Raw genomic sequence first — 71,691 nt, 5'->3', positions numbered from 1 at the left:
TCACCAAACACAGTCACCTGCTCTGTGGACTAGCCACGCCCCCTTCCCCCCATGTGACGTCTCTGGGTGCAGCGGCTAACTGTTAACATCTAATCCAGTGTGCAGACTTCCTTGGACGCTTTGGGCGCTCTCTTGCCCGCATCCCAATAACCCGGGCTCAGCGCACGGTGCCTGTGCGGAGCCATCGATCGGCAGCGAGTAGCCAAGGCGTTCTCTGCCTCCCCAGACCAGCTTGCTTCTATGTCAGCTGGACCCCGATAAACCTTTTGTGGACATTGCTGACAATTCAGCCCAATAGATCTGGGCCAAGATTGCTGACCACCCTCCCTGAGCAGAGCAATGACTTCAAAACAGATCTTCTATTTCAGAGCTCGCCCCCCCCACAATGGGCGGACTGCTCTGTGACTGTTATGATTATTTCAGAACAGTCGAGTGCGGAGCTGCTGCGGCAATTACTCACTGGATCAATAGTGCTTTGCGAGAAGCTGAATATTGCTATTGGAAGAAACTGACTTGCAGTCAGAGCACAAAATCACATGTGGAGTCATCGAATGGATGCTAATGTTAAGCAACGTTAGTTTTTAGCTGATCAGTCAGTGAAAGACATTACAATCCACGTTTAGCCATGTGGTGGGTAATATCCATTAACATCTCAGTAATACAATTACTGCCGGTGTTAAATCATGCTGCTGCTACAATATATCTTATAATTTAGTAATTTAAGAAAATCCAGCGCAACGATAAAATGCACACAAGTTAAAGTTACCTGTCCAATGTTATTATCGATGTCATTCTCCGCTCTGGGACTATGAAGTACTAAACGCCATCTAGTGACGAAAAGAGGTAACACAAGCAATATGACAGAGAGGGCGGCATCATAATCATTAAAACAATCAACCAACATTTCCTCTATATAGGTTCGTTCAGTAATACAGTTAATACCTGTTTATGTCGCAAGATTTTATTTTTCAAAGTATTTCGATAAGGCTAAGTTTGCATTAAGCTCTACCTGACCTAAGAAACACTCAAAATACAGTTTAGAGAGCCGTATTTTTTATTTTGAAAATGAAAATCTTTGCCTGGTTCCCGGTGACAGAATAACATTGCAGAGTTGACCATGGTCTCCAAAGACCTTCAACGCCGAGTTCAGCTTCAGTGACATTTAATCGAGGAGGAGATCACCTTGGGATGGACACCATCTTTGGTACAAATATTATCAATATCTGTCAAATACTCCAATGTGAGCGAGCAACAAGTGTTGCACTACTGGACATTTGTTTTCTTTTTAAGATTTCCATTCTTGCGCAGGTGAATTCCAACATAAAATTACAACATAAAACATACCAAAGTAAATTTTACTTAAGGTTACTCTTGGGGAAATGCTCAAATACATCAATACATATATATATATTTCCTTTTATCCTGTGTTCATATGTTCCCGTAACTTTTACTGCAACAGAGTAAACACTCTCCGAACCTCAAATGGACCATTTTAAAGGGATAAAAAAAAAAAGTAAAGACTTCAGAAAGTTGGTTTTATTCAGAAGATTGAGTTAAAATTAAAAGGTCATGCCTCCCATTGACAGTCCTTCCCGTCACTGCTGTGGACGGCAGGGCAGATTTTAGCCGCGAGCATAGAGCGGGGGTTGGCGGACAGTGTAATCCTAAGGGAGACCAGCGCGGCACCGTAGACGATAGAGATGTAGTGTGGCAGTTACTGTAAACATCCAAGACGGCGACGCCTAGTCATCCAGGAAAAAGTAGTTGCCACTCTTCTTCTGTTCCACATCCTGAAGACGGCAGAAAGGGGAAAAATGAGCGCGGAAATGCAGGGGGGCGAAAACGACAACAAAAGAGGGCGCACTGGGAATCGTCATGGAGACGAGCGCAAGAGGTCAAAGGTCAGAACGTAACGCCGGGACGGGACGCCCACCTTGATGGAGTTCATTTTGTTGATCCTCGGTCGGAAGTTGTTGGGGTCTCTCCTGAAAGTGATCTCCAGCTGCGAGAGGAACTTGTTCATCCCGGCAAGCAGAGTTTGAGGTCTGACGCGGGCAACAGAGGAGCCAAATTACACGATGTCACCACGTGAGTGCAGGGATAACTAGCGCAACATTATACCGGTGCTCTACTCACGAGCAGTGCACTGCAACGACGGGTCATGCCCCAAAACCCGGTCCGATCTACTCACGTGTTGGCGGTGGTGCACTTGGACGGGACGCCGTCGAACACGATGACGCGGTCGGCAAGATAGGTGGCCATGATGAAGTCGTGCTCTACAATGAAGGCGGTCTTCTTCGCATGCAGGATGAACCTGGATAAAATGATTCAAGACGCAATAGTGTGAGAGCACCCTAGAGGGCGCTATTTAGGGGCACCACCCAGGCTACTGTGGCAGCAAAATCCGCAGCGAGTGACTTGCGGCCATGACCAGCCGAGCACAGCTGGCAGTGACGATCTCACCCGATCGCACCTACCGCTTGATGACCCTGGCGGCCATCAGACGCTGTTCGGAGTCCAGGTAGGCGGAGGGCTCGTCGATCAGGTAGACGTCGGCTGGTTTGCCCAGACATAGAGCCAGGGCCACTCGCTGCAGCTCTCCGCCGGACAGGTTCTGAACCTATGGGAAGAGTCGTCGTCACATGCGGCCTTGCTGACCCCAAGCGACAGACCCCGTCCAGCCCACCAGTACCCCCACCCGCACTCACATCCTGGTCAATGATGCTGTCGATCTGCATGGGCTTCATGACGTCCGTGATGAACTGCGGGTGAGTGTAGGCGTCGCGGATCTTCTCGTGCAGCAGCGCGCGGACGCTTCCCTAAGAGACCAGCGGTCGGGAAATCACATGACCAAAGGGGGGGGGGGGGGGAGAGACAAAAACCGTGGAGATACAAGCGGAACGGGTGGTGAGGGACGTACTTTGAATTTGGGGCTGATCTTCTGCGGTTTGTAGCTGACGTTCAAGATGGGAACTTCCCCTGAGAACGACAGCATGTCAAATGCGGCGGAACATCACACATCTATCTGCTGTCAGATGCTGCAGAATCATTGGCCGGAGAACGAGAGACCGAACCCAGCCGTCTGCAAGACGTCCGAGAGGAAGCTCACCTCCGTCGTCTGGCTTAAGGCGGCCCGCTAACATCCTGATGAACGTCGTCTTGCCGGTTCCTAAAAACACCACCTCGAATCAAGGTTCACCTCCCACATTTTAAAAGGCCACAAAGCCAGGCCGCCCGCTCCGGCCAATCGTGCTCACCGTTCTCCCCCAGCATGACCATGATCTCCGAGTCTGTGAACTCCCCCCCTATGATCTCCAGCGTGAAGTCCCCCATGGCCTTCTTCATGTTGGGGTACTGGTACCGGCACAGCTTCTTCACCTCGTCCTCGTTGGCCGTCTCGGCCACCTTGAACACCAACGACGTCTCCCGGAAGCGCAGGTTCTCCGTGGGAACGTAGCCGTCCAGGAAGATGTTAATTCCTGTGGCGCGGGACATCGGGACAGAACTGAGGCTTTAATTACCGCTCAGAAACATGATATTTACACTTAAGGAGCACAGGTGGACAAACCAACAACCATCGGTCAAAAGTTTCTGCACACATCAGGTCTTTAGCACTTTTCCCCATTTATTTCATAAACTGCAGATTTTTTATTCAGGTTAAGCACTGGAAAGCCGAGTGAACGACCATAAATGAAAATACAAGTCATATAAAACAGGTTTCCTTCATAACATGGAAAGAGTATGTAACAGTGCATGTCTGACATCCTATTAACTGGATTTGTGATGATGGCAAATTCATGGCTGCAAGTTTAAATGCACTAGCTGACCGTTTCATTCCATTTAATGTCCCTTTTAGACGGAATGCCTGATTTTCTCCGCTGTTATAACTGCTAGAGGAGGTTGATGAATCAAAGGTGACATTTTCTTGCTAATGAAAGGTACTCAAATGGTGAACAAAACTGTAAATGTATGTGCTAGTATGCAAATGTAGAAAACTTTCGACTGGTGGTTTATGTCACTGGAAAAAGCTGAAAGAAAGTCCCGTTCAGCAAATAACGAGCACAAATTCTGAGGGAGCACCTTCACGGACGCTGAAGGGCATGGTGACCACTCCGTACGCATCTGGGCACCCCATACAGGCAGCAGATGAAGTCAGACAGGTAGTCCAACACGCTCAGGTCGTGTTCCACAACAATGATGTACCTGGGGATGCGACAGAAGCAGAAAAATCACGTCGGAGGAACAGGAAATCCTCGATAAGATTAATTGCCGTGCAAGCGGCCTGCATGCAGGGGCCTCACTAACAAGCAGCAGGGGAAAGCCTCGGATATGCACTGCACGCACAGGCAGACAGGCACTGAGTGACAGACAGACAGACAGGTAGAAACACACACAGACACAACCTGTCTGGGGTGATGAGGGACCGAATGGTGATGGCAGCCTTCAGACGCTGCTTCACATCCAGGTAACTGGACGGCTCGTCAAACATGAAGCTGGAGAAACAGAGGAAACAGCACAACAAAGTCATTATAAACCCCGGACCTCCCCGTAAGCATGCTAAACACTGCAAGTAATAAATAAGGGCTCCATCTTTGTCAGGCCCAATCCGTCTCCGGCTGGCAGGGACTCACATGTCCGCCTTCTGGATGCAAACCACGGGCACAGGCGAATCGCTGCAGCTCCCCTCCAGAAAGGTCCTCCACGTTCCTGTCCCTCAGGTGAGTGAGATCTTCCCCATGGAGGAAAAAAAAAATTTATTGTGAGTCTAGAAGCTCCCAGGAACCTGAACACTGCAGCTTTATTTAACATCTTAACATAAAAGTGTGCAGGTAGCAGTTCCATCTCCATGTTTCCTTGAGCAGATGGCTCGTGCAACACACTAGCACGGGTGGAGAGCACAAGAAAAACAGCCCGTCTCGAGATCACCATGACGACCGGGGTTTACTGCACTCGGAGCGAGACGCACCAAGCTGGTCACAGACCACGTCTTCGGTCTTAGTGTCATCCTTCCTGCTCAAAATCGACCCCACGCTTCCCTAGGAGGACAGAAACGGTACCTTCAACATCACATAAAGGCAAAAAAAAAAAAAAAAAAAACAGCCAACTACTCCAAAATCCCAAGGCACTGACCTTGACCGTCTTGGGAATCTGGTCCACGTACTGCGGCTTGACGATGGCCTTTAGGTCGTCCTCCAGAATCTTGGTGAAATAGTTCTGCAGCTCGGAGCCTCGGAAATAGGTGAGGATTTCCTGCCAATCTGGGGGAGCCTGAACGACCAAGTAATCTATACTTCAATCCCAGCAGGCATCTGGTTTGGCTTCCGCCTCGTTCAAAGCAACCACTCATCAATCGGCCATTCATCGTGAACGCCAGAACGGCTGAAACGCGGCCCCCACTCACGTCGTACTTCCCCAAGTTCGGCTTCTGCTTTCCCGCCAGGATCTTCAACGCCGTCGATTTGCCGATGCCGTTGGTGCCCACCAGCCCCAAAACCTCTCCGGGTCTCGGAATTGGCAACCTGGAAGACGGGGCCCAAGCAGAGTGCAAGGATGAGGGACGAGAACACGAATTTTCTAAGAACAAAGGGACAGAGCATGGCTACGGTCTGGTCCATCAAGCCCAGGGTCCTGATTATGTTGGATGACGCGGGTAGCGCACTCACCGGTGCAGTTTGAAAGAGTTGGCACAATATCGGTGCGTTGTCTCCTTTTCAAGGTTGCTTGGCAGGTTGACAATAGACAGAGCACCAAACGGGCATTTCTAAAAATAATAAATGACATTTATGCATCGTGTCGCTAAGGATTTCGCTCCTAGAGAGAAAACACGCCGAGCGACTGACATCAGGAGGGCAAAGACACTCACTTTGATGCAGATACCACATCCAATGCAGAGGGATTCAGAAATCCATACGATCTTGCTCTGAGACGTCACCTCAATGCAGAGCTTACCTAGATTAAATCGAAATAACAGCACAGACATGTAAGCAAACGACGATTTTAGGCGATTTTTATTAATTCACCCAATTCATAAGAATTAAGAGGAAAAAGGCATTGTTGCTTCTTTAAAGAGTGATAAAGTGGTAGCAGTTTTCTGATCTTAACCCATTTGAGTAATAAGGATGATCTATGAGTGTTTGATAAAGCAGTTATTGAATGGCCGGTGTATGTTCTTACCCATGCGGACCACGGGACAGCTCTTCTTACACTCCTGTCTGCATTTCTTGGGCTTACACTTGTCATGGTTTACGATGGCGATACGGGTCGGTTTGTCTGACATCCTCTCTCTCCTTCACCGCCTGGCAGGGCAGATAATATTCTCAGGACGAAAGGGGTGGCGACCTCGCCGAGAGAGATAAAACGACGAAGCTCGGTCTGCGAAAAAAAAAACACGATCAACAACGAAGTTTCAACAATGTCAGACAAAATGTCAGCTACAGGGTTGCCAACTTCGGTCAGCTGGCTGGCGTGATTTTTTCAACTCGAGACAAGTCTGCACATACATTGACATGCATGTTTAAAACAGTTTATTACCTTGTAAATAGTCTGTAGGGTTTACAAACTGCCCCAACATTTTTTATGTGTGTAATGGAATAAAATAGATTTGCTGTTAGATTTCTTGCGTATGCATTATTCTGAATGTCACGCCAGATGCGTGAGAGCTGGCAATCCTGCATGCATCATTTCACTAAGCATACGATGCAGACTAACATACGTCAAACGTTATCTAACACTGCGCTAACAGAACATCTGAAATGAAATAACGCATATTAAAGTAAAAGCGTCGACCATACAATCAAGGCCACAAAATATGAACGAATAAGCACCGCACGGAGCATAGTTAGGGCGTGGATGTGTGGCATTTTGGACACGGCAGCGAAAGCGTCAGGGAGGCCTCTCGCTTCTCTGCATCCATCAGGTCGCCCGGCAAACCCTGCGCTTTAGCATAGCCGCACCAAGGGCCACGAATTGCGCAGGCAGTCGAAAGGGCGAAACCCAGTCGGATGCCTCTGTATGGGAGGATAGCCATGCAGGGCGGGTAAAGGAAATGGAACCGGCTGGCCACGACGCACATGGGGGTGGATGGGACGGCAGACTAGCCATTAGCTGCCGTGGCTACCTAAAATGTCACCGGCAAGAGTTTTATTAGCCGGCTGGGTAAAAGGGTCAAATTAACAGGCTGCCCGCGCGATATTTCCTTAACTCACCGCACGACGGCTCCCTGGCGGTTGCTGGTGCGCCGGTAACGCGGCTTTCCCGAGCTCCCACCTTAAACAACGTGTTCTCAGTAGGAGAGAAAGCCGGGGCTGGGAAGATGGCGCGTCAGCACGCGCTCCATGCGCGACCAGGGGCGCTTCTCCATCGACGTCATGACGGCCGACGTCATCGGGGTGACGTCACTGAGCGCGACCGAGGAGACGAGTGCTACGCAGCTTGGATCCATGTTCAGATCTCGTTTATGAAGCTGACGACAATAACTATCCCACCTTTTACTATTTTAAGTATATTGGTTATAATTGCAGTTTTTTAGCATTCCATATCAGTAATGATTCCTGTTACGTTTGTATGTCGCTTCTTAAAGCATTTATTTCAATAACAGCTCTCTGTTTAGCAGCATAAGAGAAATACGAATACACAAAAACAGACAGCCATCCTATTATAGAATGAGTGTCTTACTGCAATGAGAGCAGTATGTTAGTCCGTATAGAAGACAGGGATTAACTGACGGGAGAAACTCAAAAAAATGTAACTTAAAAATACTTAAATTATTTTTGAGCAGACATAACTCAATATCACAAGTGCACTGTAAGTCTGTAACTGCGGAGTGGGGACAGGGTAGCCTTATGAATAGCTGACATTATAATGGTAAGTGTCAGGCTTTGTTTACAGAGGTGGACTTTTCAAGGTAGTTTAGTGTTCACTTTTGTATTCATACGAAATGTAACAGCTGACAACCGTGTGCGTGTGTATGAACATACGTGACCAATAAACTTGATTCTGATGTTGATCTACATTAAGGGAAAGATGACAACTGCCATACGCTAAAATATCCTTAAAATATATTTTGAATGAATGTTCCTTCTTTGTACACTAGAGGTCAGCATTGCTACACACTAAAATGCATCCGGGTCCGACGCTTGTTTTTGAGATGAATCAATGTGCGTCTCTACACAGCTGCGACCACCAGCGTTTTGAAACGAATAACAAAGACATAGTTTCAAATTAGGTGGTATGTATTGCAATAAAGAATGTCTCACACTTTTAAAGCCACCTGTCTCACATCACTGCACAGCAAGAAGTTTAAATTGAGTCTGAGGCTCTAATGAGCTTAATTTTATGTTTCCTTAATCCTGTACAGGTGTTTGCAATAGACTACATGCATTTCCTACTGATGTATAGGTAGTACAACTGATCATGCTGTTGAAGGCTCAGTCAATGTGGATATTCCGGAGTTATCATTGCTGTACTATAAGCACTGTTTCTTTGCCGACATAAATACAAGCAAACGTCTTCAAAGATAGTGACAAAACCTATATCTGTCTGGACATCTTTTAAGTATACTGGGATAAATATTAGGCTTTCGTTTACAGCGTTAGAGACGTCGCAGACTACCCCATAAACAAAACTGTAGACAAAACTGTCCGCCATTGTTTACGGCGCTGTTGTGTTCCGAAATCAGGGAAACGGTTTAGTCTGGGGAAAAAAAACATGTCGAGCTCTAACATAAATGTTATTCCCATGCTGCAACCAGATGAAGACCGCCCGGAAGCTGGCTCTCCGTGATGTGGAGCGTGATCGACACCAGAGAAACTTGCTATCAGGCTGGGTCATGCTCCTAGCTTAGCTCAGGGTCACTTGGGTTGTAATATCTCTGCCCTTGGTGTGGTTTAGCATGCCGATGATGCATCGGAATATTTTTAATTGTACGTCATTTTTATTTAGCTATGTTTTTTAGAAAGCAGGGAGAGAGAGTTCCTGGGGGTCGAAGGCCCAATGATGAAATGACTCTGCCGACCACGGAATGTGAACTGATGACCTTCTGGTCACAAGCGCTTAACCTGCTGACCACACGGCACCCCCATTTAAATCATTTAGCAGATTATTTTTGACTAGGTAGAACTAATTAAAAGCATGCCGCATATCGTATTGTGTGATGTATGCTAACATTTATTCCTGTATCATGCATTCGTTGATCCATTCATCCATGCAGAAGTGCTTATTAATTACAGCAGAGGTTTTTAAACTTTTCGATCAGAGGTCCACATCAGATTTCTGTTCCAAGTCAGTGGTCCAGAACAATTTTCTGATGAGTTCTATTTGATGAGTTATATGTGTGTAGAGTTAGTTTGGTGGTACCATGCAAGAATTTCCAAAGGCAAAAATTTCTCACTGGTGCATTACCTCAGTTGGCAGCTCCCGTGCTTCTTATTGGTCGACGAAAGTCTTTGTCAATGTCCAATCAGAAGAGGAGTGTGTATACATATATAAACATTACTTTCGGGGTACTCACGTTAACCCCTTTATGTCAACCATATTGATCCATAAGCAGCATTATCAGCTGGGTCGCACTATTTCCGTGTTTAAGGCCTCCCTGTGGAGCCGGGCAGTGCGGTGCCCCAGAACATAATGCCATGCCACTGGCCACACTGGGCGGGCGGCTGGGCTCAACCTCTCCCCTGTGGGTCCTTGCCAGCGGGGAGGTGGGAGCACCTGAGCTGGTACGGGATTGTGGGGGGGGGGTCACTGAGGGTGAGCCCTGCTCGCCCAGATCAGTCAGCCTGGTGTGTGCCATGCGGCAGCTGTGCCCCCCCCCCCCCACGCCCACAACAGATTCACTGTTTCACTCCCAACGCAGCGCTAATTAAAACTGCGCCCATCGAGATCCCTGCCAGCAACAACCCCTCACGACCCCCCCCCCCCCCCCCCCCAGCAGCAACTGCCTCCTCTGCACATTTGTATTGAGTTATTGACCAGCCTTTCTCTGCGCTGAATTTACTGCTTTCGGCCCCAGTCCCCGTCTTCCTCGTGTAATTGATTCCTTCTCCGAGCACCCCCCCACCCCCCCCCGCCTTGCCCCGCTTTGCCTTTTTCTTTCCTCTCCTTTTCTTCTCGGCTATTGAGAACAGCTTGGGAAATTTAACTCGGGGTGGAGGGGGGGGGGGGGGGGGGGTGGGGTTACAGTGGAATCCCTCCAGTAACACAAACAGCAATTGAGATATAACCAGATGCTTCCCAGTGCCATTAAAGCATCTGAGTGGCAGCACCAGGAACGGAAAAGGCGCTCGGTCCGACCACTTCCGAAGTAGCGGGGGACGTCCCCGGAGCTGTCCTGATTTTAGTTCCCTCTGGTCGTCCTTAAATTTTGTCTTTTGATATTCCTCAAAAAAAAATAAAAAACCCGGCCTTGTTTTCTTTGCCGTTTCTTTAGCAGTAGTTGTTTCATCTCGTCTCCCATCCATCCTTTAATTGCCGCACAAAAGAATAATGACCTGTGTTGTGCTCCAGGGTCCAATGCTCTTTGGGTCCGCCCCCCTCATCCCCAGGCCCGGTGCTTGAGAGTGGCATTCCATTATAGATTAGTTTAAAGTCTTTCCTGCTCTGCTTGGATAATCCCCGTATAACACTACTCCATGCACATACTTCGGTGTACTGTATTCTGGGTAAATCCGCAGGCCCCCGTAAGCCTGCCCCATACCCACAAGGGCCGTCTTACAAACGCTCTCGACGGCATCCTTTGTGGGGTTTTAAGAATACTACATGGTATTACACAAATATAGTTCAAAGTAGTAATTTTGACCCGATTGTCACGTGAGTGGCGGTGGCAGCGTGACCTGTCAGGTCACTTAAGGGGTCTTGTTGAGTTTATTTAAAAGTGTGCCTTGCATCTTTAGGCATTAGTTATTTTTTGTGGCTTAACCTTTTTCGAGTCGCCAGTCTGTCGCACAGCCTTGCTTTTACAATCGCCGGCTAATATTTATCCACAAAACGAGCCTCGATAAGGAGAAGAAAGAGGCAATGGTGGCAGCCCTTCCTGGACCTATTACCCAGAACCCTCGGCGAGGATGGATAGGACAGGGGGACCTGCATCGGCGCAGAGGTCACCAAGCGAGGCGTGTGGCAAGTGCGGGGAGGCGGAGCTTATGATTGGCAGTTTGGCGTTCCGCATACCGATTCCTGAGGAGTCGAAGTCTTCGGAAGATTCCAGGCTCCTACACTGCGATCCGACCAGATTCGCCACTACATGGAAACACGAGCAGCCATTTTGATAGCGGCGGCTGAAGAGTTTGAAGCCCGTTGAAGGCGGAGGCGTAGAATTAACTATGTAAAGCCTTCTCCCCGATCGAACAGGAAGAAAGGACGTGTTTATTTCACCTTAAGTGAAAGGGACAGTAGGGGTAACCCGAGGCTTTACAGTCCAGTGCCTGTGTTTGGAAGCTGCTCTTTCAGCAACGTGGGTGGCAGGTTGTGCTAGAGTCATCATTCAGCTGCTCGGAAAATGTTAATATTGTTTTATAATGAAAGCCGAACCCTGCGCTGAATTTCCAAATAGGCGAGGAGAGGTTGTAATTGCGGACTTCTAAATTAGATTTACATATTTATTGTCTTCTTTATTGTGGCGGCCCGCGAGAATCCTTATGGCCCAGTCTGTTTCCACCCACATGCGAGACCTGGGCCTCGTCGAATAAACACATGACAATAAAATAACAAGCGCGAGCGAAAGAAACTTTCCTCTTTATCGTGATTTTTTTTCTCTTTGCCTCCCTCTTGCCCCTTTATTTGTAGGACAGCCCTTGGCATTAAATCTTATTATTTTTTGGTAAATAAACCAGTTTCTGGTAAGAATTACACACAGCTTAGTGTGAGGTCCCTCTTATAAAAGGGCTCTGGAACCTTTTATCTAAAATGTTTTCTATTTGTGCTATTGTAAGAAACTTTTGACTGCTCCGAGAGAAAGAGACCAGGTTTCTGTCGTTTCTAGGGGTGAATTTAAGATTTTTTTGAGGCATTGTGGTGAGAGTTATTTGAAAGGGCTGCATTTTTTCTCTGATTTCGCTCACCCGCCCCCTTTGTTCGTCTCTGTGCTGTAAGTAGTTCCAGGTCGGTCCTATTTTTCGTGGCGGCGGTGGCCGCGGCCGTGTGTGTGCGTGTGCGGCCCGTGCGGGGCTCTGCGCGACACCTGCTGTGAGGTTGAATGGGGTCGGCAGCGCGATCGCTGCAGCTGCAGCTTCCCAATACGGCCACACCCCCCCCAAAAGAGCTGGCCCCACAGACCACGCCCACTGCACAGGAATACCTCCGCCCATGGGTGTACACTCACCTACAGGCCGAGGTGGGTAGTTCAGGTCCAGAGAGTACAAATCCAGACCAATGTTTTGTTTAATTCCAACCAGTTGAGTATAAAGAGTTACAGATATTGAGTACTCAATTGACTGGTTGAAACAAAACCTTGGTCTGGATTTGTACTCTCTGGACCTGAACTACCCACCTCTGCTTTACTGCATTTACACTGTCACTAACGGCTGCGTTTCCACGGTGACACATTCCCCCGAGGCCGTCCCCTGCCTGCTGTCCCTCCCAGCCATATTGGTGGAGTGACTGAGTCACTGTCTCCACCCTGGAAGCTCTTCACAGCCCAGGACTTGACAGCCGTCTCCTAATGAGTAGTTTGCTGCCAGGGGGAAGTGGTCACACCCTTTTGGGGGAGCGAGGTGGCAAACTTGACCGTGTCTCAAAATTCTGGGCGCCCTATGTGCCCTGGGTCTGGGATCTCCACGCTGTCCTTGTCTGAAGACCATGGGCCTGTCTGTGAGCTTGTTTGATTGACGGTGCCGCACTCCCCGGCTCGGCCTCGGCATAAATTCCCCGTCAAAATTCAATGCTCATTGGGCGAGTTGCACTTCATTCGCTGACTGACTTTAGCCCAAACACTTGGAAGCACAATCAGCAAACGAATGCATTTTACTTACTTGACATTTGTATCTAAAGATGACGTGGAAATTTCAGGTCCGGAAAGTCCAGACCAGGATTTTGTTTCAACCAATGAGTTGAGTATACAAACCATACTCAGCAAGTTAGCAGCCTAGCCTGTTGAGCCACAGTTACAGGCTATATGCTAATAGACATAACCCTTATTATTCAGGGACTAACAGTTATGTTTTGTCCTGTCCAGTGTGCATTTCATGGACCAAGAGGTCCAAGATGGCACGGACAGGAAGGAGGGGAATGTTCTCTCTTATCTATCCACCAGAGGTCAGCATTTTATTAATAAGTACCAAATCCTCACGAATCATATCGCAGGACATGGAGTGAAGCCACGTACGGGTTCTATGTAAACCAGAATCTGATTGGTTCTCGTAGCCGTGTTTCTATCCTGATTCGTCACAGTCACCTGTAGAGGGGGCAGCTGTAGGATTTGTTTTTTTTTTTTTTTTTTTTTTTAATTTTCTTTCTGAGTAGTAAACACGGGTTCAGATCGGCTGGGTTCAGCAGTTCATGCGCCAGGCGGCTTGCGGGGGGTCCAACTGGGGGGGGGAAACACGGCGTCCTCCCCGACAATCTGGCTCCGGTTGCTCCACGCGCCCAGCGTGGCAAGAAAAGCACCAGGTGGCGTCACCGGAACGCTGCCACTAGGCGACCGGTGAGTGACAGGCGGACTGACATCAAAGGACATTAATGGACATGATGTCATGGCGGGCTGAAGGTGGTCCTTGGAGTCTCGACCCGGCGACTGGGGACAAGCCATTGTTCAGCCATGTCAAACAGGCAGACTTGAAGGCCGAGCGATTCTTAGCAATGGTGTAGCGACAGTCGATGCACCGAGAAACAGCACAGAGGGTTAGTTGCTCGTAAGACTGATTGTAATGCCATTTGGGGGGGGGGGGTGACCATGTCGCGAGGTGGGGTCTTTTGTTGGTTACTTCCATAGTTGCATGTGGGGGGGGGGGGGGGGGGGGGGGTCAGAGGGGTATGGATACTCTGAGAAATTCAGGGGGCCCAAACGTTTGGTCACTTATGGATAAGATTTGGGCTGGGTGGGGGTGAAGGTCATCCTGCTGGGATTAGAGTTTTCACCATAGAAATGAATGGAGAGTCCCCACAAAGATATAATTGTGAACCTGTGTGTGTATGTGTGTGTATGTGCGTGTGGGTGTGGCTCACCATCCTGTGACGGAAAGGTTGTTGGTTCAGAATCAGCAGAGGGATTCCTCCCCTGAGCGAGTCCCGTAAGCCCCAATTGCCCCATAAGCCCCGATTGCCCCGGAAGCCCCGATTGCCTGTAAGCCCCGTTTGCCTATAAGCCCCAATTCCCCTGTAAGCCCCGATTGCCCCATAAGCCCCAATTGCCCCATAAGCCCCGATTCCCCTGTAAGCCCCGATTGCCCCATAAGCCCCAATTGCCCCGTAAGCCTCGATTGCCCCATAAGCCCCGATTGCCCCATAAGCCCCGATTGCCCATAAGCCCTGATTGCCCCATAAGCCCCGATTGCCCCATAAGCCCCAATTCCCCTGTAAGCCCCGATTGCCCCATAAGCCCCGATTGCCCCATAAGCCCCAATTGCCCATAATCCCCGATTGCCCCATAAGCCCCGATTCCCCTGTAAGCCCCGATTGCCCCATAAGCCCCGATTGCCCCATAAGCCCCGATTGCCCCATAAGCCCTGATTGCCCCATAAGCCCCGATTGCCTGTAAGCCCCGTTTGCCTATAAGCCCCGATTCCCCTGTAAGGCCCTATTGCCCATAAGCCTCGATTGCCCCATAAGCCCCGATTGCCCCATAAGCCCCGATTGCCCATAAGCCCCGATTGCCCCATAAGCCCCGATTGCCCATAAGCCCCGATTGCCCCATAAGCCCCAATTGCCCATAATCCCTGATTGCCCCATAAGCCCTGATTGCCCCATAAGCCCCGTTTGCCTATAAGCCCCAATTCCCCTGTAAGCCCCGATTCCCCTGTAAGGCCCTATTGCCCATAAGCCTCGATGGCCCCATAAGCCCCGATTGCCCCATAAGCCCCGATTGCCCCATAAGCCCCGATTGCCCCATAAGCCCCGATTGCCCCATAAGCCCCAATTGCCCATAATCCCCGATTGCCCCATAAGCCCCGATTCCCCTGTAAGCCCCGATTCCCCTGTAAGCCCCGATTCCCCTGTAAGCCCCGATTGCCCCATAAGCCCCGATTGCCCCATAAGCCCTGATTGCCCCATAAGCCCCGATTGCCCATAAGCCCCAATTGCCCATAATCCCCAATTGCCCCATAAGCCCCGATTCCCCTGTAAGCCCCGATTCCCCTGTAAGCCCCGATTGCCCCATAAGCCCCAATTGCCCATAATCCCCAATTGCCCCATAAACCCCGATTCCCCTGTAAGCCCCGATTGCCCATAAGCCCCGATTGCCCCATAAGCCCCGATTGCCCCATAAGCCCCGATTGCCCATAAGCCCCGATTGCCCCATAAGCCCCGATTGCCCATAAGCCCCGATTGCCCCATAAGCCCTGATTGCCCCATAAGCCCCGATTGCCCATAAGCCCCGATTGCCCATAAGCCCTTATTGCCCCATAAGCCCCGATTGCCCATAAGCCCCGATTGCCCCATAAGCCCCGATTGCCCCATAAGCCCCAATTGCCCATAATCCCCAATTGCCCCATAAGCCCCAATTCCCCTGTAAGCCCCGATTCCCCTGTAAGGCCCTATTGCCCATAAGCCTCGATTGCCCCATAAGCCCCGATTGCCCCATAAGCCCCGATTGCCCATAAGCCCCGATTGCCCCATAAGCCCCGATTGCCCCATAAGCCCCGATTACCCCATAAGCCCCAATTGCCCCTAGGTCTGGCTGACACTGCTTTCTCAATAAATGCACATCAGTTTGGGCATCTGCTAAATAAGCAAACTGTAGTTGTATCTCAGGAGACCCTTTTTAATCACCACGCATCTGGGGCCTCCCTTTGTGTAGAAGCAGGGATACCTTGTAATAGGTTCTCCCAGACATCAGGAAACTGGAACGGTATGGGAAAACTCCATATGAGTGCCCCCCAGAGGTGAGGAGGACTCCCTTCAGCGAAGCGTGACTGGCGCTATTAACGGAACACTTTGCACGGTCTTACTTAACATATTTACAAATTAAAGGTTTTAAAACCAAAGGCAGCTTTAATGAAGAGCGAGACTGGTGAACAAGACCGATGTCATCCATATTTATGGAGCATGTCAAAGCCCGGAAACGTGCTGGTCTTTCACCTCCCAGGAAGAGTCTTTTTACAGGCAAAGTTAAAATGACAAGATATAACGACGACCAGAAAGGCCTGCAATACCTCGGATCGGAATTAGCAAGTGAGTAATGCTGACTTCTTGGAGGATGTGTTCGGCAGCAGAGTATCTTCATAAACAAACAGACTTAGGAAAAACTGGTAAGACTCTGCTGATTTCATTGATCATTAACTCTGGGGACATGTAGCTTTCCCTGTTATGTATCAATAAAAGCAATGAGGCTGTATCCTGGAAATTGGCATTAGTATTAACAATGACTGACTGCCGGAGTTGCTTATGAGAGGGGATGAGGCGTAATGTCCCATATAAATCACACAGGGGCCAAGCCAGTGATGGAGGCCATTTCGTCCATCGCAATAATAAAGTTCCCTGGAAGATTCTGGAAGATGATGATGATGATGATGAGCGTGTTGTCATGTTGAACTAGGGAAAAATGTTCCATCGCAGCAGAGATCGCATTTACGAGCCCATCGAAGGCTTTCTACTTCAAGCAAATGAGAAAGATTAAAGGAGAACTCTGGACGCTTTCAACTAAAACCCAAAACCAGGCTTTTAACAGATTCCTGAGGTTTTCTTTGCTAATTTTGTTAATTAGCAAGTCAGCGACGTGCATCATAATGACAGTGTGGGTGCCCTCGTTTTCTCTCCTGGTTCTGTGGTGATAGACGAGCTTCGCATGCCAGTCAAAATACAGATGCAGGACTGCCACCTGGTGGGTGGGGGCGGATAGTCTGCAGGATTCAGGCCAGCCGGGACACTCATTTAGGATCTTTCTGCAGAATTCAGGCCTGCCGGAACACTCACTCAGGATCCTTCTGCAGCATTCAGGCCTGCCGGAACACTCACTCAGGATCCTTCTGCAGCATTCAGGCCTGCCAGAACACTTACTCAGGATCCTTCTGCAGCATTCAGGCCTGCCGGAACACTCACTCAGGATCCTTCTGCAGCGTTCAGGCCTGCCGGAACACTCACTCAGGATCCTTCTGCAGAATTCAGGCCTGCTGGAACACTCATTTAGGATCCTTCTGCAGGATTCAGGCCTTCTAAGACACTTGCCTAGGATTCTGCCGGGACACTCGCTTAGGATCCTTTTGCAGGATTCAGGCCTGCCAGAATACACACCTAGGGTCCTTCTGCAGGATTCAGGCCTGCCCAAACAGCCTATCGATGGTGCTGGGTATTTGCTGAGGTGACAAGGCTAAACGTCCAGCCAGAGTTGGGTTGATTTTGCCTACTGGGGGGGGGGGGGGGGGGGGTTATGCTACCTCTCTACATGGCCTGGCGCAGCAACTGAATAATATAGCGGGCAAGATGTTATGGTATGTGTGGGTGTATGAAGGCAGGGGTGGACTGGCATTAAAAAGCAGCAAGGATATTTGCCACTGACCGGGGGTGCCCCCTTTTGACCGACTGAGGGGAAGGGTCCCTTTGGTATATCTTGTCAATCGCTGTCAAGCATTATCCATTGATCATCTCCTACAACTGACCAGAAAACGTGCTTTGATCAATGGATGGGTTGGGCATCTCTGGAATATATGCTCTGTAATGCCGGGATGGGGTAGATAGACCGGTCCTCAAAACACTCTCCGTGCCTGTGTGAAGGTGTGTGTGTGTGTGTGTGCATGCACAGTGATTCCTGGCGCCACAGAGATTGGCTGGGAGGCAGCGGCATTAAATAAATGGACGCAAACCTGACTGACTGCCCGGGCCCGCCGCTGATCCCGCGGAGGCAGGTCAGTTGCAGGTAACCACAGGTACCGGCGCTTTCGGGCTGACAGATCCCTTTGTACACCGGCCGAGAACCTCCGAGTCGGCCCCGGCGCAGGGGACCCGTCTCCGACCTGGAAAAAGCAACAGTCATTACGGCAGCGTGATGATTCGAACGTGCAATGTTTTCTCTGCCACCCACCCAGACGGCACCGGGCCAGCACCCTGCACGCCGGTGGAGGCCTGAAAGCGGGGTTGCCACAGAAACGCCGGCCACGGAGGCACTGCTTGGACGGAGTGAGGGCCCACCTTTGTGTATCCTCAGCGGTCAGGTGGGCGACCCGCAGGAAGCAAACTCCACCTTCAAACCCGCTCTGCCAGAACCTGGCAACCCTTCCTCAAACCCACTCTGCCAAGGCCTGGCAACCAATTCATAGGTGGAGAGAGAGACCTATGGAGGAAAGGTGGCACCATTATTCAACCACAGAACACGGAGACCCAGGAATCCCTGCTCCTGCTGTATTCCTCACCAATGATTATATCTCTTCACATTACGTTGTCTAATAACTATGGAATGTACCATTGCTACACACCTGTGGGGGGTGCTGGAGGAGGAAGATACCATCTGTGGCCTGAGGTGGGCAGATCCAGGGGGGTACTCTCAGACCGCTGATGTAAGAGTGTCTTGCTGCGCGATGTTTATACACACAGATTTACCACTAAGACCTTGGTTTACTTCTCTCTCCTTTGGGATTTAAGCCATAATCTGCGCTATTTGAGATGTGTAGATAATCTTCACGAAGAACACGAGCTTCTCACAAACGGATATTGACTTACAGAAGCACTTCTTCCTCTGTGCGGAACATCTAAAATAATGCATGCATGTGAGAATGTAAGCACATGATGTCACCGTGGATGTGGGAGTCTCACTGAGATTTCCTCTTCTGAATTTCCATTTTGATTCCATTACACTATTTCCATGTTTTTGATGTATTTCACATATAAAAATGACAGACTGGTATCCTTCTGTACCAATTTACTCTTTTCCTCTGGGGCGGAGGTAACAGTGTGAATTTAGTCATGCATCCATGCATTTCATTACACCTGCATCCTGCAGCTGCATCGGTAGTGTTTGATGGCAATTTTCTCCGAGGATGCCCTGCGCATGTTCCATTGAGGTCAGCACTAATGGAATTCTCAGCCAAAGCCACACACTGACGCTCTGAAGCTGGTATTCAGCAGAGTCGGATCGGCCATGGGGGAGATGTGAAAAGAGACGAGTGGAACATGCAAGGCTAAAAACATCGGAACTTCAAATTGGGGAAAATGTGAGTGGAGAGAAAGTGCAAATCACCTTGACCCCCGGTAGCCCCCCCGTCACCCAGACACAGACACAAATACCAAGGACAACACAGAAATTCCCGCCATTGGTCTCTGAGGACATCTTAAGATCACAGACACCAATTCAAACATACAGGCTTTTCTCCCTAAATAGAGACAAACATCAATTAATTTCAGGGCTTGCCTTGAAACTCAGTTTCACAGATACACTGGTCTGGATCAGAACACAGGGGGCCCAGATGCCCTAAGCAGGAAGTTGAAAACAACGTTAGGTATGTAACGTTACATGCTTTACGTTACACTTTGACATCGTGTGCATATTTCAACACAGGGGTTTGAAATATTGTTTATATGTCATCAAACGTGACGGCATACTGAGTAATAGTCTACTGTTTGGCTATTAAAAAATGTGAAAATGTGATTAATAATGGGAATCATTTGTAAAGTGTGTGGGACAACCACAGAACAACTCGTAAAAATTTGCTGTCAGAACATTGTCATGTAACAGGTTGAGCTGGTCAGGGATCAGTCAGAATTTTTTTGTAGAGGCCATATTATCGCCGGATGCAAGCGGAGGGTGAAAATTCAATTTCAAAATTGCAACATGCAAGATAGATAGTGGTCATCTGAATATCCTAGGTGAAGTTATTTTGGAGGCTATTTGGCTGAACTGCTGGTGGAGCAGCTGGGGAAACGAGTTTGCGAATATGTGAAGATGAAAGATTGACAGGTGATAATTCCAGCTAAGCACATGGCCAAGAACGTGCTATCTGAAGATACAGGAAATGAAAAAGACGTGTTTCCTCCTTCAGAGTTAGGGTGGAGGTTTGGCCAAAGCTCACATGCCCTGTGGTTAAGTCGCTCGACAGAAAGTCTTCCACTTTTTCCAAAAGAAATTTGACTATTTCAAACAGGCCAAACTTTTAAAATCAATACCTCCAGTACTGAACACCAACTTACCAAATAATTACTAAATAATTACAGAATAAGACATGTGATCTATCTACAGTATCAGCAGATTGAATTTTACCATTCTAATCAGTAAGTTAGCTAATTTCCAAAATTTCAGCACTATTTCATCGTGTAATCTGGCAAGCACGGATCGTGTTCTTAGACATGCCAGTATGAGTACGCTTATTATTGAGCCGGATTGAAAACACGAGACGTTTTTAAATTTATCTTTTTTTATTGGTATGGTGGCAGGTATGCATGTATCACAGTACTGGCGGATCTTGTTTCAAACCTTCACATTACACCTCGTAAAATACTCACTAAACAGCAGGACAATATAAACGCATCGATATCACGCCTAATATTTTTTGTAAGTATGTGAATGGAAGATTTGTGGGATTCTAAGGGACACATGAGCACAGTCAATAACCTTAGCTTTGAAGTTAAGCAGTACATTAGCTCAAGCGAACGATCAGTTAGCGAAATGCGTACACCCTAGATGTGCCTGTCATGTTTGAGATCCCCTCCAAAGCAGACACATCCGGGGCCAGACCTCCACCTGTGATCACCTCGAATTAGGAGTTTGAGGTAGTGGAGAGACCTTGAGGATGTGGGGAAAGTGAATCAGAGCTGGGCAGACCATGCTTCTTGGGCGTTTGTGTGTGAGGCACGCTCCTCGTTGCTCAGATTTACATAGTAGCAGGTCCCCACGCACATGGAACGTGTGACTTCGAACCCGCTGTCAGGCAGCTCTTAATGAACTCATTTCCAGGAAATGGAATGGCATCTCGCTCTTCCGTCCAGTATTTTAATTTTGGAAGCCCAGTCTCCTGCCCAAAGTTAATGCCCGGCAGGTGTACGAGCAGGAGCTTAAATAAAAACGTGCTTTCTCTGGATGCTGTTATCCCTGTTAATTGCCCGCATGTAGACCACCCCGAGCAGCTCACCTGGCTGGCGCCAAACAGGAAGTCGATGGCCTGTCTCTCAAGATAAAAAGGAGGTTTCGCTCTCAACGTGCGATTGGATGACAAGACAGCTCCTTAACACTAGATTTACCGAGTTTTTATTCTCTGCTGAGAGTCCCAAGGTGTTTGTCACCCCTGCTGTGATTTTCGCAGGTCTTCAGCCCCATCCTCCTCCTGCTTTTGTTGTGCAAACACACCCATTACCTGTGAGGCCTGGCGCATTTGCATTTTTTACTCAGAGTAGCTCAAATCCAAGGCAGGCTAAACCTCTGTGTGTGACATGGAAACCTTCACAAAAGTCTGCCATATCTATACCAAATATCCCACACGCTGACTGACCTGCAAATATGAAAGACGCACATTCACAAAATATATGGAAACACAAGTCTGTGTTATTTATAAAACAAATTGAGTGAAAATAGAATGAAAAGTTGCTAATAGAATGAAATGAATAAAATGAAAACATGCTAACACTTCAGTCTCCAATGCATGTTTGTATATAAATGTCATAAGCTGAGTGAAGTCATGGTCCATGGTTTTTGACATGCTCATACACATACAGAATAAAATGTCATTTCATTTTCATTGGCCATCACTGAATTATAACACCAAAAGTGAATTTTGTTTTTGTGTGATCTCTCCAGCTTTGCATGTTTGGCTGTTCATGTAAAAATTGATGTATCCGTGCCTCAGTTCCAGGTTCATCTCTTCGTCATCTTTCTGCCTTTTGTCTCAGTGGTTACTGTCCCACACAGTCTGTCTATCTTTCAAAGTCTGTGTTTGCAGCGTTTGAAAACCCAGTGACCATCATCCCTGTATTTGGCAATGGAGTTCCTTGGCTAGAAGAATCGGAAACAATCTTCTTTTTCCTTTCCACCCTGTAGATGCTTTGTACAGAACGTAGGCATTCACCGCCACCAAGTCCAGCATGTTGTAAAACACAGCTACTGGCCACTTGCTTGTTGCTGCTCGTACTGAATACATGCGCGCCATTCTAAACACTGACGTGGAGAATTCCTCTCCCTGTGCAGTGTCCTTTGCCAATGGAGGAAGTTCACGGCAAACGTTATTCACCATGCCCAGTAAAGTGAAGCAGTCTGTGTGACAGTGACAGTGAGGTGAAGAAATTGTCCATTGTGACATTTCTCCCGTCATCCAGAAATGACTCCATCAGACTCATGACCACGTTCTCTGCCAGCCTTCACCAAGAACTGTGCTGAAAGTTTCACTCCAGGAGAACACATGAACATAGATGTACAGCTGTTCTCGACCAAGGTTCATTGTCCATGCAGTATATTTACATTTACATTTACAGGATTTGGCAGACGCCCTTAGCCAGAGCGACTTACATAAGTGCTTTGAGACTCTGCAATGAATTTCCGATGCTAGCTCAATAAGGACCCCAGCTACGAATACTATCTCTGAGAACGCCATTGAGTAGTGCAGAATTTTTATTTTATTTAATTTTTTTAAAACACACACCAGAAAAAGAGTCGAGTAAGAATATAGAAGTTCTACGTCAGGTATTTCTGAAAAAGAAAAGTTTTGAGTCGTCGCTTGAAGACATTCAAGGATTCAGCTGTTCGGACATCTAGGGGGAGTTCATTCCATCAATTAGGTGCCAGGACAGAGAAGAGCCGAGATGCGTGTCTTCCTTGTGCCTTGAGGGGAGGTGGGACCAGTCGAGCAGTGCTGGAGGATCGGAGAGATCGTGGTGCAGAGCGGGGTGTGATGAGGTCCTTTAGGTAGGATGGTGCCAGACCATTTTTGGCTTTGTATGCGAGCATCAGTGTTTTGAATCTGATGCGTGCAGCTACAGGAAGCCAGTGGAGGGAGCGCAGCAAAGGAGTGGTGTGGGAGAACTTGGGAAGCATGAAAACAAGACGAGCAGCTGCATTCTGAATCAGTTGGAGGGGACGGATGGCGCTCAGTGGTAAACCCGCTAGAAGCGAGTTGCAGTAGTCAAGGCGTGAGATGACGAGGGACTGGACGAGTATCTGGGTAGCCTGGGTGGAAAGAAATGGACGTATCCTCCTGATGTTAAAGAGGAGAAACCGACAAGAGCGAGAAAGACTGGCGATATGTGAGGAAAATGACAACCGATCATCTATGGTAACTCCAAGGTTTCTAGCAGAAACCGAAGGACGGATCAGGGAGTTGTCAAAGGAGATCGCAAGGTCCTGGAGGGGGGATGAGTCAGCCGGGATGTAAAGCAACTCAGTTTTACCAGTTTTGAGTTTTAGCTGGTGAGTGGTCATCCAAGATGAGATTTCTGCCAAGCATGTAGAGATCTTAGTGGAGACATGAGTGTCTGAGGGAGGGAAGGAGAGGATGAGTTGAGTGTCATCGGCATAGCAGTGGTAGGAGAAGCCATGTGAGGATATAACTTCGCCAAGAGATTTAGTGTAGAGGGAGAATAGGAGAGGGCCAAGAACCGAGCCCTGAGGGACACCGGTGGAAAGACAACGTGGAGTAGATGTGGATCCATTCCATGTCACTTGGTATATCGCATCCAAGCCGGACAAATTTGGGATCAAGTTCTGGATGGCCACGGATTTGGAGACCAAATACGTCTGCAACGTGTCCCCTAACTTGGGAAAGGACCCCAGTCACCAGAAAAGGGAGAGGCTGGCAGAGAACATGGTCATGAGTCTGATGGAGCCATTTCTGGATGACGGGAGAAATGTCACAACGGACAATTTCTTCACCTCACTGGCACTGTCACACAGACTGCTTCAGCGCAAAACAACACTACTGAGCACAGGGAATAAAGTTTGGTATGAACTTCCTCCAATTTCAAAGGACACTGCACAGCAAGAGGAATTCTCCGCGTCAGTGCTTAGAAGTGGCAGTGTCTTCTTGACAATTTATGCACCTAAAAAAACAAGATTGTGTGTGTTCTGAGTTCCTTGGACCAAGATGTGGCGATCTGTGAAGGCAGAAAGAGGAAACCCAACACGATAACAGACTATAACCACATGAAGGTATGTGAATGTGTGTATAATTTTACATCAGTGCTACAATGTTTTCTGATATGTACTATACAGGCCTATATAGAAAGAAGGTAGAAAAAAAGCAAATACACTCATGACTCTCTCTCTCTCTGCTGTTATAGTGTGGTGTAAATGTGTTGGACCAAATGGCGCGCATGTATTCCGTAAGAGCAGCAACATGCAGGTGGCCAGTAGCTGTATTTTACAACATGCTGGACCTGGTGGTGGCAAATTTCTACGTTCTGTACAAGGCATGTACAGGGTGGGAAGGCAAAAGAAGATTATTTTTGAGTCATCTAGCCAAGGAACTCCATTGCCAATTTATGCCACAAAAGGCTATGGGGACAGAGGAAGGCTGCTGCTGTGCCAGGACTTGTATGGACAACTCAGTGTCAGGTACAGGAGAACTGCAACAGAAACCGCAGCAGGTTTACCAGTGCAAAGTGTTACAAATTCTTACAAATTCAGTATTCTCAAATACTGTGAGAGTCATGTTCTTTGACTTCTCAAGTGCCTTCAATACAATCCGGCCCTCAGTGCTGAGGGGGAAGTTAGAGGGAGCGGGAGTGGACCATCAGTTGTCTGCGTGGATTACGGACTACCTCACCAGGAGACCCCAGTATGTGAGACTCCGGGACTGTGTGTCTGAGGTGGTAGTCTGTAGCACGGGGGCCCCACAAGGAACAGTACTCGCCCCTTTTCTCTTCACCCTATACACTGCGGACTTCAATTACAACACGGACACTTGCCATCTACAGAAGTTTTCAGACGACACTGCCATTGTTGGTCGGGTGTCAGAGGGGAACGAGCTGGAATACAGGGGGGTCATCGATCGCTTTGTCAGCTGGTGTGAACTGAACCATCTTCATATTAATGCCAGCAAGACGAAGGAACTGGTGATTGACTTCAGCAAGAAGTCTTCTCCTACTACACCGGTGAACATCCAGGGTCTGGACATTGAAACGGTGAAGGAGTACAAATTCCTGGGTGTTCACCTAAACAACAAACTGGACTGGTCTACAAACACTGAGGCAGTTTACAAAAAGGGTCTAAGTCGTCTTCACCTGCTTAGGCGGCTAAGATCCTTTGGGGTGAACAGGACTCTCTTAAGGTCCTTCTATGACACTGTGGTAGCATCTGCTATCTTTTATGCTGTGGTCTGCTGGTGTGGTGGAATTGCAGAGAGGAACAGGGGGAAATTGGACAAACTGGTGAAGAGGGCCAGCTCTGTCCTGGGCTGCCCACTGAAATCCATCGAGCAGGTTGGGGATGAGAGGATGCGGTCTAAGCTAACATCCATTATGGACAACACCTCCCACCCCCTGCATGAGACTGTACGAGCTCTGAGCAGCTCATTCAGCAATAGACTTCTACACCCACAGTGTAGGAAGGAGCGCTACCGCAGGTCATTCCTACCAGCGGCTGTCAGACATTATAACAGTTTAGCGTGAGTATTTTTTACTCATATATGTTTAACTGACATATCACATGCTGTAACCAGGATCATTCACACCCCACCCCACCCCCGCACTGTGTACATATCTCTGTACATTTTGTACATATCTCTGTACATCTTTATTTATTCCAAAACTTTTTGTACATTTGTATTTATATCTTTGTGTATCTACCTGCTCCTATTGTTCTATATTACGTTTTTGTGCAAGAGCTCTGTAACACCTAAATTTCTCATTCGTGGGATAATAAAGGTTTATTCTATTCTATTCTATTCTAAATTCACTTGCGCCAAATGCAGGGATGATGGTCACTGGGTCTGCAAACACTGCAAAGTTTGAAACACTAAATTTTTTTTATAAATAAAACAGACTTGTCCATATATTTTGTGAATGTGTGTCTTTCATATTTGCAGGTCAGTCAGCATGTGGGATATTTGGTATAGATATGGCAGACTTTTGTGAAGGTTTCCATGTCACACACAGAGGTTTAGCCTGCCTTGGATTTTAGCTGCTCTGAGTAAAAAAATGCAAATGTGCCAGGCCTCACAGGTAATGGGTGTGTTTGCACAACAAAAGCAGGAGGACAATGGCCCAAGAAACTCTCAGCAGGGATGCTAGTAGGTGTTAGGCCCAGGGAATTTACGCAAATTTGCGTAGATTTGGCAGTTCTAGTGTTAAACATGCTGCTCTGAATACACTGTGTATACAAACAGCGATTCTGTCCAGCCTGGAAAAACAAAACCGGCCCCAAATAAACACTCTGGAAGCCAGTAATGACTTACAGTAAATGGCACATTTTTGGCACCGTGCAAAGCCAGTGCGCTAATTATGAGATTATTGCGGAAGATAGCCCTAAGGTAGACTGTGGTTAAAACAGGGCCCTGTCCTCTCATTTGGAAACATGCGTGTGAAGGATTTCGCTCCCTCCCTGCCCCCCCACCACGTTTCGAGCCACACGGAATTTCAGCCCCTAAGATGATTAAATAATCGGGAAGGGCGGGAGGGACCCGTCTGGCAAGCCAACACCATCCGCCACACGTCACGAAATCGGTAAAACCGTATGATGCGTGTGCCCAATCTGCCTTGAGTCTGGTCCAAAACCACAGACCCCATTCATCATTATATGGGAGTTAAAACGAAACCGGCTTTGCTAGAAAAAAGAAGAGCAGTGAGTACGGACAGAAAAACACAACAACTCGGTGTGTGGCCAGAACCGTGGATATATCTGCGACTTTAGCGTGGCATGCTACTATATGCTAACCATGTTTGTATCCCCTGGTTGGTCGTTTATTAGATGCTTCAGAGACCCCTGATGATCCTTGCTTTGTTGATGTGGGTCTGTTTGAGGCGACAGTTAGTCTCTGGATTCTTTGGGAAGAGCTGAGCTGGTATTGGCTATATTTAAAAAGCACGTCGGATGTGGTATGTGTAAGGAGGGCAACAAACACGTACGGTCCGAGAACAGAACCAAGGGGGACCTCTAAAGGGCCCTGCTGTAGCTACTCACTGACTCACCATCCTCTCTGTGATTCGTTGTGTGACTCCAGCATGCAAACTATTGGTGGGTTGATATCCCTGACTTTATTAACATGCGACTGTTCTACTTCCCTCCCTAAACTCAAAGGAATTCAAGTCAAGTGAATTAGGAATCAGAATTTGTGGATGTTTGAATAGCTTGCCCAGGATGTGCAAATGCAGTAAATTTCACCTCTACTGTGGCTTTGGTCATGTGTATTATCTGGTTTAACAGTATCTATGCCCTCAAGGCGAAGCTTTCACTCAATACCGCTCTCATCAAGCTTACCAAGGCTACCAACAGGAAGTAAGCAAGTTAGCAAGTATTCCTCTGTTCCACACAGGAAGAAGAGAAAGTGTCTTGCATGTGAAAAGAATGACCGTTATGACAACCTCTGAACTGCAAGGGCATATTGAGGTCCATGTTTGAGCAGCATCACAGCGGGTAGTGAGGGTTTCACGCTGAGAATCGCAGAAACAGCAATAGACTCAGATGAAGAGGAATTCGAGTCCACAGCTTCTGGTAGGTTAGGAGCGGTCCAGGGGTTCCAGAACATGACCAGATACAGGTCCGCTGGCATGTTTCAGCCACTTCGGCAGGTTGCTGATAAGATGCCTCACTGACCAAGGACCTGGCGAGGCCTCCAGCTCAGGAGTGATACGAGACGTGGCTCCAATTCAGATACCAGAAAGGTGCAGGACAGCCACATTTTTGGTAGCTCAGACGTCATTAGCACTTTAGACTGGGAGTCAAGGTCAGAGGTATCTAAACAGCAAGTAAGAGTGAGCGTGAGACAGGGGAGGAGGCAGCGGCACCAGTTTCTGCATCATTCCCTGTCACTTTTTTTGTTGTTGTTGTTTTATGTTTCTGGAGTGAAAAAAAGGGCCGAATCTGAGACCATATAAGCCGCAAAGAGCACTGGACGTCTTCTGAGTCACGGCGCTCTCTCAAGGCCGTCTCGAGTTCTCCGTCTGAGTGAGCCGGAGAAGCAAACAGATGAGGCCGCGGCTCTGTCATCTCGATTGCTGGTCCACCGGTGAAGCAACTCGGGTGGGGGGGAGACAGATGCAGAAGGACCGATGAAAAAGCCGCGTCACGCACACAAATAAAACGTCGACGTGTTATAAAACTGTGACCGTTAACTATATGTGTAACCCTTTTAGTGTGTTTGGGAAAATTCTAAGCGAGTGACCTCAACATGGAAACTGAATCCAGGTGGTCCATTCCGGCATCAGTTGTTTACTAAGCTCTGTGCAATGTCAGTGGCAGGGGGAAAAATAACATGAAACAAGACATCTTCTGCATCACACTCTCAAGCCCGGGGATGACCTCATGGCCTCCTCCTCATACCTTCTGACCTTCTGGGCCCTTAAGTGTTTGTTCAGTTATAATTCACCAGGTGCGACAATAAAGATCCTTCGTAAATAACCCTAACGGTCACCTATTTTTCTCACCCCCCCACCCCAACGCCATCACTTTTTCTCAGCACATTGCATGTGTTTACATGACAGATTGGGACTCGGTGGGGGCTATAATGGCATCATTTTATGGATGCAAGTCAGTGTGGCGGCTGGGAGGTGGCTAACCAGAGCCCGAGTGCCCCCCCCCCCCACCCCCCACCCCCCTTCAGGAGGCCCAGGTTGCCGTGGAAATGGTGTTGACAGAATATTAAAGTAGACCAGCCATGCTGAGGGATTACAGAAGTGGTAATCTTGGACAGCACGCATAAACACATGAAGTAATAGAATGGAATATACATTCTGGCCAGGGACAGAGCAGAAGGGACAATGAAAAGAATGACATGACTGGAAACCACTGTAAATATTTACACCAACGGCATCCAGCACCTACAAAATAAATCGGCGGGATTGAGTAACACGGGCTATATTTTACGTAATAGTATCAACAAAGTCACAGGAGCTTTCGGGGCTGAATTTTGAGCTGAGGAGACATTTGACTGGTTTCTAATTAAACCGATACTCATGGAAAAAAAAAAACCCAAAACGTTTGGTAGAGCGTTCTTGTCATTTTGATCTCCTTCATCCACACATCTATCCATATTTTGTTATATCCGCTAACAAAATTATAATAAGGAACCAGTACGATTTAAACGTCAACGGTATGTATCCTCACAGCTCCCCGGGCACCTGTTTCCCTGGCGTTTACCGCCGCGCTCTCAGTTTTTGCGTTTGTCTTCTGGAATCGGTGCCCGGCTTCCTTCGCCAGCGCCTTTCTTGCTCACGCCGAGCCGCCCGGTCCTTTGGAAAAAGGGGGGAGGACGAAACAGGAGAACGGAGGACCTGCCAAGTAGCGTACGAGGGCGGCAGGAAATGGACGACCGCGCAGGGCTGGCGGTTCCGAACCTGAGGGCCGAGCGCTACAGCAGCGGTCGCATTCCTGTGGCCACGGTTGGCTAACCGTGACTGAGAAGTAGTGTTAGAATGCTAATGAAGGAAGGAATATTAGATAAAAAAAGAGAAACTCCCACAGCTGGTACAAGGCTGCCTTAGACTAATATAAACAGGTCGAGTTACATGTCAGGTAGCGGTTGGCTTTTGTCTAAAGCTATGGATCCGGTTATGGGACGAATGCTGTGCTTGTTGGATGGACACGAAGTTGGGTCAGTTGGGATCAAGTCTGCCACATTACAGCTAATTGTAAATAGTCCTAACTCATACATCATCGTATCCTGGAAGCCTCTGTTAGTCATTTAATTTGCTTTCCAATCCATCGTGGTCAGAACATATGGTTCTAAATAATAGTTGTGACATTCCCTTCCTTATAAACTCAGCAATAAAAAATGTGGCCCTACAGTTTCCAGAACTATGTATAGCGATATAAGAAATGGGACGTCTTCATTAACCAACGACATCTGCTGCAAAGTGAGCGAGGAAGGGCAAATCGCTGCGTATAAGCAATGCATTTCAAATATTACTATTGTAGAATTTGTATCATTTACCTTTTTCCCTGCCGTTACCTTTTGTGTCCGTCGCGACTCAGTCATCTGTTCTCTCACCCAGTGTCACAATGCTGCCCACCAAAGCAGTGTTGCAAATATTTAGCGTATCGAGGGTGCGTGTTTATCCGAACGCAGGCTTACGGTGTTTATCGCAGATAGCCGAAAGAGGGCTCTTTGTGGAGAAGAAAACAATTCCAAATGAAAAGCAACGCCTCATGGTACAAATAGAGTATAAACGAAAATATACCTCAGACTTTAAAGCACAATTGCTTAGTTCCACTTTACGCAGTTGTGACGGGCCCCAAGCACAGATAAGTTAGTATTGCATTACTATAAATAAGTCTGGGTGTCTATAGCGGGTGGGTGGTCGTCTTTACTGGTGGAAGCAGTAAATGAGATCAATATTTGGGAGGAAATTTTAATTATTCCATCAGCTGGGGCTGTTGCTTGATGAGTGGAAGGCTGTGTTATCGTTCTAAGATTCCACAATCATGACCAACGGCCAAGCTGCCTAGAAGGGCTTCAGAGAATAGCTAGTGGCTGTATTACACGCATCGTACAGATAGGAGTGATACCTGCTGTACGGCAGACACGCCAACCGAGACCATTTGCCGGCCTGCAAGGTTTAAAGAAAGAATGGCCAGCATGTACCTACGTGGGGCTCATCCTTCTGGACGTGTTATGTGTAGTTTCAGCGTCAGAGCCGTCAAGTAAATGTTTCCCTTGTGCCGTGTTCATCTTAGGGAGATGCTTATCGGCCTGTCAACACTCAGCTTTCCAAGACGTCCAGGATTTCATACTCGTCTAAACATTCCCGGAATCGTGAGCTAAAAGCACCACTGGCAAGACCCATCTTCCCTGCCGGCCATCTCCTGATGCTCCTCAGCACCTCACCTACGTGTTACCTGCGCAAAGATCTGCCAGAAGAGCTGGAATGGCGACGCCTGACAAATTAGGACATTTCGCAGAGGCGGCTTGTACCGAAAAAAAAAAAAAAAAAAACCCTGAGGAACTATGTTACCACATTAGGATAAAATTTTAAAACGAAGAACAACTGTGTTTCATCAGCCGTTTCGCCATCCGTACTTGAAAGGTGTAGAACAACTGTGTCCCTCGGAAGGTTGCTGGATCAAATCCCAGGGATTTCACCACTGGGCCCTTGAACAAGGTCCTTAACCTCCAATTGCTCCAGGAACTGTCTGACCCTGCTTTACTGAAACAAAGTACATCGCTTTGGATAAAATGTAGGTATGTCATATGATGAGTTCAGCACGCTGAGCAGTATGTCACCTTGCGCCTGGCCGACAGACGCTGAAATAAGAACCTAACACGGGACTGATCGGACATGCTATAAACTTTAATAGACAGCTATTTCAGAAAAGAGACCAAAGAGAATCCCAATTATATTTACAAAAAAAAAAGAAAAAAAAAGAAAATCCATATCTTCACAAGGTACAAACAATGTAGAGGATTTAAATAACCTTTGCATAACTACTTAAATAATGAAAACGATTACTCTATTCACAAGGCCTTCTCAGCAGCTCTGATGCAAGATTCACATTAAGTGCTAAAATTATGGATTTTAAACTTACAGCATGGATTTTGTAGAATTTACTATTCCATATAATAATCAATAGCACACACATTTAGGACAATAATAATAATAATCATCATCATCATATTAATAATAAAGAAAAATAAACATGGTTTTGTTGCAATCCGAATCCCTATATAGAAATCTACAAACAGTGCTATGGTACAATTATCTCGTAATGTTACAAACCCTGATGATTTTAAGCACACTTTGGATGTGAATTCTGATTGGCGCTGTTACTCACATGGTGCGCTAAAGCGGAGGGCCGATTGGGGTGGGGGAAGTGGGACGTCCGGAGTGATGTGGGGAATGATATCGATCGGATATCCCTTGCCAGTGAATGCGGAAAGTTTGAGCTTCTTTAACATTCATATTATATATTTTAACAATGGCCACTTTACGACATCTGCAGTGTGGCTAATTTATGACGTTTCAGCTGTAGTCTTCTGAAGTCTTTATATATCTGATTTCACGGCCTGTAGTACACATGGTTATGAATCATCTCTCATTTACTGAAAATATCGCTTCAGAGTTCTGCATGTTTCATACGGGCTGCTCAGATATACTCGACCTTACTGAACATGAGAATAAAATATCTGTATGCTCTCTGTCACTTTCATCATGTCCAGCCTAATCATTTTTGTAAAATAGCACGGCAAACATATCCGTAATTTGGCTTGCCCCCAAACAACTGAGCATTATGGGAGTATTATGAGATTGAACACCACGATATGGCTTGCATTTCAAAATGATCGAAAGGTGGCACGATACTGGCGCTGACAGGGTGTCCGTCTGGGTCAGTTCTGGACAAATGGTTAAAACGGGCCTTTCCGGTATCCAATCAACACCAAAACGCAGGCACATGAGTGAGAGAACCAGAGAGGACTAATAATTTTTGACGAAAGGTGAGACGGCTTTCTAGGCGTCGACGCTAGGCTATTTCGAACAAGAAAATGTCTTTTGATCAGCAAAAATGGTTGCTATTTCTCAGGTTAAGGAGTCATCGGTCTTGACCATCATAGAACATAACCCATGAACAGTGTTAGAGACTAGGGTGAATTTGACCAAAGCGCGCAGCACGTGAGTCACGTAGCTAGAGCGTGGATAGCGACAGCTTGATCGTCCAACACCAAAGGTCCAGGAGACCTCGGTGCTGAATATCTAAACCACTGAAACGTGTCTGAGACCAGTGCTGGTGGATTTCGGCATCCAGCGGGGTCAGGAGTACGTGGACACTGGACCGTGATGCCAGTGATGACCTTCATTCTACACCAAGCGAACTGGAGGAACAGCCCCAGAAGAAGAGAACATGACATGAACATATCATGAAGCAGCTTGGATGGTCCTCATCAAACGAAAGGAAAGTAAACCATGTAAACTCAGTGGCACTTTATATAAAATATTTTCTCGGTACATTAATTCGTTTTATCCATACTTTACCACTATCAATAGTCATAAAAATTAGTAGAGTTTTAAGCTTTGTGTTTGTTTACCACCATGATGCTCTTTTACTACATACAGTAAAAGGCTATTGGCTGTAGATTACAATTACATCACTACACTATTGAATTATATCTTCATTTGCAAATTTAAAATGCATAATTCTATAGCTTTGCGGGCAACGGGGCTAATTTTGAAGGGTTTGGCCCCTCGGGGGGCCAATCTGCGGGAAACACAGGTGCCCCAAGATGTTTACTTATTTGTTTTTTTAAGTGACGTTCCACTGCTTGCCGTCGGAAAGTCCGGACCCCCGGGAAAGAGCTCTGTCCCCGTTACCGGAGATGACTGACCCCAGATCAGCACAGAGGAGGCGCTGCTGGTCGCCACAGCCCAGTCCATGGTACACTGCTGATGGTGATGAAAAGGCTGTACCATACAACAAAATTAAAAACAAAAAAAACAAAAACAAATCTGCGGAAAATGTGCTTCTCTGACATCCCCCCCCTGCCCCCCCGCCACCCGGCCACCATGCAGATGTCACACTGAGAGTAATACTTCAGACGAAACACTTCTGATATTCCTTCATCTTGTCCATGCAGAAGGTGTGCCTCCTTGCCAAGCTGCACCCAGGGTCTGTGAGTGAAGAATTGCTTTTTTTTCTTGGGGGGGGGGGGGGGTCCCAAGGGTGGTGGGAAGGCCAACAACAGAGGCACCGAAGCAAGGTCCTCGTGACAGAGAGTCACTGCCTCGTGACTGGGAGTCACAGCCAGGGGACTGACACAAATCCAGGACAGAAGCTGCTCAGAGATTCTAAGCCAGTGTCCAAGTCCTTATGCTGGGTGGTGAGGGAGGGTGCGGGGTTTGCCTTTTCATTTTCTCTGGGGGGGTCCGTTCGGTGGACGCCCGCTTGTAGTGTTACAGGGCGTGTGGGTTGGAGGTGTGATCAGCGGAGCAGGGGGTGATATCTGAGGCGTGCAGTGATCGAAGCCCCCCCCTCCTGGCACCGGCCTACACGATATAGCTGGTGAGGTCCAGCAGGTAGGAGGTGACGTCGATGAGGTGGTCCAGCAGGCCGTCTTTGGCCTCGGGGGCTGGCTCGCCGCGCTCTCCGCGCTCACACTGCAGGCCAGAGTAGCCGCTCTTGCACAGGCATTTGTTGGGCTCCATGCAGACGCCACCGTTACGGCACACGGGCTCGCACCTGGCTACAAATGACAGGAAGGCGGGGGGGGGATGGGGGTTAGGGTTAGGCCATCGCCAACGGCAACCGATTAATCTCAAAATTCTAAGGGTGACGATACACAGGGCAACGTTTTGAGCAATGTTGCTGACCAGTGTTGCTGGGACACTTTCCCGTTGATAATGGGCAACAGACGTCTATTTGAAGCAGATCAGCAATGGGCAACTTTCCCTCGTGTAATTCGTTATGTTATATTCACTTGTAACATTATTTCTCAGATGCCACAGTGGGCAGTGCACTCACCCACTCTGCAGAAGGGCCCCTCCCAGCCGGGGCTACAGCAGCACCTTCCGGTTGGGGTGCAGTGCCCGTTCTTGCACTGCCGAGAGCAGGCCGTCCCCAGCAGCTCAGGGGGCTCCACCGTACGCTGGCATTCCTTGGGCAGCGGGGGCCTGCCATGCAACACGGTGTTGGAGAGGCGCAGTCAGATAAGACCTCATGCACACATGCATGTACAGCACAAATGCACAACATTATAATGCTCCCACCCAATACCAGCTAACAGCACACCCAAAACTATACCAACATGTAGCTCAGCAGATTCAGTTCATCACGTCTGTGACCACAAGGTTGTCGGGTCAAATCCCAGTATTTGTTGGGCGTTTCATTGTCGGGTCCCTGAACAAGGCACTTAAATCCTTAATGCTCTAGGGCCTATCTGGTCCTGCTTTCTCAACAAAAAGTCCCTGCTAAAGAAATAAAACGACCCCTTGTATCTGTAACAGTTAGTGCCAGAGAAGTTGAATCCATCTAGTTAACCAGATTTAAGGGTCTCAGTACCCTGGGATGAACTGCACCGTGATTTAACCGCCTTTTCGCGCCTCCTGTTTAATGCTGCCCCCTTTATGTATGGAATAATGTTCGAGGACCAGGCGTGATGGTCGTCTATGATAAGGAAGGAGGTATCATTACTCTAGATTTTATACCATTTCCTGAGGCAGAGGGATCGTCGGCGTGTCGCGCATGCGATCACGCACACGCACAGCCCCGACACACGCAGATGGGGGGGGGGAGCGCGCACTGGCATGCGCTCAGTATGCACACACACACACACACACACACACACACACACACACACACACAGACGCTGTAATTGGACCCCGGTGAAGGGGCTACATTCTGGTAGGAGCAGGCTGAAGTGCTCTTAGCCTGTGCATCTTGTGGCCGCATTGAGTGCATGGGAAAGGTTTGCCGATTGTGTCGCCACGGTCAGAGCGCCGAGGCCGGGAGGGAGGGGAAAATGCGGATTATACACTGTGTTTGCAAACACTGACACCGGCGTCACTGCACACGGCTCGGGAATCAAATCAAAAACGAGGCATAAATCTGAACCGCTACTCACTACATGCTGTCTGTGCTACATTGGGGGGGGGGGGGGCGGGTTAGGGTATTTTACACGACACCCAGCCCCCCCCCCCCCAAGGTCCTGCCTGTGTGGCGAAAAGCCGGACGTGGCTCTTTTTGCAAACAAGCTGGGGGGATGGGAGGAGGGGGGGGGGTTATCACCCTGACAGGCGCCGTGACGGATGGCTGGGAATTTCTGTTCCCATGCTCTCCTCCTCTCTCCTGGGCCGCTCTTTATACATACTTTATGTGAGATGGAGTTTTGTTGTGACAGGCTGTACGCTGGTTTTTTTTTTAAAAAAAAAGAAAGAAAAAAGAAGAAGAGAGAGAGAGAGGGAAAGAGAGAGAGGGAGAGAGGGAGCCCCTGAGGATTCGGTAACGCTGTCCACGGCGCAGGGGTCAGCGCTGCCCCCAAACAGTTTGTCTTACTTCCAGGGTGGTCATGAACACAACACCTGCCGTACCAACCCACAACAAAGCAGCCAGGTCAAGCAGCACTGTGGGAATGTATCAGGCATGGGCGGGCCTCTCGCACAAAGCGGCAGACTGATAAATTGGAGGAGGGCAGGCTGATTAGCTTCAGACCGTCCAGTGCCGGCCTCTTCGGGACATGAATGGGGCCCAGCGGAACCGGCCCGGCGGGGTCCTTTGTTCGTCCGCCTCTGCGCCCAGCGCAGTATGTCAGGAGTTCAGCTCTCCGCTGCAGGCTTGTGCGTATTTCAATCAGGAAACATGCCATGATTTTTTTTTGTTCCAAGCATTGAGTTGAATATAAATCCTCATCACCATTTATTTTTTTTTTTAAACAAAGGATGTGTCCTTAAATGGTCATACGAACGTGTTTTCATTTTGCCCTCTTACTGTTCTTGGAGACTGTTTGAGCACGACTGCCGTGCATCGTGGGTAATTGAGTAAAACAGCTGTCGAGCTTACGCAGAAGATTCCGGACAATTCGAGCCACACGACTTTCGTGACAAGGACAAGGAAGAGTCCGAGACGTAGGGGCCGAATGGCAGAAATAAGAAAAGTGCCAAAACTGAATACAACGCAAACATTGGAGGATGTCTCACAATATCATGAGGGTAGGGGCAGCGTATCCTCACATTCTAAATAGATGACATCCCGCCTCACGGTTTGTATTACAGCTGCACCACATCTGCCCCCCCACCCGGCCCATGGCCATTTCCTTCTTCTCCCGAATCCTAGCTTCCGGTGACGCCTAACCACAAATGGCTGACGTTCCCAGAAGGCCTCTGCCCTGTGCGGGGAATGAGCCGCAAGATTAGAAAATCCTCAAATCGAGCATCCGGCCTCATAATCAGACCCTGCACATCTCCATGTACACGAAAACAGGCCTCTTCAACTCATTAGCAGAACTACGCTGACCCCCCCCCACCACCCCCCCATAAGAGCGCCGCACCCCTTGCCATTTGATGTTAGACCAACGTGAAGCTTCCCCAACGAAGAACCTGCCAGGTGCCCCCACTGGGACTATACATGACACGCGTATGTCGTGGGGTGGGGTGTCCCTGTCAGACCACCCTACAGGACAGCCTGACAAAGGTCACGCCGGCGCCCCCCTGGTAACGAGATCCTCGGAACGGGCTCCTGGATGCACAAGGACACGGCATCACGCCCCAGGACCGGCAGACTAAACATGCCGATAGATGGAGAAGGGGAATAACTGTGGCAGGTTTTAGAATTTAATAATAATTACGGAGAAACTGCCACATGCCGCCAACACAAAAACAAGCTGGTCGGGTTCAGAGTCACATTTGAACAGACATTTTAATGGACAGAGATGGACATTCCAGGTCCAGAAAATAAAAATCCGGACAAAAATTTTGTTTTAACCAACCAGCTGGGGACTCTTCACACTCAACGGACTGGCTGAAACAAAATCTTGGCCTGGATTTTTAATTTTCCGGACCTTAAATATCCACCTCTGTCAATGGAGGATTCGAAACACAGTACCACCGAAGAGGTTAAAATGGAGGGAAACTATCGACCCAGAATGCAACACATGCAACTGGTTTGAATGATGAAGGGGCCCGGTTTCTGCTTATTAGAATAACAATACTAATAATGCTATTCTGATGATTAATCTTCTGTATGAAGGCTGTACACCCCATATGTTGGAAGGTGTTCAAATTCAAACTAGCGCACAATCAAAAGGAGCCTTTATTGTGTGGTGCTTTGCAGGCCGGAACACGTGCTAGGAATTACACACGCAACGCGTGCACATGACACGCTTACACGCACGTGTGGAAGCACGGCCATCCCCCCCCCCGGACCACACGCCGCGTTCGTATCTGGGTGTCAGTCCCTCCAGCGGGGGCTGGGGAGGTTGAGGGAACTGGGTTACGGAATGTGGGGGCTGAATCTTGGGACAGTGAAGCACATTCACAGTTGCTTCACTACCCTTCACCAAACCCCCCCCCCCCCCCCCCAACAAAAACACTGCCCCAGGCTATCGACAGGTGTCTCATTTTCCCTCGAAGGCCCACGGCGATGTTGCCGTTGGAAATGGGCTACACTAACATTTTGAAACCGTACACCGCCTCTCTGGTTCCCCCCGGCTGTTTGTCTTGGCCACCAGCGAGGCAGCTGTATGGCGAGTTGTTGGAGGATGAAAGCCCAAAGGCCCATTCTGAGATTGTTTAGCTCGGCGCAGTGCCCCCTACTGGCCCACAACATGCATGATATCTATCAAAGGCTGCCTGCCCATACAAATAAAGCCGACAGAGATGACACCACACCGTACCTCTTTGGATCCACCAGTTTGTACAGCTTGCCATTATTGGACTGGGCCATGCTCTTGCTGGTGACCAGAATGTACACCTCACCTGCAGGACAAGAACACAGTGATTAATGACTTCTGGATGTTAACATTGGGTGCTGCCTTTGAGAGAAGCCAGGGACACGTTCGGTGTTATAATGATGAAATACACAGGAGTGGGTCTTGCATTTCTGGCCTCCAGCCACTGGGGGCAGCGGTCTTTTGCTCTTTGCTCCCTGATGCTCCCTGATGCTGCTTCTTGGGTGCGATGGTTTAGCGGCTGCGCTAATGCTAATACCCAAGCAGTTCTCGGAGAACTCCTGCTATTGCATACGCAAAATGCAGCCTAGCGGAGATGCTGTCTCCTTTGCGCCCCCTACAGGCTGGCCTGGCCTCTGCTTTTTAAGCTGTTTGTAAACAATGTCAGGGCCAATCGTGCTGCTAGATGACCTCATTGGAATGCGCCATGAACATCGGCTTCTGGTAGCCGCCTTTCACTATTCAGACACTGCATGCTCAGCTGGAAGCCACCATCAAGTATCAGCACGGTGGATTTATGCTTTTCTGAGAGTTGTTTCTTTGTCAGCTGCAGAACTGTCATGTAAACGTAAACCCACCCTCTCACATAAAATGGCTCGCCTCCCATGCCTTGGCGGACACTCCATAAAATGGAAATTATTTTCTATTCCAGCCCAGGCAAGTTTATATAAACGTGGAGGCAGTGGAGACGAGGATACACATACAGTCACGTCAAACGACCTTCTACAAACGCATGTTTGAATTTGCGGCCGACATCATTCAAATGATAATATAGCAGAAAATCTCCACAAGAATCAGCTACTTTCAAAATCCTTCTAGCTTCCTGCAATGTTTTTCGAATGAGAAATTAATAAAATAACTCATAGCGGACCCCACAGCCCTTGTTCCAACCGGAATCCCCACGCTCGGCGTGGAACGATAAATGTCTTGGGCCCAGCAAGATACTAACCCAACTCGTCCTCCCCAAATCCCAGGATCTGTCCAGAGATGGAGTTGCCACAGGTGCCGCTGCTGCCCACACATAGGGGCTTCTCCTGCCAAGACCTGCCCGCTGATGGCTTCTGCAGGACGCGCAGGTTCCTGGGGCATCGCGGCACATAACGTTAGGCGGGTTAGACGGCCAATAGGAAGCGAGAACTGGGTCACAGCTACGAAACAGCATAACAATTACAATCACATGCATTTGCTTTGTAGGTAGTGTTTATCATACAAGTGTTGGCCCAGGTGCACGAGGCAGCCGCTGCATTACCCACAATTCCCAGCGTTTCGAGCGACTCACCCGCTGCGGTCCCCGAATACGTAACTGCCGTAGAGCCTCCTGGATTGGCAGCCGCGGTAGATGAAGCCGCCCACAGGGGCCGTGCTGCTGCCGGCGTAATTCAGGTCCAGGATCGGAGGCTCGTACTCTGGAAGGGGCCACGAGGGGGGGGGGGGGGAAGTGGCAGAAAGTCAGTCTGAACCGCACGGCAACCATGGACGAGCACAGGGAGAAAAAGCTGATTTTCCCATCCTCTCATGGGTCTGCCTAGAAAATTAAGGCCCACACGCCGACAGCCATTATGCTAGGAAATGGCTGCATGATGTCGAAAATGTAAAAAAAACTAACGATGACACAATTAGGACATTCATCCTTATCAATGGAGACTGTTTAAATTGACTTAACTGATCTAAATGTACACGGGTTGCATTTACAGGCATCTCAAACGTAAGAAATAAGCAATCTGCTCTATACCTGCCCTCCCCATTCGAGCTTTATCTGTCCTCAAGTTCCACACCATGCAAATGTGTATTTTATGAGTGAGAATGCATAGGGCTTCCTCAACCTTCTTTAACGTTTTCATAACCCTCCTTGAAATACAAACTTTTCTTCTTTTTAGGAGCCTCCGAGACCCGCAAAATGAAAAACCTTAAATTTCAAAGCTCTTTTCTTTGCCATAACACATCGAAACATCGTGCGCAGATGCGTTAGATGTTAAATTAGCCCTAGCGTGTGGCGCAACGTTTCGTGCCGCATCTGCCTGATCGCCGAGTGCTAAACCAAATCGATTTTATTTGTTTGTGTGGGACGCTGAAAAAATAAACGTTTTCTGTCATTTTTCACGATTTAATCAGCATGCGGGAAACTTTTTTAATTATTGCGGTGCGCCCTTAGGAGACTAACTATGCCAGGCAATTTAAAAACAGCACTACATAGTACAGTCAGCACTGAAACCTTTCTCAATCCTTTCAACATGTTTTAATGCAACTTCCATGAGACTCAAATTGCATGTTGTAGATGTTGGTTTCCGATGTGTCGGGGAAGGATCCTGAAACCACGACACGCATCTTGATGGAAAGGCCTTCAACAGTAGGCCCAGCTGGCTTTGTTTAGCCATGTGGAGAACCATCCCAAAGCTATGAAGAACCCCCCCCCCCCACCCCCCAGGCTCTACAGACAGACTTAAATGACCCATCTTGGCGTCACATGGGTGTAAACGGTCTGCAGTCCGATCTGCGGTCTGCCCATGACGCGGGATAAATGAGGGTAGTGTCCTTAAGTTGGGCTAGGCGGCACTGGATGAATTTTCTGTGGGGACACGGTATTTGTCTGTGAAGACAGTGCTGTGTCGCAATTTCGACCAAAACAGAGTGACAAGCGACAAAGTATTGTTTTTTCTCTCCACACAGTAAATAGCATTTCACCCTAAAGTATGGCACTGATTAAGCTTGGTCAGCATTATAAAGAAACAAAGTGAACTCGATTATACCACTTTCGGCCCAAACCAAACCCCATCAACTTCTTGTGAGTACATGGCACTTAAATGTGGTTAATATCTTGATATTTCTATATTCTTATATTTTTCCATTCCTTAAACCTACTAATACCCCGAGGAATCGCTGTAGAGATTCCCGCTCTTCTAGTACCTGGTCACATGATGCTCACGGCACCTTCCCAAGGGGACACCTTCGTTGGGATTAGAGGTCGGCCGATATATCGGGCCGATATTTGGCTTTTTTTTTAATGTATCGCCATCGGCCGATATCTGGTGTAGTATACACCGATTTACAGACAGGCACGTGTGCGGGCAGCCCAGTGTAATTCTTGCTGTGGAACACGTGACCCATGCTGCCTTGTGCAGGACCCCAGCCAGAAGTTTTGGAAGAGTCCTGGGAGAAAAACGGTAACGGCTTAAATTCTGATCTTTCGAAGACCTATTTATTGAACTGGTTTGCTATGAAATGTCACTTTAAAAGAAAAGGCGAGCGCTTTTGAAAGATAACGCGAATTATGCTGTCGGGAACTGGTGTAACGATAATGAGCCTTCAGCCAACTGTAGCTATAGTTTTAAAAGAGGTGAGGGATATTCTTAGCCAACCTTTAACTTTAATATTCCAGAAATCATTATCTGCTGGTGTGGTACCTTCTGATTGGAAGCATGCTAATATAACGCCCATATTCAGAAAGGGGGGTAGAAGTCATCCAACAAACTATAGGGCAATCAGTTTATCTAGCATTACTGGAAAAATAATGGAAGCTGTAATCCAAGTGAAAATGGCAGATTACCCGGATTTAAATAACATTCTGAGGGATAGCCAACATGGATTTAGGAGAGGTAGATCCTGTTTAACTAATTTACTTAAGTTCTTTGAGGAAGCTACGAGAGAAATTGATCACAAAAAGGCCGACGATGTGATCTACTTAGATGTCCAGAAGGCCTTTGATGTGGAAAAACACAAAAGGGTCTTGCTTAAGCTCAAAGCTGATACCTGGCAGATGTAATTTAACAGATAAATGTGACAGATTAATTTAATAGAAAAATGTAAGGTAAACCATGCAGGGAGCAGAAATATAAAGTACAGATATTTTATGGGTTCCACTGAAATATAGGTAGCTGATTACGAGAAAGACCTCGGTGTGAATGTTGATGCTTCCATGTCCCACTCTCGCCAGTGTGGGGAAGCAATTAAAAAGGCCAATAGGATGTTGGGTTACATCTCTAGGTGTGTGGAGTTTAAGTCAAGGGAGGTGATGCTACGATTATATAATTCCTTGGTAATACCTCACCTAGAATATTGTGTGCAGGTTTGGTCACCATACCTTAAGAAGGACATCGCTGCCTTGGAAAAGGTGCAACGTAGGGCTACAAGACTGATTCCTGGTCTTAGAGGAATGTCTGATGAGGAGAGGTTAGCTGAGCTGAATCTGTTCAGCCTCGAGCAAAGGAAACTAAGGGGGGACATGATCCAGGTATATAAGATTCTAACAGGTCTGGATGCTGTTCAGCCAAATGGCTGCTTCAATATTAGTTTAAATACTAGAACTCGTGGCCAAGAGTGGAAATTAGCGGGAGAACATTTTAAGATGAATTTGAGGAAGCACTTCTTTACAGAGCGTGTAGTTAGAGTATGGAATAGTCTTCCTGCTAGTGTAGCGCAAGCTAAAACCTTGGGTTCCTTTAAATCAGAGCTAGATACGATTTTAACAACTCTGAGCTATTAGTTAAGTTCTCCCCAAACGAGCTTGATGGGCCGAATGGCCTCCTCTCATTTGTAAAATTCTTATGTTCTTATAGGTAACGTTAAGGATCATTGATTCTGACAGAGTTAGTTTTGTACGCTTGTTGATGGGCTCACGGGCGTTTCTTTAATCGTTAAAAATCATTTTAATTATTCAAATTTGAATTATTACAATATCCATCCATCCGTCCATCCATCCATTTTCCAAACCGCTTATCCTACTGGGTCGCGGGGGGTCCGGAGCCTATCCCGGAAGCAATGGGCATGAGGCAGGGAACAACCCAGAATGAGGGGCCAGCCCATCTATTACAATATCAGCTCGATGTTATCAGTTCTGTGTTTTTTTCTTGTGTCGGAGTTTCGCTCTGTGTGTGAAGGGTGGAGCAGGCAGCTCTGAAACACTGCAGCGTGTGTGAGAGCTGCGTTACTCTGCCCCGATCACAGACAGCACCGTCTTCGGAGACACAGAGCTGCTTAGAACCATGCATGGCGGAGAACACTGTTTGTTCGAAAGCCTGGTTACCATTCGTTCGAGCTGATACTGACGATGGTCCTTCTCTGCAACTCGTTTGCATTTCAGAGCGGAGATTCAAACAATTTTTCAGACGTCTAGATAAAAGGTGCACAACTTTGCGCAGTTAGTTTCCTCGTTAAACATGTCTATCCTTTATACGGGCTTATCCGTCGACAACATCGCAGTCACTAAGGGCTTACGTTGTCCTTGCATAAAAGGCTGTGTGATACCACAGCGTTATTTTATGTTATTTTCTGCGATCGCGAGATTCTGATTCTGATTGTGAGTTTGGCTCGTAAGCTAACTGTCTGCTAACGACATAAACAACATGTTAGTGAAAGGTTTTGGGCCTTGTACACTACTCATCATACCATGATGCACTTACTAGTGTTTTTTCTCTTTCAAAATGTATTAGAGTGCAATTGTTTTAATGTGCACGGAATACTGGAATTGTAGAATGAATTGAAGATGAAGGCAGTATAATAGAAATGCTAACCTTGCATATTTTCCTCTGTTTTAGTAATTGCTGTCTGATAGCTGAACAGAAATCTAATTCTGTAGGGCAGCACTTCACCAAGCCAAGTTTAAGTTATTGCTTACAAGTTGTATTATGTTTTTGTTATTTAAGTTTATATTTAAATTTACACAAGTCAGTATTCAATAAATGCTAAGTTGAGACATTTTGTGTATCGTTTGTTATTATTAGTATGATTTTACCATGCAAATAGAGGGGAAAACGTCCAATTATCGGCCAAAAAAAAAATCGGCAGCATATATCGGCCATCAGCTGAGCCTGACGCCTAAATATCGGCATAAGCATCGGCTACTGAAAAACCCATATCGGGCTACCTCTAGCTGGGATTATATGAGGTTCCTGCAGAACTGAAGGTTGCAAAGAAACTGCCGGTAAGGGTGTCGGAAACTCCCAAGGCTCACCGTAGTCTTTTCCCTTGAGGACCTCGAGGATTCGCCCGCCGCTCGAGTTTCGACTGCTGGCATCGGTGCACAGGATCCGCAGGCTTCCGTTAATGTCCATGGGATGATGGTCTACGGCGCACCTGCAGAAGCCCAGAACGGAGCGTCATGAGAGCTGATGGTACCACAGCCTGCTGGCGTTCAGCCACGCTTAGGTCTCGTGGAGGGCCGGCGATTCAGGAATGGGATCGAGGCCCGGCAACCCACCTGCCAGGATTATGCAGGCCGTGGGCAAAGATTTCCGGGGGCTGGTTTGTACTGTTGAAGTATGGGTTGCTCCTGGGGATGGAGTAGGGGGTGTTACAGCAGTCTGTGTCCACATCCACCCGCAGGACGGCCCCCGTGAAGTCACTGGAGATGGATGGATTACAGATGTGAGTGTAACAGGGAATTCTGCACATGATTTAACTACCCGACGGCGTCTATAAAAATGTAAAACACAAAACATCACCAGGAAAAAACGAAAGAAGACCACAGGACTGAGGCCACACTCTAGTACCTCTTATGAGTTGAGCTGGCAGTCTTTAGACCTTTAAACATTTAGCAGACGCTTTTATCCAAAGCAACATCCAATTGAGAAAACAGGTCAGCCAGTCCCTGGAGCAAATGAGGGTTAAGGGCCTTGTTCAAAGACTGGACAGTAAACTTATTCTGCCAACCCTGGGATTTGAACCAGCAACCATCTGATCACAGACAGTGTCCCAACCCATTGAGTCACACACCACAATCGAGAGGTGACCTACAATGCCCTCCCCTCCCCCTCCATCTCACCTCAGGCCGTCCATCTCCTCCATGTCATCCAGCGTGATCATGCCGTCACCTAAGATGATGTAGAGCAGGCCATCGGGACCGAACAAGAGCTGGCCGCCCAGATGCTTCCGGTGCAGCTCAGCCACCTCCACCAGAACTCGCTTGGTTCTCACATCCACCTGGTTTGTGTTTTTTCTGCACAGAGAAAAGCAGATCGCTAAGTTAGCAGGCGTTGCTGTAGACCGACGGTCACATGACCCTGGTCTGCCCCGTTACCAAAAAACTGAGGGGCGTTGATGAAGCCATCGCACATTACCCAATCCCTGCTGGCCAGATCTTGACCAATGGGAGTTTCCCAACACTTCCATACTGAAAACCAAACTGATGTCACTAAAACACATGAAAGCTGAAATAAAATGATTTCCAAAATTTATCCTGCGTGGGTGAAATTTATACTGTACAATGCTTTTTTTATAGCTCATTTTAGCTTTTCGTGTATGCGCCATAAAAACGTTAGTTCTTCATGGGGCTGGATTTAATTGGCAACTCGTTAATCATATATATTTCTTACCCTTCCAGCTGTACCTCCCGAAGAGGAGGGACCTCAGTGCCATATAAGTTCAGTCTTTAATGATATTTTGGCCAATTTTTCATTCTCATTATTTCACATGTGCCTCTGTGCCAAAAGTACCGCCTGTGCGGGTTTTCAGCAGAACCTTCAGGCATTCTTCCTACCCGGCGCCGCCCAGATTAAGCTGCCAGATCCCTCAGAGGTTCTTAACGAATGTGTGAAAAGTGAAGTCCCCAAACGCGCAGCAGAGCCCCGGCCATACGTGACGAGCGTAGCTCTATTGCTTCTTCGGGACATTGCGCAACGCCGCCAAGCGTCCAAGCACCAGGAGAACAACGGCGCAGCCACCATTAACAAAGTCACGTAATCATGCGTAGCGATTACGCGATTTTCCTATAAAAGCGCTGTCAGTAAACACATCTCTCTGGCAAGCTAGTAACGGACTAGCGTCCAAACTCGCTAATAACGGACTAGCGTCCAAACTAGCTAATAAAGGACTAGCGTCCAAACTCGCTAATAACGGACTAGCGTCCAAACTAGCTAATAAAGGACTAGCGTCCAAACTCGCTAATAACGGACTAGCGTCCAAACTAGCTAATAACGGACTAGCGTCCAAACTAGCTAATAAAGGACTAGCGTCTAAACTAGTTATTAACGGACTAGCCTCCAAACTAGCTGATAACGGACTAGCGTCCAAACTAGCTAATAAAGGACTAGCCTCCAAACTAGCTAATAAAGGACTAGCGTCCAAACTAGCTAATAAAGGACTAGCGTCCAAACTAGCTAATAAAGGACTAGTGTCCAAAGTAGTTATTAACGGACTAGCGTCCAAACTAGCTAATAAAGGACTAGCCTCCAAACTAGCTAATAACGGACTAGCGTCCAAACTAGCTAATAACGGACTAGCGTCCAAACTAGCTAATAACGGACTAGTGCACAGAACAGGGGCAGTGACGTCAACACTATGCCAAAAAGAGCTTCCCCAGGATATTTTTTCTCATTTATTAATTTCTAGAAATTTCCAGAATATTCTTTAAAGTTCCCGCAGAAACGCGCCGATTTTTTGGGGCCGCTACCTGGAGACTGTGTACTCGACCACTCGGAGGATGTGGTCGTGTGGTCCGATGGCCCAGCGCTCCTGGTTGGTGGTGTAGGAGACGTACAGCTTGCCGTTCTTCTTATAATTGGGGTGGAATGCGAGGCTCAGGAGGCCCCTTTCATCTCCGCCCTGCAGTCAGACGAGAGACACAAAGAACGGCAAAGTTAATTATATTCTTTCACTCCGTCGCCTCTAGAACCCCCCTTCCACCCCCCTTCGCTTTTGCTCCTCATCTCAGCAAACATGTTACGTCCTTCTCTTCTTGTCTGCACGGACCCCAGAAGTGAGCAGGCCTTTCTTCGCGGCCCCTGCTGTGAGCTGATTTGTGTGTGTGTGTGTGTGTGTGTGTGTGTGTGTGTGTGTGTGATCTTTTCGGGGGGGGTGGGAGGGGGGCATGCCACAAACACCACCCCCCAACCCCGACCCCCTCACACCCCCCCGGGGGTGCCTGAATGAATTTATTAGCTCCAACCCTGCGGCCCACAATCCCCTCATCCCCCCTTCGAAATTCACGCGGATGCCGAGAGAGAAAACGCGGCGGTGGAAGAATGGCCTGCCGGCTCCCACCGTCTTGGCGGCGTTCTCAGGCTACGCCCTGGGCTGCTCGCGCGGTATGTAGACCTCCGCTTCACTCCGGAGGAAACTATATCAGCTGCCACAGCCTTGGTGGTCTCGTCATCAATGCTAAGGCTAATAAGCACCCATATCCTTTCAGATCCCAGGTGTGTTTCTTTCACTTCTTTCAAGAACCGAGCAAAGTGTAAATGAACTAAAAAATGTCTGCAGCCTCCTATAGCGGGGTTAAGTCTGAATCATTAGCATTGGACCTTTACTATAGCATTCTGCGTGAAATCAAGAGCGTACACACACCCTAGAGTGTTAGCCACCGCTAACAGTGCCGAAGTTCAGTTAGTCTACAGCTACATGTCACATCATAAGTGCTCTACAGCACGATGAAGCCGCTAACCTCAAACGTCATCTTTCCCAGGCGGCATGAGAGAAACAGGAGTGAGTTCCATGAATGGAATGATGGCGGCACTGGATTTCCCGCCAAAACCACCCCTGCCGCCGGTGAAGCCAGTGGCAGCAGATGGTAGTTCGGGAGCCAGAGTGCAGCCTGTCACCTTAAACGTTGCAGTTCAGTAACCTGACTGGTAAATCCAGTGGCGAGGGAAATCACGAAAACCCTACTGCGCGCCCCGACTCAGACCACCATGAAGCTGCTGTAATTGTACTGAGATATTAACTTTCACCAACCGTCATCCCATTGCAACAGGGTCGACCAGAGGCAATAGGCTGCCATAACACGGGGGGGGGGGGGGGGGGGAACAGCATTGACTTCTTTGAGAACACAGCTGAACTTCAGCATAATTTACTGAAGAAAAACACAGAGACGAAGAAAAACTTCAGAGCATCAATCATCAGTGATTTACTGTAAATGCTACAGTTTGTTGAAAGTCTCCATATTAGAGTAACTATGGTAACGCAGAGACCGTTAAATATATTAGCTGTTTGGGGTTTTAAGTCACGCTGCGTCCTATTGGTGCCCGAGGTTCCCATCAGCCCTGTACTGTGACCTGGCTGTGCTGAGCGGTCATGGCGGGGGGGGTGGGTTGAAGCCCCCCAAGCACCAAGACAATGGATGATGATGTCACCGGCCACCTCCTATTCTCGTTAAACTCCACAAATCACGTCACCGCGTCCTATTTTTTACGATCTCATTCAGGCCCTCTGCCTCCGGGAATGGCGCCTTTCTGCTACACACTCGCAGCTTTCCACCCGCACATAGGATCCACCTCCGACATGGGTACGCGGGGAGGCGCCATGAAAACAGGGATAATCCTCCGAAACCCCCAAAGTTACGACCAGTCTGGAACAGGGGCTGGCATGCCACACGGTGGCAACCGTTTCAGACCCGGAGGCAGCTGCCTCTCGGGCCCTGTCTCACGGTTTCTCATTGTTGTCCACCACCTTTTGATCCTCATTGGCTCGGGCAGCCGGACAAAGGGAAATTCCAGCGGAGCCGATTGGAGAAAAACAAAGCGGTGTACCTCAAAGCAACGGGCACGCTAATTCAACCCGCTCCGCTCACAAAGGAGCTGAAGAGCCAACTTAAATCCCCTCTCCACCTGTTAACACATTAACTAATCCTGTGGTAGGGGCCGGACGTAAAATGAAGACCTTTCCATTCTCCATTGGCGTGGAGAATCGGGGCTTAAAACCGAGTCCATAACTTCCCCACTTATTGGTCAGAATACTGATTTACTTTCTGTCGTTAACGAATGCCGCTAGGGAAAGCTATGCGCTAAATGCTATTAGCGAATTAACCGCGTGCAGCTGCGATAGCTCGTTCGGGCTGCGCAAAACGAAAGGTGCCTTTTCACTACTTACTCGCGCGTTTTAGGACTTAAAACGGGACTGCGGACGATTTATTGACGCGACGACTGCGTTTTAGCGCGGTACAGCCTCAGCGTTTCCACAACAGTCGGTCGCAGTCACCAGGCTGACGTAGTCAAACAGCTGCGCATACAATGTGAGAAAAACAATAACACTCTATGGGCCGTCCTGCTCCTTATAGAAATTTTATATTACAGCTGGGCCTCGTCAGTGGCCTGGTACACTTCTCTGCCCCCTTCCCCACGTCTCTCGCAGATGTTTGGCTTTACGCTGTGTTAGCTGCCACAGGCTAAGTCAATTGGGCGCAGGAATTCCATACTCCATTTCAGTTCATAAATATTTTACTATGGTGGGCTTGTTTCTTAGCTGTTTCGTACAATAATTGCTGTTAGACAGTAAGACGGATTTACGTAATAAGTGTTGATATGTGAGAAGTCATCTGGAGGGAGTTACTGTCATAACCAGTTACAGGCCGCGTAACACCACGCAACCAGCTAACGAGGGGAACACGAGAGATCGCCACGCCCGGCGTCTTCAAGACGCAAGAACTGTAGTGAGGAATAACTAGGCACTCCGATATCCAGCGGCATAGTAGGAAACGACGGAGGGTAGGTGTCTCCGTGTGTGGGATCGCAGAGTGGCCTCTACCCCACCCCTCCGGCAGGCATCCCAGCGGAAGAGAACTGCCAGAGTTCCCGAAACGCATTACCCACGGCCCTTTAATAAGAGGGTACAGGGATATCCAGTTTCAGAGAACACCCACCCTGACAGGTCATTGTTTTGCAGCTAACTTAGGCTAATAGGCACCAGGGGACCCCAGATGAGGAAACACAGAACATTAGAATCAAAGTTTGTTCGCATACAATGATAAAATATATCTCTTCCCCTGCTCACTGCAACCACCAGCACTGTCGTCCACTGGGAACTGTCCTCCTCAGTGTCCTGTTGATGCGGACGTTTAGGTAAACAGGCCGGTGGAGCGTAGCTCCGCCCCGCCAGACTAACAGCCAACATCACAGAATGGGGCTCTTGGGAAGGTCGCCTCAAGCCGATGGTAATTGTCATAATGGTAATTTTATCCGCAACCAATTAACTTTAATGATGATAAGACATGGTGGGGGGGGGGGGGGGGGCTGTTGCACGTCCATTCCTCAGGTCTGTTTGAGTCTCTATGACCATGCTCCCCCCCCCACCTCCTTCCTGGGGGTGTCTCCTACATAAACTTCCTGTGAAAATGCGTCTACCCTCTTGAGTGCGCTATCTAAACAAATCGCCTCTGGACCTGATCCACCACGGGCGCCACGTTAAGCGTACGACGGCAGCCACAGTGAGGACCGGCATCCTTAACGTCTCTGTATTTGAAAATGTGTTCAGATGCAGCTATTTGGTGTTTTGTTCCAGTGCATATATTGTTTTTAATCGTGTTCTTTGCGTAGGGAGTAACTTCGTGCTCTGGGTCACATTAATCACACTAACACTGTAAAAGACTGCATTCCAATTCCGAAAGAAAGAATCCACCTTTCCCCAAATCATTAAAAAACACAAGCACCGGCTGTATTTCTCCTTAGTTTGATTCCCGGGGTGTGCTCCTCTTTGCCTAACTGCCCTGAAAAGATGCCAGACCAGTACATCAGATTGGTTTTTTTTGGGGGGGGGGGGGGGGGGGGGGATGCTGGCCCAGGTTCCCACTTTCTTGAAGAGGGACTTCCGAGACAGTGGGAGGTCAGTCGGAGTAAATGTTGGTGGCTGTGTGTGTGTGTGTGAGGGGCGGGGGGTTGGCAATTCTATTCAGAAGAGCAGAAGTGCCTGCGGTTTCTTGACTTAAAACCAGCCCCCGGCTGAGGGGTCCCCCGGGGGTGTTTAACCTCGGGCTACGAGTCATCCTTCCCACACTCCTTTGTCTTTTCACCTGGCACCGCAGAGGCTGGTAGCCCTCGATGTGGGAATGACATGGATGAGCCCCGCTGAGAGGCCGACGGACAGCATGGTGGTCGGGGAACTCCTCTCTGGCGCTACACTATAAGCCACGTGACATGGATTAGATAAAGTCATCGTTCAATATTCAGTGGCTGCTTCAGTGGGTAGTCAAACTCCCATCCCCAGCTCTGTGCTTGTGGCGATTGCCCCTGTCTTTATCCAGATTTTTCTCTGGGTCCCCTGATTTTCCCTGCTAAAGGTCCAACATCCCATCCACGGTGTTCCACGTCTTTGTTTCCTGTGTTTTCACACTCGCTGCAATCCTATACGGGATAGGTGGTTGGATGAAGAATGGACAGACAGAGTGCTTACAGAGCCTGAGTGATTCTGGGTGCTCCCATTTGGACTGATTTCTGAACCCAAGCCTAAGACCGCTGGTAACCAAGTAGCAAGGACCACACAAACACTTGTCAACTGCTCAGGGGACCGTCTTACTGTGTGCTGTGACTGGGTTGGCAGTGGTCGATGGAGTCTCACCTTCAGGCCACTCTGGACCAGCTTGTGGATGTCTAGGAAGGGCTCTCGGAGCAGCTCCATGCCGGGGGTCAGGATATGCACGTAGCCCTCTTTCTCTAGCAGGAAGAGGCGCTGGGATCCATCCCCGCAGTGCACTGCCCCCACCAGCTGCCGCAGACCGCTCATCACCTCCCGGACGCAGTAGCAGTTGTGCTTGTGCTTCCTGACAGATGAGGGAAGAGCCGGCCGTTACCAACGGCAACCGTACCATAATATCCGATGCCAGCTGTGGCCGCACGGGACAGTGACACGTTCTGGCGCCACCCGCTCACAGGAAATGTGCTCATGGCGCTGCTGTGAGAAAGTGACCCTGGGCCACACACTAAAGCCACACTGACGAGAGGACTTTCCGGCAGAGGAGGCGGCTTGTGGAGAGACATTGTGGACTGCAGCCGTGCGAATGCCATGTGCTTTTACGCCCTACACGTCTGTAATGCACACGCCGCCGGCATTAACCGTTCCCGGCGGAGTGTCAACACATGACCTCAGTTCACTAGTCGCAGCAAGACATTTGACCTTCAATGGGGGGAACCTCTTTAAGGAGGAAGCCCATCTGTTGACTTCAATATGACAGGTACCCAGAATTCTCGGCTTATTGTAATTTTGACTTGCCAGGTGCCCCGTTAAGTGAATCCCCGAATGAGATGGACTGGCGCTAATATGCTTTGGCGCTGAGAGAAGCTTCAGGGAGCTGCGATCTCCTACTAGATCTTGGTCTTCCAGGAGGGGCTGCATGTACCAGCTCAGCCATCCCCGGGGCCTAATTACAGCTCTCTGGAGTGAAAAGGAGCTGTTGGATGGGGCGAGCCCCATCGATGAGGCTGGGCTGCCCGCCCGTTTCCGCGGAGATAGCACCCTCCACTAGGAGTGCTTTGGGGCCACACACAAAAGGCCAAAGCTTCCATGAACCAGTCAGGGTGGGACGCGGGGGGGCTGGCAACAGGGGTGAGCTGCAGCTGAAGCACTTAGATTGTACAATTAAAGCTACCCAGATTTCCCATTGAATAAATGGTGCTCTCTGGAGAGGATGGGGCCGCGGCGGGTTCCAGCCACGCTCATCCACCTATCGATGCGAGCCATGCTCCTAGGTAAGACCCCTGCTATTGCCAAAGAGTCAGCCATCTCAGAGCCTGCTCAAGTCATGTGTCTGTACCTCGCTGACTCAACCAACGAACCAGAAGCGAGTCTCTCGAGACGAACCTGTTGATGTTCTCTAGCTTCTCATCCTCCAGGTCCAGGTAGTTGGTGGTGGGACCTCGTGTCTGCTGCCGGTGGAAGTCGGGGAAGCACAGGCCATTGTCTCGTCTCCCATAGTACTGGCAGAATTCGTCCACATCTGCTTGGAACAGCTCTGCAAAATGCAGAAGGGCGACTCATTATGATGTAACGCAAGTTCAACGTGATGACACGTTATCCCTATACTAATAAACCCAATGTCATCATGGAAACCTGTAACTCATGGTGGTGCATGTGCTTAGAGCTTCAGAGACATGCTGGCTCAGCTGAGCCAATGGGACTTTGCGTCGTAGCCCAACATAGACCCTGAAATCAAGCCAGATTTCATACACGCAATGGACTCAATGGGTGTTTCTCAATACCAAGAACGCAAAGATCGTGCTTCTGGTCTTGGCGCGACCAGTCTTGCTAACCTGCCTTCCAAGAATGAACTTGAGCTGCAATGAATCATGGGATTGGCCTCGTTTATCGAGGAGGCAACCGATGCGTCCTTGATATCTTGGGTGGGGCGGAGAACGACATCTGGGGAATTTTACCATCTTCTGTACGTCTGTTCTTGAGTTTTGGAACTGGTCTTCGGCGGGGGGAGATGACATAAAAGGGGTACAGGAGAACACAAGTACGGTCAAGTACACGTATAGAGAAACACCCATTGAGAACATACTTCTCTCATGATCTCCATTGTCACAAAGCTTTCGGATGGCATCGGCTCAGGCCAGGACAGATTGAGTGAAAACTTCCAAACGTGGAGCTGGACATCGGCGCAATGTAGTAAAATTTATAACCTTCTCATGAGACTCAACTGCAAGGAGCACTAGTTGAACAAATAACCGCAACTTGCAGAAGCCGTTTGACCACTCTGGGTGTCCCACTCACACTGATTCCAAAGCTTCGACTGACCTTCAGATAAGGGAGACGGTGAAAATATGCGGAGACTGAAAAATAAAAAACACCAGAGTGGAAACATAGTGGAACAGTAAAGCTGTTCTTTCCTCTGACAAGCCCTGGAGAGGCCGCAGTGCTCGAGGCCGCTGGTCTGACGCATAAAAACATGTGTAGAAATCATCATCTGTCCTTTCATTAGTTAGGTACTGGGCCACAGTAGGTCAAGTCCACGATGACCTAAAGCGTGTGAGCTTCTGAATCCAGAGGATGGCCTGTTCACCGGAGACCAGGACGAGAAGAGGAGCCCGCTCATCATGCGATTTCTCTAGGGACGTACCTGCGCCGCGTCTGTCAGCACTTCGGAAATTAAATTATTCATCTCAAAGATCTTGGAAAGTGTACATCAACCTGCATTTTTCTACCAGACTTATGAATTTTACTTGGGAAAGTGTAAAACCGAATCCGACTCAATAAAATGTCTCTCCACAAGCCGCATAATGAATTAAAGACATCCGAGAAACTGTAAAAACTCGCAGTATCCGCCGACGCACAATCAATTTTAATCTTCCTTAAACAGACAAGTACACAAATAAAGATTGCGGCTTCACCGAATCTACAACGAAAAAAAAAAGAAAAACGTCTCTGAAACTTGAATTATGTATGTTTACAAAACCGTCCAATTTGAGCAATTTATGGCCAGCTGCTCACATAAACACATGGCAGAACATACCGCGACATCCCGCGGCTGCCCGTCTGCAGTGCTGCGCTTCCTAGCTTTACCGCGCTCCTCCCCGGCTACATCCGCGGAACTCGCAGCTCTGGCGGGGCCTCCATCTGGTTATCTTCCAAGGCAACCTGGGTGGCCACCCTGGGCACTTGACATCTCCACTTCAGCGGTTTTTACGTACACACAGCCTCTCGTAGAAAAATAAATGTGCCATTCGTCACCGCACATGCTGACGCGGGGTGGCGAAAGCTTCCCCCGGACCTCCAACTCGCCCCCCCCACCCCCCCCACCCCCGAAGCCCCGTGGTTGCACGGCTGGCCTGGTTTACCTTCGGGCCCGTCTGATGGCAACTGGACAGTAACCCTCTTCCCTCAGGGTGGTCGGTAGTACGCTTAAGCGACTCCATAATGTAATCTGAACGTGCAATTAGTGGTTTTCGGCATGCGTCTCCCAGCGGATCTAATCTGTTATGGATAAATATGGGGTGGGGGCAGGGGGAGGGCCGGAAGGCCGGGCCGCGTGCTGTATTATTAGCTGGGAATGCGCTAATGAGCTAAGGGCGTGACACGCAACAACAATATTTGTATAGTAGGTTGCATTTCAACAACAATGGAATACAATATAAAATTATTTCCCCAATCCCAGAGGAGATATAAAGTCCTGCCTGATAGAAATGTGGCCTAGACTCAGACCACGGAGTTCGGCTCTATTTGGACTGCTGGCGGTTCTGCCGGTTTTAAGTTTTCATTGCATTCGCCACCAAGAAAAACAAACAACGTGCGAGGCAGCTCCCCCGGTGGCAAGGAGGGCTGGGGTCAGTCACGTCTAGACTGTATCCAGAACCGACACACCTAGGAATGATCAAGCAGGTATCGGGCGGTTGGGGGGGGGGGGGTTGGGGGTACTGACGTCAGACCTCCAGGACTGCCAAGGGCTGGGAGGGAATGAAGTAATAGGGCCATTCATTTACAGCTGGAGCAGACAACCGCCTCTCCTGAGGGCGGGGAAGAGCCAAAATGCATATTTTCAATCAAGGCAGGACACTTCTATCGAATGAATGTGGAGTCTCCCAATTCTTCTGCCTTCCCGGCTTCATGGTCCAGTCTACCGAAGTCTCACAAAACCCCAAAAGCAATAAAACCCACATCTTTCAAAAGCTCTTTGCTATGGCGAGGATGTCTGGTGGCTGTTTTAGAGCAGTAAGGGTTTATTAATCCCGGGGTCACCCACCTGGATGCCTGCGGGCACCATCAACCCGTGAGCTTGCATTCAGGGGTCAGAGGTCACGCACATGCGTGGGCGTGGCTGGGAGAAGAGAAGCAGTTTGCCATGGTTACCTGGTATGTGGCCCCTGCAGGTGTAGTAGAACTCCCGGCAGTAGTCATGGCAGAGCCGGGGCAGGTGGGGCTCCAGGTGCAATGCGGCTGCGGGGGCCGGGGCGTGGAAGAGCACCTGGGCGTGAGGCGAGCAGCGTGCGCATTTGATCTCGTCCAAGAGCCGTGCGCACTCTGTGTTGTTGGTGGAGAAGACCTGGGATGAAAGGGGGAACGAACAAACGAGCAAACAAACAGATGAGGCAGACGAAAGAGAGGAAACAAAACAGCCCGCTTGTTTGACACAAAAGTCACTTTGGCGAGTGCGGGGCGTTAATGAGGACGGGGGTCGGCTCAAAACAGTCATGCTGTGCCCGCCCCACAAAGAACGGCCTGACCGGGCTCCAGGGGAAATTAGCCGGAGTCGTTTATGTAGCAAATTAGCTGAAGCGAGACGCGGGATTATCTTTCCGGCCCGGTGCTGCTCCAGCGGCACGGGCTGGTGCAGGACAGCCCTCGGCAGCGTGTGAGGTCCTGGCGTAAACACTAATTAGGAGTCGCGCGGGACCCATTGCTCCGGTTTCTGTATCAACAAATCAGCAGCCTGTCTCGAGCAATAAAGCCCTCGGCGCGAGCACGCGTACCCTGTCCAGTTCCCCCCGGTGACTTTGACGGGCGCTGTCATAACTGGGTCTTCATCAAACCGCCGCTGGGTAAACAGTCCCCTGAACAGGGGCTGACGTAACTGGTAGCTCGGGTTAGCGCGTCTCCCCCTGGTCGCGTCTGTCCAAACAAATGCCCCAAAAGTAATGCTCGCAATGGCACGTGCCGGGTGAGCTGACGTCAGTCCTACCTTCACAATGTGGGCCTGTGGTGGCCTTTTATGTCCTGTGCTTAGCGAGCGGAGAGAATGAGTCACGCGGTGTGACACGTATGGCGTTTCAAGAAAACATGCGTGTGAACAGGGGATGCCGAGAGAGACAGAAAGGGGGAGGATGGAGGGGTGGATGGAGAATGCAGCTCCCTATCCAACTCCTATGTCTTTCTATTTCCGAGGGCTACAGGTGAGATTGCAATAGAATCTACAGGTGACAATAAATCTTGACCAAGCCGAGACGCTAAACCAGCATTCATGACATCCTCATGACAATATAACTCCGTGCTCACACCTCCACCGGCTAATCAGCGTGTAATGTGCTCTGTAACCATCCACCGTTTGCCTGCATACGATTACCTGCTTTAACTCGCTTACAGAGCAGCAATAAATCAGCCGCCTGTATCATTTATCAAGGGGGCCCATGCCGAATATCACAGCGAGGACTGAAACTTTGCAACCTGCATTGATTTAGTGCCTTTGCCTTTGAAGGAGTTTACCCACATCTGATTTCCAGCTAAGATTCTGCAAGGAATTTGTTTTTTTTTTTTTTTTTTTTTGGGGGGGGGGGGGGGGACAGGTTAGGATGGACGCTGTGTCTTCAGTCAGAAGGTTGCAGGATCAAATCCAGTGTCAGCAAAGTGATGTCACAGGTGTGCCCCTAAGCAAGGCCATTAAGACCCCCCCCCCCTTTTCTCCAGGCCTGCTTTCTCACAAAAAATAAAATATGCCACTTTGGATAAAAGTGTCTGCTAAGTAAAAAAAAAAAAAGTTAGATCTCAGAGTAACGGTACACTAATGACCGTCAGAGACGGTTTGCAGTGACGAATACCTCCACCAGACTTCTCCCACCCCGCAGATGCCAAACTGACATTTCCAAGAAAAACGTAGACCACTTACACTTCGACACAGCGAACCGCTTAACATCCCCAGTGCGGCACCTGGCAGCCAGATGCCAGTGGTGGATTTCAGGACAAGAAACATATTTATAAATCTGCTGCCAGTAAAGTACTATGTCACACCGACCATAGTTATAGGTCTGTATGCAACTTGTGAGGAGGGACTGTAACCAAACTGGAGATGGTCTGCATGTCCCTTGCATGGTCCATTTAACTGGAGTTACTTAAATCCGAGGAGTTATCTAAGAAAAAATCCTGCTTCGTGATACAGGCCCCCGGTTAAGGAAATTCCCGCATTTGCTCCAGGCTCTGAATACAACACCTTTGCGATAAAAAAAGACACATTCGGGTGTAAGTGAGTCATTTTTACGCTGTCACGTCGTCTCCCCTAATCTGTCTCTTTACGTGGTGTCTTACCGCCTCCGGAAGGCGTGCGCCTCGCTCTGATTTGTTATTCTAAATTGACCGTGGACTTACAGTATGGGGGATTGGCACCCCCGTCCCGGGGCCGGAGCATTTGGGTGCACTCAGCCATGCCCTGTGCCCATATGCCACGCGGGATCGACTCCAACACTGCCATCACCCTCACCAGGATCCAACTGGACGTCTCACAACATCTCCTCCCCCCCCCAAAACTCAGCGGTATCCCTCAGCGCAGCCGCAAAAAGCCTGGATGTTATAAACGCGCTCCCGTCAGGCTTCCGTCTAACAGCTACGGGATTCCGCACGTGTCGCAAAGCATGCTTTATAACCAGTATAGACGCACTCCGAATACTGGTTCATGGTTTTCCAACGATGGCTACCAGCAGCATCGTAATTTGCATAGGGGCAGGCGAGGCGCGATTAATCATGTGTCAGTTGATATAAATATTTACAGTGTTGCCATTACGTTACTATGAACAAAGTGCTGCGATTAAAAACTACTTTTTGCAGTCGCTGTTATACCTGGGTCTTTATCAAACCGATATTATATAAACAGTTCACTCAAGGGAGGTTGACGTAACCGAGCTGTTAAGCTGTAACGCCGAACTCCAGTCATATCTGGACAAGTGGTGTCTGGCTGAGCGAACGTACTAATGTAATTTATCCGAGGACATCATCAAGGGCTTTCAGTAAAGCATTTCAAAACGGTGCATAATTTGCGTTGTGACAGCGGTATGCTCTTCTTAAGAGGCGGACAGAGTAAGTAAAAGAGGGTGATCTTCTGTAAGTATGCGGGAATGATAAACGCAGGTCGTATCGCGATCATCTGCAACTACATTAACGTTTACGCAAGTCGTATAACAACATACATCATGCATAAGAAAGCGCACAGCAGGACTGAAATGATACCGGTGCCGGAATATTTTACACTGAAATAAAATCTCTTATTTTGGTCATCTGGGAATCGGTGTAAGTTGGTGAGGGGGTTGGGTTGCCCTATAAACGGCATTACCCCATGGTCAGAACTGAGGACTGAAGGAGAATGATGTTCCCCAGCTACACCCATTAGCGAAACCAACAAACACAATGGTATTGCTGTTATTCTTTAGCCATAAGCAGAAAGACTCCGTGTGTGGGCAAGCGCTGTTGTAGGGAGGCGTATAAGTCGACCCCTTTTTGTTCTATTGATTTTTGCCTATTTGCATGTCTTGAGCAAATTAAATGATGCAATATGGCTTTTTGTCACAAAACAAAGTGAGCTCCCACCCAGTCACATATGTTGATTCGCCGGACCTGTTTACATGAGAATGGGGGGAATTCTACCGTGAACTGGGCGAAATGTGAATCTGACCGCTTTTTGTTTTATAATTGCGTCAGGGACGGCAACTTTCTTCCCCCCTACCGAGCCACCGGGATTCTTTTAGCGATATCTTATGGAAAGACGCACTGGCCTCCATAACGCACATTAAATGGAGATTCATGTGCATATCTTGTGAGTTTATGTCACGCGCTCGTGTATTTATGGGACAGCCGTTCGCGTTCACTGATCGGAGCGTTTGGAAAACACTTATCTAAAAGTAATTAGCACTGATCTTTATGTCGGGACGCTAACTATCATTATTTCAGGTTAATAAACATTGCAGCTGCGTATTATTATTATCATTATTATTATTATAGATCTGTTTTTGCATGCACAACAGTACAGCGAAACCAAACTACATCATGCAGAAGGGAAACCCTGGAAAGCCCTATTTTGGCGTCTCTCGTTTTAGCGAGACGGACTTCGAAATTGAGTCAGCGAAGCCTCGAAGCCGCGGCGGCTCCGGGTCGCTTTATAAGTCGCACTTTTCTGCTCAGCGAAAAGGTTTAGAGAGCGATAACCATGGTAACAGTGGAACGCTGTGCTCGTGCCCAGGCCAAGAAAAGGTTCCCTACTTCTGCCCTGCTGTCTTTTCGCTCCTGTAACACTGTTGTTTTTCTGCGCAGTTATCACTGTTCTCGTACTTCAAACTGCATAGCATTTTGATGATCCCCGAGCCCCGCACAAAAAGCATTTGGAAAGTGATCATCAAGCTACGGCTCCCATTTACAAATGTTTTTCCACATGGTTATTTGTAATGTTGCACAATTTTGCCTCCAAAGATAAGATGCAGAAAACGCAGTTATGCATATCTCCCCCGAGCGTTGTGAAATACAGAGGCTCATCTAGGCATGCAAGAATGCAACGTGCCGAACATACCCTGGCGTCTCGCCGGTGAAGAATCTGATAGGCGGCTCTCCTGGTGGGACAGCAGGACACGCGAGGGTACAGTCTGTGACAAATCTCCCCGCTGCTGCCGCTGTCCACTGACAGTTTTCTCTCTCTCTTTTTCAGGCGCTTCGGTAGGCTTCCATCGTAACATCTCCTCCTCCTTGGGCTAACTTCGCCCTTTTCACCGAATTTTGCATCACCACATTCCCAGACGTTAACCGCGATTGCCAACACCAGTACAATTTTTAAATGTTTCATACTCAAAATGCTTTAGCAAAACAAAAAAAAAAAAAAAAAAAAACGCAAATGCAACTATTTATCTATATGAAAAAATAAAATGCTAAGATTTTTGTTACGAGAAAGAGGTAAACAATGCTTATAATAATTTACTTGAATATATATATATATGCATAAAGAAATCTCTATTAAATATATTTAAAAGAAAATTGTACTTAAAAATAAATAAATTGAAGTGCTGGTTATGATGACATAACACAGAAATAAAAACAATATCTGATATTAAAATAAAACAGTGTTTTGATGTCAGCTTAACTTTTTTGCCTTTCCATAAGTTAAATTCCGTTACTGCACAGTGGTTGGTGTGTTAGGTCAAAAAAGTAGCACTAAGTTCACTCTCACTGGACCTTCAAAAACGCTCACATGTTTCTTTTTGCTTTCCTCCTTCTTTTTAACTAGCGCGCGAGAAGAGGAGCGAGCGCGGTGACGTATCAGAGAATTAGCGAGTGCGCGCCTTTTGCCCACTCGCGTACACGCTGCGGGTTGGGTGGGGGGTGGATTACCTGTCAAAGCGGAGCATCGCGCCTCTGTTGACAAATTTAATCGCTGAAACTGGTCATAAAATGAGCCTGTAAAACGGCTCTTTCATTCACACTGCGAAAATACTAAGAATGCATCTGAAGAATCTTGCCTTTGTTCTGTTTGCTACAGGCTACCCATAAAAAGATTTAACACGGTGCATTTCATGGAAACTTATTTAGACTTAGAGCCGATTTAAGGTCTTGTTTGTATATACCAAATTATATGCAGAAATGTCATTTGACAGTAACGCAAAAACTTATGTCAATAAAATTTCTCCTCGCCTGGTTTTAACTATAATAATATGATAACGAGGGAGAATTAAAAGTAATTATAAGTGACTATTATGTAATGTTTCGTATATACTCATAACATTACGGCATACGTATTTATACATCAGAATACGCAAGCGTTTTTCGTAAAATGCTTCATTTCGGTTTCATCGCCTTCAAATGTTGTTTCAGCAATCACAGATGTTTGTTTGACTTAGAACTACAGTCCTGCCGTTTTTCTTCCGTGTAATTAAAAGGAGCGACGGTATCACGCCGACTAAAGAGGTCGCAACACTTACTGCTATGTTGCTCTTCAGAAGAGGCTGATAAGCAGAAGCCAAATAAGGAAAGGATTTTTTTTTTTATTCAAGCCTTAAAAGAGATTATTAGATTGTAATCCTGGGTGGGATTGTCGGCTGGTCCTTTCTCAGAAAGAAAAACTTCAAATACCCAGCAGACCTTAAATCACTGATATTACAGCACCTGTTCTTCCTTGGGGGTCTGAGTACTGACCACAGCAGAACCTGCTTATCTGCAGCAATCTGGAATGGCAGCAATCCAAGATGATTTGGCTGTAGGCAATTATGGAAATGGGCCTCCAGAAGGTGGGCTGGGCCTCTAGATCCGAGACCCCGGGGAAATAGCTGACATTCTAAAGCCGTACGCACTTTTTTGGCTTCCCGATAGACGTTTAGAGCCCCAGAAGATGGAATGGCGGTGGGCGATTGCGCGGAAGCTGCAGTGCAGACTCGGCCAAAAATGCAACCGGCATCCACGAGCGTGTTAAACATGTGGGACGCAGCTGCCAGGCTGGGAGGTTGCATCTGCTGCAGAGGACCTGCGGCCGCGGATGCTCAGAGCTCCCCGGCCTTATGGCGTGAAGCCAGGGTTTTGCACGTCGCCTGACATCATAACTCTGGTGGACAGCAAGTACGGCAGGTCCCTGTCGCTTTTGTGAAGAAGAGCGTAGCCTCGCGTTGATGCGAGTAAAGTAACAGGAATTCGTGCTCAGTGCTAATCCTGGACAGGTCATGGGGGGCGGGGGGGCTATCTTACACAGCACAAGGTAGGGATACAGCCTGGATGAGCTTCCAATCTTTCACAGGGCATACGAACATAGGTACATACGCTACGGTCGATTTAGAGATGGTTCCTGTGTGCCTAAGGAAGGACACTCGAAATACACAGAGCAGGGGCAGGACTCGAACCCCCAAACGTGGAGGCGTTACGCAACAGCGCCACCCACTGAGCCAGCCCATAAATTGTGCACATAAACTGCATGTAAACTAAAGCACAATAATCAGAGCATATATCCTGGTTCTTCAGTGATGGCAAAGAGAAGTTATGCTCAGTGCTTATTGTAAGCTTGCCTTTGTGAAGCACTTTGCATTGCCTTTGCGTCTGAATTACTCCGTATGAATAGGCTTATTTCGTCCATTGCTGCGTCCATTTTCTGCTCATATTTTTTTTCAAAGCCACAGTGTTCCATTCTTTGCGTAATATTTATATGTGTGTCACACGCAAGTGCATTTGGGTTCTTTTCTCCCCCATGAATGGACCTTTGCCCCTAAATCATGAAGTCGTGTTCCACCCAGTAGCGAAATCTCTCCTGTGCCGATGGTCACATGCTCATTATAATATGTTGTTAATATAAAACAGTGTGATTATAATCTGGTGAAGTAATATCCTCATAAGACTGTGAAGGAGAGTCAATCTCATTTGTGATGGACGGCCGAAAGCATTAGAAAAAAGTGTTAACGTAGATGGGGATCAGCATAGTGCTGTTCGCTTAGGTCAGAGGTCACGCTCGGCAGGATGAGGCAGCACGATGCTGGTCATCGGTTCTGGGACCGAGGCTCGAGTCTTCGCCTTAGCTCTGTGCGTGTGGAGCTTGCAGTTCTCTCTGTGTCATCGCAGGGTTTCCTCTGGGGACTCAATTTTCCCTCCACAATTCAAAAACATGCTCAGGCTGATTGGACTTACCAAACTGCCCGTAGGTGCATGTGTGAGTGAATGGTGTGTGAGTGAGTGGTGTGTGAGTGAGTGGTGTGTGAGTGCATGGTGTGTGAGTGCATGGTGTGCGAGTGAATGGTGTGTGAGTGCATGGTGTGCGAGTGAATGGTGTGTGAGTGCATGGTGTGTGAGTGAATGGTGTGTGAGTGAATGGTGTGTGAGTGAGTGGTGTGTGAGTGAATGGTGTGTGAGTGAGTGGTGTGTGAGTGAGTGGTGTGTGAGTGCATGGTGTGCGAGTGAATGGTGTGTGAGTGCATGGTGTGTGAGTGAATGGTGTGTGAGTGCATGGTGTGCGAGTGAATGGTGTGTGAGTGCATGGTGTGTGAGTGAATGGTGTGTGAGTGCATGGTGTGCGAGTGAATGGTGTGTGAGTGCATGGTGTGTGAGTGAATGGTGTGTGAGTGAGTGGTGTGTGAGTGAATGGTGTGTGAGTGCATGGTGTGTGAGTGAATGGTGTGTGAGTGCATGGTGTGTGAGTGAGTGGTGTGTGAGTGCGTGGTGTGTGAGTGAGTGGTGTGTGAGTGAGTGGTGTGTGAGTGCATGGTGTGCGAGTGAGTGGTGTGTGAGTGAATGGTGTGTGAGTGAATGGTGTGTGAGTGAGTGGTGTGTGAGTGAATGGTGTGTGAATGAATGGTGTGTGAGTGAGCCTTGTGATGGCTTGGCACCCCATTCTGGGTTGTTCCCTGCCTTGTGCCCATAGCTTCTGGATTTGACTTTGGACCCCTGTGTCCTGGCATAGGACAAGCGGGTACAGAAATGGATGGATGGATGGATGGATGGCGGTCACCATTATTTTGCCTAATTTCGACGGCTCTACAGTGAAGAGTGAGCCGTAGGTTCACCCACCCACAGCCTGAGCCGAGCCACATCCGCCTCCCACTTCCTGAGGGATTGTCGGCGTACATGAGGATCCTGCTCCTGAAGGATCCGTTGCTGCCTTTCGAGCAAGTAGAATGCAGAATGCAGCATTGCATTACACTGCGATGCAACGTCGCAAGTCTCCATGACCCCCAGGCCATCTTATAGATATTTACATTTTTGTTCCAATTGTGCTGATGGTGGTGGGACCAGGAAGTAAAGTGGTTTTTACGTGCCGGGCTCATCAAAAGGCAGTGGTGGTGGGGGGCGTGAAAGACCCCCAGGCCATGGAAGTGCCAAAGGGGACATTCCTGCTCTGAATGAGGACAGATTCCTTTCAGCCTCAGGTATGTCCCATGGGAAAAAAAGAGAAGAGAACATAAGGAAGTTAGCGGAACAAAGGTCTGAACAGGTGTGAAACAGAGACGGCCTTCAAAAGAATTCAAAGTTGCACTTCTGAAAGGCTTCATGTCAAGTGGAATTAACCTGAGATCTTGGAGGGGGGTGTGGATCTAAAGTAACCAGGAACTGGCCGGGGGCAGGAAACACCCAAAACATTGTTAGGGGATACGGTCCAAGGTGGACTCCATGCTCCCCGGGGGGGGGGACCTCATTCCCGTTTATTAAAAGGCACGGGTTATACGTAAGGGTGCTAATCCGGTGGGGGGGGGGGGCGTTTTATCGTTGGAACGCGGCCCCCCCTCCGTAAATCGTCCGCGCGCGCTTCACCTGTAGTCCTTCCCGAATCCGCTCCGCTCCGTCCAACGCGGAGCCCCCCCCCCCCCCACCGCCTCGACCCCACTTTCATGTGGAAACTCCGGTTCCTATCCGCCGCCCGGTTATTTGTTACATCTAAGTGATGAGAGTGAGGGTGAAAAAAAAAGGCGTAATTTATAGTTGCGACAGTTTAATGAGCGACGGCCATCTGTTGCGAGAGCTTTGGGGCGGAACGAGAGAGAGAGAGAGAGAGAGAGAGAGAGAGAGAGAGAGAGAGAGTACGACAACGAGAAAAACTCCAATTCCAGTAGCGATTTCCAGTAATGCGCGCCTGTGGCCCACTTCAATGGGCCTCACACACAAGGGCGTTTTAAGTAGGGTGACGTGCCCCGAGTCGTCCACCGAGTCAGTGGCTGCTCTGGGCTCACTGCCCAGGACCATCGGCCCCTAAATCACTGGCTCCGAACCATGAGACCACACTGAACCTCCTTTATTTTCCCCCAGCTCGCTGGCTTGTTCTCGGGTCCTGCTTGGATAAAGTATACATGACGTGTGAGTGAGCGGAGCCACACAGGCTTCCCAGTCCGTGGCACGATACGCTGAGGAGGTCGTGGGGGGGGGGGGGGGTAATTTTGTGCAAGGAAGGGAAGACACAGTGGTCTCAAAATTGTTTACGTGACACTCGATCCTGCCCCCACCACTGCTGCCACCCACCCCCATCATCGCTACCACCCCTGTCCTGGGGGCTGTGTTCTAATAACGGAGAGCACGGTCTTGGGGGGGGAGGGGATGAATCACCAGACCTGCAGGGCAGCGCAAAACTGGCCTCTTATCTCTGGCCCAAAACAAGGGGCCAGAAGCCCCCCTCTCCCCCCCCCCCGGCTCCTGTGTGACCCTCAGAACAGCACGTACCTTGGCATGGATGCTCCGTGGGGGTAATCGCCAGAGGAAATCACATTATCGCATCCTTATTTTGAGGAGGAGGGGGCGGGATTTCGCTCGCATTTCTGGCACCGCGTGTGTGTTTTCAGATGTTGGATACTAATCGCATTTCCATGCCTCGCTGCGTGTGTGTGTGCGCCTCTGCGTTTCCCCCTGCAGGTATGGCCCGCCTGTCTGTTTCACAAAGCGGCCGCAGTTACAGGCAGTGACAGTGTTACGAGAATCGGCGATGCTGGTGGTCCGGGCCGATTTCCCCGGCAGAGCCCTGTCTCCCGTACCCCTCTGTCCCCCCCCCCACCCCGCTCATGCCGCTGAGGTTCTCGTGTGTCCCCCCGGCACTCCGCTCTCGTTGGGTTCCTGTTCCCCTCATTAAAGGGAGACGGTGAGCCCAGATAGACCACACAAAAGCTCCCAGGATGGGGGGAATTCTTTGTGTCTCAGGTATTGAGTGATTTGTGATTTCTGCTCGGGGGTGGTGGTGGTGGCGGGTTGGCGGAAGGGGTGGCATGGGGGGAGGGTTTAGATCATCTCATTCGTTTCTGGCAGATGGCTAAAATTTAACGTTGTGGTACCTTGAGCTGGGAAGACATCTGCCTGCTTGGTTCGTCAGTAATTACCCTTTCTGGGGGGATTTTAAAACTGGGTGGACTGGGATCGCCGCGGGCCTGCCAACACACACTGTTCATATCATCCTGTGCAAATAATTTTCACATTATTTCAAAAGTCTTCAACGTCTAGGACAACCAGCGGGGAAAAAAATCAAACTCTACTCCCTTTTAAGTCGATATGAGGGGAAAATCACTCAGTTTTTTTGAGAAGTAGTTCAATAAACGCAAAACAGTTTTATGTCACATTCTAAAGAGGTAACAAACATCTAACAAAATCACTTTGAACTACTACAATGTGACTCAGGCTGTAATTTATACATTAACTTGCCATTCTCTGGTCAAGTTTATTAAATACTTGTAATATAATTATCTGTTTACTGATGTTCTGTTGGTGCCCGCTAAACATTTACATATAAAATACCAAATTCATCTCAGATTCGGCCATATTTGTATACATAAATTTATCGTTGAAAGGATAATCGTGTCAGGGATTTGACTTAGCTGCCTCTGGTACATGTGCTTTCAGTCACAGGGACAATGTTATTTTCCATTTCTACTTTCTTAAAAATGTTACCGTCACGGTGGTCTTCGGGATTCCTGTGAAACCGTAGATGTATAAAAACACAGCTATCTGAAAGGCCGGATTTCCCAGGATTTGTGGGTGGCTGTGAGGCGTGGGCATGTCACACTGTCTACTTAGCAGACAGTAAACGCTGAGCCATTCAGCTGTACTGCATACCTTGGGCCTGGTTCTGATATCGTGGGTCATCGGGTCCAGGGGAACAGTGCCACACACGCCGAAGTGCGTCCGATTTCATGCCCAAGGCTTGAACGGCAGAGTTTGGAAACCTGAATCATAAAACTTTAGAAAGCATCACTTCTTGTTATTATACTGAATTGGGCGTGGCCTATTGTCTTAGTCAGTCCCCAATATGGCCAGTTTTTCTCCAGTAGGTTAAGACCAGGCCATGTTTTCGGAAGGCACGTACTCCCCTCACTCTGTTATGCCATTCTAATTGCTGCGGGAATGCGGATTTTTGTCTACGTCACGTGACTTCTGTGCATTTTGCGGTCATGTGATCGGCATCACATGACACACAGCGACAGCGAGAGTAGCTGGAGTACGCATACCATGTTTGTCTACCATATATCATACAGTACATTGCGGTTTGTTTACGTCTATAGTACACGTATATGCTGTTTCAAATACCTAAATACTCTAAATACTTACAGTTAAAATATTTAAGTTGTAATGATTTATTGTGTTTATGCGAGGTGAGGTCTGGGTGACTGGGTAAGCCAGTTCATCTGTGTTACTCTCGCTCATCGGTGAGGTCGTTCCCCTGGTCCTCTCTCCACCCCTGCCTTCCGTTTCAGAGAGCTGGGAGCGACGTACACGCGAACATAGCACCAGTCCCACGAACCCTGACCCCAGAACCACCCGAACGAGGCGGGCTGTCCAGTCGAGCCGATTAGCCAGGGCAGCGGCCTGACAGACCCCTGTTTCTGATGGGAAAGTTCGGCCCTGTAAATGTTTTACGCGACGGGGTACATAGTCGGGATGCTGAGTTTATCTGGGGCTAATTGCACAGATACGGCCCCCGGTTGGGTCATGGTCTCCTCCGCGCCCCTGTTCCAGATGCTGATAACTGAGAAGAGACCACCATGAAACGGGGTGGGGCGATAAAAGGACTTCCCTCAGCAGGCAGAGCCGCTTTGGTCCTGAAACAGGGATGCTGTTTGGCAACATTCCGGCTGGGCGGCAAAACGACGTCTTATCGAAGAGAACGGAGCAGGCTGTAAAACACAGGCATCATTCCTGGGGTAATGAGGGTGGGAGGGGTATATCCCCCTCAGTCCTTTTTTTTCCGACATACCAATGCCACCCCCCCCGCCATTCACAGTCTGCTCACTTTTGAAATTGTACCTATGCCTTCCGGAAGATGTGTCAGCTTTGGTCTGTTAGTAAATTAAAGTTTAGTTTTTTTTCACGATGACAAGTCACATGACGCTTTGTGGCAAGGATTATCGACTGATATCTCACTCCCATGCAGCTACCGTCAGCTATCATCATTATTATTTTTTTTAATATAAGGTGGTTTTGAAATTGAATCCCACTGGCACGCTGCAGACGCCCTGACGGGGGTCCACGCATGCCGGTGGTGGCGACCAGCTAAACCGCGACACCAGTGGAAGAACCCTTTTAGCACTTGTCTACCAGTGGAAGAACCCCATGCGAGGGAACCTTCACTTGTGGTTCCTGTTTTTTTTAAGGTTCCAAGCCAAAATTAGGCACTCAACACTTCTAATCATTTGTATGGATGGCTGGCTAACACACCGCTACACCCATGCACCGTCGCAGCCATGCGCCACTGCACCCATGCGCCCCATTCCACGCATGCGCCGCTGCACCTGCACGCTGCATCCAAAACTCTGCTTATCACGTTGCGGGTTTAACCCTTCAATTGCCTCAATGATGAAGTGTCTGTATCACAACCGTGGGGGTGCGTGACACGATCTCATCCTCTAAGTGGCGCTGTTTCTCCCAGAGGTCATTGGGGTGTCAGTGCTCAGAGTTGCCATGGCAACTGTCGCTAAGTGCCGGGCCGATGGAGCCACAGTGCTGCTGACCTGTAATATACCGATTTAGCCTGATTGGAGAGAATTAGCACCCCGCTAGCAAATTAAGGTGACATCAAAGAGCCATTCAGATTCCAGCAACTCAGCGGGGTCAGTTTCCGCATCTGCGTAAAACTGGGACTCAGATCTGGGAGCATGAGTACTTGGTTTACTTGGGAGTAATCAGTAGGGTCTCTAAAGTGTTTTTTTTTAATTTCGCCTATGCTTTTATACATTTTTATTTAGCAAAACCACAGTGAAACACTGCTTGGAGCATTTTGTAGGTAAGGGCCTTGCTTATGGGCCTATCGGTGATATGATTTTGTAAACATAGGGATTTGAAATAGTGATCTTCTGATGACAGGGATTGTGTCCTAACCCACCAAGCCACACGCCATCCTCAAAATACAAGGAATGTGCATGGAGTCGGCCAGGTTGCAGCCCGATTCGCTTTCTGTGCCTAAAACACCCTTGGTTAGGTTACTCTGCTCAGACACCTGAGTAAGTGCACTACAGCACAACACCGCCCTGTATGTCAAGACACCACTAATGCCATTGGATCTTCAACTGATCCAGAGCGCCATCCTTAGAGAGAACTCACAGCACATGGCCGACCCTCCTAACAAGATCGTGTCAGCAATGAGTAATGGAGAGTGTTATTTAATTGAAGTATTTATTAGTTAGATAAATGTTATTTGTAAGGGTGTATGCCCTACGCTTTGAAATACTCCCAGTGCTCCACTTATAAATCATTATTTTATCATTTTTGCAAGAAATAAACCATTAAAGTTGTTACTGTTCAGTAGTACCACAAAAGGCATTAACTCTGTTTGACTGTTCATGAATTTTGTCAATACTGGGAAAAAATAAATATTGTTTCTTCTCTGAAGTGTCTCTTGGAGTGGATTAAATGTATCTCACCTGATTGGTCAGATTTCTTGGGCAAGGACAGGCAGATTGACTTCTTCTAACTAGTTAGAATGTCTTGATATCAGAAATTCAGATTTACCTAGTTATAATGTACATATATTTCTCATATCAGATATTTGACTTGTACTAGTTAAAATGCATATTTTTCATACCAGAACTATAAAATTTCGATTTTCAGTAGATATCGGAAATCATGGATGTTCATAGGCATATTTAAGGAGAGCTTTAGCCCCCCTAAAATGTTTTTAGCACCCCCAAATAAATATATATTTATTCGCTTAAGTCATGAATAGTTTGCCATCAGCCCCACCGGTACAGACTCCATCCATTGATCTTTAACTACACCCTGGCAGAAATTCCATTTTAGCTAAAGAGATTCAAAACGTTTCTCTCATTCATTTCAATGAAAGTTGCAATTTGAACTAGTTCAAATGTCAATTTCTGATATCATACTGTAAACACTGTAAGTGTTTATAATGCAGTTTCAACAAGGTAAAATGCTAATACTAATTTCTGATGTCAGGAATGCAGTTGTAAATGACAATTGTTGATATGGAAAATAAAATTTTCACCAGTCGGAAATCCAATTTTCAATATCAGGAATTAATTTGTGACTAGTTATAGCACGATTTTAATTATAACTAGTTACACTTTAATTCCTCATATCAGAAATTGGCATTTTAACAAGTTTAAATTCCAAATCTCAGTGAAATGAATGAGAAAAACATTTTTAATCTTACTAGCTAAAATAGAATTTCTGATATCACGAATTAGCATTGATATGAAATTTATTATAGCTGATATGGTCTGCCATAGATTTCCATCTACTGGGAACACCAGCGGTCAAGGAGTCCATTTGGACTCTCTCTTAAAAATCAGGTCAAAACAAATACAATTTAGACAGATCCATCCATCTCTTTTCATTAACTGGGCACCCAGCTATGGGTGGTTGGGGCCAATCGGTGCAGCATCGCTGGAATTCACCGGAACAGCGTGGGGGGAGGGGGAGGCTTTGCTTTTAATAAACGAGAAACGCAAGAGATGTTAATATAAGGGGGACCGCAGTAACCTCTGAGATCTGCTGTCAGGTTTCCATAGCTACTGATTCCTCAGCGGCCCACCTCCCCAAAGTGACGGGTCTAAGGCCCGAAACCCAAACAAGGCCGGCGCCCAGGTAGACACCCAGCGGCTATGGTGCCAGGGGTCACGGCCTCTGTTTGGTTTTCTAATTGGGGGGGGGGGCGCGGCGCCCCCTGCGTGTTCTGTGAGCCCACACGCGCTGTTTGTTTAGATACAGATAATAGTCCTGTTTTATTTTCTGTGCATTTTTTTCACGGAACATGTGCGTCTCACACACACACACACACACACACACACACAGCCGAGCATCCGCTGGCCTTTTCATCCCTGGAAGCCACGTAGAAAAATACCAA

At 48.3% G+C, this 71,691-nt stretch overlaps 2 protein-coding genes across 3 annotated transcripts; both read right to left on the bottom strand.

Moving 5' to 3' along the window:
* Positions 1-1,036: 1,036 nt before the first annotated feature.
* On the bottom strand, positions 1,037-7,376 carry abce1 (ATP-binding cassette, sub-family E (OABP), member 1). Its single transcript, XM_048999788.1, is given in 20 exon segments — positions 1,037-1,790; positions 1,934-2,045; positions 2,192-2,314; positions 2,478-2,620; positions 2,709-2,819; positions 2,921-2,979; positions 3,110-3,169; positions 3,258-3,479; positions 4,081-4,126; positions 4,128-4,203; positions 4,404-4,493; positions 4,632-4,657; positions 4,659-4,729; positions 4,967-5,036; positions 5,131-5,268; positions 5,402-5,519; positions 5,664-5,761; positions 5,864-5,949; positions 6,175-6,372; positions 7,206-7,376. Coding segments are annotated over 19 exon segments (1,800 nt in total). The 5' UTR covers positions 6,278-6,372; positions 7,206-7,376; the 3' UTR covers positions 1,037-1,742.
* A 24,103-nt stretch (positions 7,377-31,479) lies between these two features.
* Positions 31,480-60,771, bottom strand: LOC125723347 (hedgehog interacting protein). 2 transcript variants are annotated; one of them, XM_048999847.1, is made up of 13 exons: positions 60,472-60,771; positions 56,061-56,253; positions 53,076-53,226; positions 51,837-52,038; positions 46,963-47,114; positions 45,337-45,510; positions 44,773-44,916; positions 44,527-44,648; positions 39,859-39,985; positions 39,529-39,659; positions 38,526-38,607; positions 34,661-34,809; positions 31,480-34,382 (listed from the first exon to the last, which is right to left on the bottom strand). In XM_048999847.1, the coding sequence occupies exons 1-13, from the start codon at positions 60,739-60,741 to the stop codon at positions 34,186-34,188; spliced, it is 2,094 nt and encodes a 697-aa protein (XP_048855804.1). In that variant the 5' UTR covers positions 60,742-60,771; the 3' UTR covers positions 31,480-34,185. The 2 variants fall into 2 exon arrangements, with proteins under 2 accessions (XP_048855804.1, XP_048855805.1); XM_048999848.1 differs by having other exon boundaries at positions 53,076-53,211.
* Positions 60,772-71,691: the final 10,920 nt, after the last annotated feature.

This window comes from Brienomyrus brachyistius, unplaced genomic scaffold (assembly GCF_023856365.1).
Source record: "Brienomyrus brachyistius isolate T26 unplaced genomic scaffold, BBRACH_0.4 scaffold47, whole genome shotgun sequence".
In the NCBI taxonomy this organism is placed as follows: Eukaryota; Metazoa; Chordata; class Actinopteri; order Osteoglossiformes; family Mormyridae; genus Brienomyrus; species Brienomyrus brachyistius.
Note: the sequence above shows the minus strand (reverse complement) of the source record. Positions and strands in the feature narration are given on the sequence as shown.

What these genes read in the sequence shown, in the direction of transcription:
- LOC125723347 (XM_048999847.1), bottom strand. Translation starts at nt 60,741, where the DNA reads ATGAAACATTTAAAAATTGTACTGGTGTTGGCAATCGCGGTTAACGTC. An exon ending in TTCACCGGCGAGACGCCAGG is followed by an intron (nt 56,254 to 60,471) that starts GTATGTTCGGCA and finishes CTTTCATCCCAG; the next exon opens with GTCTTCTCCACCAACAACAC. An exon ending in AAACTGGTGGATCCAAAGAG is followed by an intron (nt 34,810 to 38,525) that starts GTACGGTGTGGT and finishes GTTGCATGGCAG; the next exon opens with GCCCCCGCTGCCCAAGGAAT.